Genomic DNA, 72,089 nt, shown 5'->3' with positions numbered 1-72,089 from the left:
ACAGCACCACACCTGGAGCGAAGGTGTGCACTAGAAATAAACCTCCTCATCCACCTCCACCCTCACGCCCACCTGGAACTTTTAAAAAAACTGGCTACCTCCAAGGCTATTATACTAGAGATAATGTCCTTGTAAATACCGAACTACAGGAAGGTCATCACGTGACTTTGTAGCCTAATTTTACACCAGTTGCTCAAAAGAAATTTAAAGTTATCTTGGATTGTCCAAGGCACCAGAAAATGACAGAATCAAGTCCAAATCTGTTCTTGAGGAACAAACTTTTATATTAGGCCTCAAAAAATTTTAATATATAACCTTCTGAAGAAATCAATCTATTTGTAGTAAAAAATAATTATTTGAAAAAGAAAAAATATCATACCCACAAAAAAACTGGTGTTATTTGATAAAGAATATTGAACAAATTTCCTGACTGGATTTTAAGAAATGAAAGATAAGCTTGAAAACATAAGAAAAGGATAAGCATACTTACAAGAAGATTGTCGTATCTCTTAGAAATGAAAAATTATAATAATAAACATTAAAATTTTATAAGATATGTTTAATAGTAATTAAGCCACAATTGATGAGATAATTAGTAAACTAGAAGACAGAAGTGTAGAATTTTTAGGATTAAGCTTCAATGAACACATAGAAAATGTGAAAGTGTGAACAAGAACATGGAATTCTGATTTGACTTAATTACTTCATCTTTTTATGTTTTACTGGGATTCAGAAGATAAAGTCTATAAATCAATGTTTTTCTCAGGGCACTGGAAGTTATCAAAAGTAACAAAGCAGATCTGAAACAAACCCAGATGTATTTAAAAAGACAATGGGAACAATAATAACTCAAAGAGTGAATTTAACAATAGATTAGACAGCTGAAGAGAGTCCGTAAATTGTCAGAAAGAAGGTCAGAAGAATCTGCCAGAATGAAGACAGAGATAGAATAAAAACAGATGGAAAATACTGAAGAAAGTGTAGGAGAAATAGGGGATAGAGTAAGAATGTCTAACACACATCTCATAAGAGCTCTAGACTGAAGAAGAGAGAGAATGAGGCAGGGGCTTTTGATCTTTTCAGAAGAAATGAAATACAGCAATAAATATCATTTGGGTTAAGTGAAAAAAAGTATACCATAATATATCTAGACTATTTTAAATGTACACCTAGATGTCATCTCATGGTCTAACTTCAGACACCAAAGACAGAAGGAATATTTTAATGATCAATATGACTAATACAATCGGAAGAATAAGTGTGTGCCAGGCACTGGTACTAGAATTCCAGGTTAAGAGTCACATATTAGCTATAGAATTCTTGGTCTCTTTTTTGAAGAGCATTTTACTCTCAAAGCATTCATGCTTCTCCTTCTAATCCCCTGAATTCGTATCATTCTTCCTTCTTTTTCTCAATTGTTAGCTTTCTTTCTCAGGTTAATAAGATTTCTCTGCCCATTTTATAGTTCTGAGTAGTCAGCAGACAGACTTCTAGGGCCAACACTTGAGATCTCTAAGGGGCTGTTGCACACAGGGATCCTATCCAGTGATTTGAAGATGTTGTTCTTGGTGTCTGGAGGAGCCATATCTGTGCAGAAGCTTTTCTCCATAATCTTTTTTTGGGTATCAAATTAGAGTAGATGGGATTTTCATTAATCTTAAAAAATATTGGGTGTGACATCAAACTTGTTCAGTAGGGCCTGGAAATGAGACAGGAGTAAGGAGTGATAAATAATGACAAAGGGAAGAGAGAGAGTCATTGAATAGAAAATGGTGCTATAAGTTTGCTTCCTCTGGCGGTCTTACTGGTCTGGAGGAAGCTGCGCATAGTGGGGGTAAATCTAGGCTAAATAAGTGGAAGAAAGACTGAGAGAGAGAGTAGAAGGAATGGAGAGAACAAAAGCATATATCCCCAGAAAATAGATGGTGTGTAAAAGATGGAAAAGGAGAAAATTGAATTAGAATAAAAGAGATTGCCCTGAGAATAGAGAGGACAAAGGAAGCAAAGAGGAGTAAAGAGCAAACAAAGGAGCAGGTACTTTTAAAAAATACAAAAAGGAAAAAAAAGGCAAACTAGTGAAGATTTCTAATTAATGATGATCAAGAGAGGGTGATGGGGGACCTCTTTTCCCTTCCAAATCTACATTCTCCTTCACGCCATAAACATTCAATGAACACTGCTCAAGATATTTCCCACCTGATACACTATTCAGACCTCTGAACTCCCTGTCCAGACTCCTTCCTAGGGAGCACAAGAGTCTGGGCTCAGGCTTGGAACAATCATCTCCATCTGGTCCCATGCCATTTCTCTGCTCAAATGCTTTCTGCCACTTCCCTTTAAGCCCCAATCCTCATACTTCAATCCTATAGCCTTTTCAGTTGCAAGCCCAGCTCTAGTCTCACCACAATTCCTGCTCTAGCCTGGTGTCTAATCTCATAATGGTGGCTTGGAGCCTTCATTTTCCCATGGGGCCAAACTCACTAGACGGAATCAGGGACCTCTCCCGGGGAGGGATATTCCTGGTGCCGTGTGTATGAATCTTCCACACCTGGGCTCTCAGAAAGGAGAGTTTATGTCTAATTTCAGCCACCTATGCTTCCCCAAGGAAAGACAGCCTTGCTGTCCCTGAAGGGGCTCGAGAATCTGGAGTCCAGCATTCTCTTATCCCCAATGGAGAGAGCTTTTCTCTCAGGTCTTCATGCCCCGTGACTCCATAAATGAGGTTGCTATTTCCCCTAAAGGCATAAGGAGAGTCTCAGAGTTGATCACCTAGCACCACCTGAATGTGTAGAATGTGATCCTTAGGACATACTTAGTATGACTCATTATATAATAGCAAAAGCTTTGGGTAAGGGGGTTAAGACAAAATGCTTGATGGTGTCAGGTTCTGATTTTCCAGAAATGTATTGATTAAAAATTACACATAATGTACATAAAAGCAATCACGTACACTCCTACACTGATAGTTTGTAGTAATTATAACATGCTCAGAGAAGCTCCCTAATTTTTTAGTGTCTGTGAACAATAGTTCTACTTGAGTGAAATGTGTCAGGAAGCCCTATTCTTGTGACACTTTCAATACAACAATCCAAGAAGACTGCATAAGCTTCATAATTTGCTTCATCATTTACTCCCTCACTCTTTTTATGGTCAATTTTGTACATGCCATATAGATAACTTTTTAATAAGACATTCCAAAATCCATCTAGATATTTTAATTTGGTTTGCTAATGAAGATAAACTTAATTTTATAATATTTAAGCTAGTTAAGCCTCTTTATATCTTGTAAGATTGATTCATATTTGGGCCGTTAGAAGATAGAGCAATTTTCATACCAGTGACCTTTATTAAGATCAGGCTCATGACAACAAATGAATACTTGGTTCCTTAGAATCTTTTTGTGATTCATCATTTTCTTTACTTCATCATTGTCCTAACAAAAATGCAGTTATAAATTTTCTGTGACCTAATCAACATTTATCCTTGATACTTACTTATAAAAAATAGTTCTGTTGAGTGTCTTCTGAGAGTTTATTTTCAGCCTAAGAACTGTTATATTGGCCTTGCCATACTTCATAGAAGGCCCTAATATTGGAAGCTGAGGCCCAGGAGGCTGTTGAGTGACTCATTCCTTGTTTATTGCTTCTGTAGTGATCAGTTCAATACCAAAGTCTTGTGTCCTGCACAAGGCCAGTGAAATTTCCAGGACAGGACCTGTTATTGGTTGAACAGTGTTGGATAAAACTCTAATGATAATCCAATGACTTATCTTCAAAAATAAAGGGTGGCTGGCCTTCACACAGCTCACAAATTACTTTAGAATTTAGATGCACAAATTCTTGGGTTCCCATTCAAGCCTTTCCAGCACTGTCGTAAATATTTATGTCTGTATATTGCAATGTAATACCCTTATTTTCCCAGGCTTCAAGAGCTGCAATTAGAGGCTGCAATTTTCACTGCTCTTACTGACATATCGGATCTCATTTCCACTAAAGAGTTGAGCAAATGAATTAAAGAGTTATTGAGTAATGGAGAATTGTGGATTGAGAAACAGCTGTTGCAGGTACAAGGCTAAAGCTGAAGTTATTGATAAGGCTAAGGACATTAACTGACAGAGATGTCTTCTTTTCTTTTCTTTTCTTTTCTTTTTTTTTTTTTTTGAGACAGAGACTCTGTTGTGAGCGGGCTAAAGTGCCGTGGCATCAGCCTAGCTCACAGCAACCTTAAACTCCTGGGCTCAAGCAATCCTGCTGCCTCAGCCTCCTGAGTAGCTGGGACTATAGGCATGCGCCAGCATGGCTGGCTGATTTTTTCTACATATTTTTTAGTTGTCCAGCTAATTTCTTTCTATGTTTTTTAGTACACATGGGCTCTTGCTTTTGCTCAGGCTGGTCTTGAGCTCTTGAGCTCAAATGATCCGCCCGCCTTGGTCTCCCAGAGTTAGGATTACAGGCGTGAGCCACTGTGCTCGGCCAGAGATGTCTTCTTGAATAACTTACAATATAGGGTTGGGGGACAGATAATAGCTATTAATGAACGATCAACCTATGAATGTAGAGAAGCATTACCTGTCATTAGAGATTGCAACATTCTGAGCCAATTTGACTATGGGACCAATGAGTGAACAGGTAACAAGAGGATTTCATCTTATGGCAATACCTCCCTTAACTCACAAATTGTTCGTTTGAGGTGTCTCTACTAGAGGTTCTCCTTTGCTATTGACACCAGGACAATACTAACCGACCGAGTTATATTATTTATCAAGGAGGGGCAAAAAAGGGTAGCATAATGAATGACTAATAAATAATAACATTTATTGAATATATTGTATATGCTTTGTATGACTTTTTTTCTTTCTTCTTTTCTTTTCCTCAGTAAAACCCTATGAGGTAAATTATATTATTTGACCCATTTTATAGATTGGAATATCAATGCTCAGAGAGATTAAGCAAATTGTCTATCATCAAAAAGCAATAATTGGAGAAGACAGAGTTAGAGAGCATATCAATGTGATTTCAGAGAAGAGCTCTCTGTAGTAATATTATATCTCAGTCTCAAGTAGTGCCTATGGAACAAGTAATCATTTGCAAGACAGTGTAGACTTCCATAATCTGTGGATACATAAACTATTAAGGACAGACTGAATAGATTTTGTCTGTCCTACTTTTTTGAAAGTAATTTTTTCAGTAATCATTTTATTAAAACACACTACAATGTATACTTTATTAAAATATGCTATGAAGAGTGCAGTGAGGATGGCTTCCATGATGCTTTTAATTGTAAATGTAACTTTATAGAGGTTTCTGAACACAATAAATCTTCAAAAATTACTACATTTATGACTAAATCATTTATTTTAACTGCCAAAACTTTAGATAATGATTAGTTTTCAAAATAGTCACTGTCTTATTACATATAACCGTCTGATCAGTGTTGTAAAACTGTCTGAAATAAATATGAAAGATCACTGTGAACCATGTTATTCAAAGTTCAGCAGTGGTTGCAGTAACACTTCAGCACAGAACTAGTTTTCTGGTCTAATTTTATAGAGGTTGCAGCTATTCCTTTGTGTTTTTAGTTTTGGGTTTTCTCAGTGATTCTGTAATTCATCATCTTTTCAGTAATCTCTTCTCTGCTTAAAACACCTAGAAATATTTCTTGTCAATTGATGTAAAAATCTTGATTGAAATAATAATTAAAGACGTGTGATGGATATTTCATGTAGTAAATAAAGGTTTTATTTAACAAAGATGAAAGACATGGTCCTGTGCTTTCATAAAAGAGGAAAAAGTGGTAGTTACACTAATGCTGGAGTTATACTTCCTGGGTTAGAATTTTAGCTTCACTACTTGTTATATGGGAAGCATTTATCAGGTTTTTTTTTTTTTTTTTTTTTTTTTATCTGTTTGTGTACCTTTCCTCCTCTGGAAAACAGTCATAATATTAGCATGTATTTCATGTTTATTGTGTATGTTAAATGATGTAACATAAACAGTACTAAGCATAGTGCCTGATATATGGTACTTTGCAAATATTATTTGTCACTATTAGTAGAAAGTGCAATATAGAGAGGAAAAGGCAGGCATTGAAACTTCCTTTAATACAGTTGTGGTCAGTTCCAAAGAAAGGGACTTTCTGGGTGTTATAGGATCCTCCAATAGTGGAACCTAATATAATCCTGAAGGTCAGGTAAATGCATTCTAAGTAAATCTAAGTAGGTTGAATGAGAAAGAGAAAGAGCATCACCTAAGCAAAGAAGAATAAAAGAATATCTTAGGCAGTGATCACTGCACATGCAGAGGTTTTGTACTAGGAGAGAAAGCACATAGTGTTTTAAAAGGACAAAGAAGGACAATATTACTTTGAATAAAAACTGAGGTGTTTTTCATGATTTAATAGAAATCAACTCAAATCTCAATTTGTGCCCTTATCCATCAGAAAACTTTATTAAATATGCATTTTTTCATTTTTAAAATCAATTTTTATTGCACAGTAAGTATAACATGCCTTGGAGAAAAACAGAAAATAGAGACAAGCTAAAATAAAAATAAAAACACTACATTCCCACCATCAATTTTAATACTTTAGTGCATATGCTTTTGCGTGTGTACATATTTTTTCAAAATGAAATCAGTTTAGTAATTTGCTTTTTTAAATTAACATTTACCTTATTTCAGTAAATCTCATCTAATTTCTAGATCACATTCAAATTTTGTCAACTTAATTAAAATATTTTTTATAGTTGGCTTTCCCAAATCAATAATATCCTTTCAGAAATATGTCCTCCCATCTAATACCTAACTACAATCAAGTATTCTGTTGATCAAAGGATATTTTTCTACAACTAGTGCTCCCAAATCAGTATCTAATCCGGAAGGACCACATATTGCATCTGGTTATGTCCCTTAAGTCTTTTTAAATATGATACTTAAGAAAAAAAAAATAAAAGATACCAGCTCATTGCATAAATCAGGCCACTTGAAGTGCAACATTTCTGGATTTGAATGGTTGCTTCTCAAGAAATCATTGAGGTTGCTCCCCTCAGCCTTGTGTTTCCTGCAAACTGGAATTTATATCTGAAGGCTCAATGGATTCAAGTCAAACGTTTTGGGCTAGTACACATCATATGTGATGTTGTATTATACTTTATGTTTCCTTATATTAGATATAATATTATGTATTGTATCTAATGTAGATATGTATTGTATCTAACGTAGTGATACTAATGTTGATCACTGGATTAGTGATGATATATATGCTGTTTTTATCAAGTTCATTTTTAAAATAGACTTTATATAGTCTATTCCAATGCCTACTAATGCCATACATTCTAATATTTTACCCCATTCACAGAAAACTAATTTTGGTTTCCAAATATGCTCAACTTTTTTCCAGTGGCTTTGTATCTTAGAATATATGGTTATAGTGTATGAGCAGAATATGAGGCTGGTATGAGAGAAAGCAATGTGGTAGGCTGGAGCCAGAATGGGAACATTTTGAATGCTAAAATAAGGAAAGTGAAGTTCACAAGTGTGCCTTGGATATTTTTAAGGACAGTGACAATATCAGATTTGGGTTTTTAAAAAGATCACTCTGGTAAGACTAGAGCAGGCAAAATAGGAGACAGAACCATTTGGAGGCTGCCTAAGATCAGGAAGGTTTGAACTAAGGAAGTAGAAAAAAAAAAGGAAACAGGGTTAGTGACGTATTTAAAGAAAATATCTTCAAGTTTGCTGATTCTTTCCTTTGCTTGCTCAAATCTGCATGTGAACTCCTCTAGTAAAATTTCCATTTGTTACTGTACTTTTCAGCTCCAGAATTTCATTTGATTCCTTTTTATAATTTCTCTCTTTAATGACATTCTAATTTTGTTCATGTTGTTTTCTTCACTTCATTCATGTCTTCCTTTAGCTCTTTGAACAACTTCAAAATGGTTTTAAGTCCTTTGTCCCTTAAGTCAGACATCTGGGCTTCTTCAGTGACAGTTTCAGTTGATTTATTTGGTTCTTTTGAATGGGTCATACTTTCCTGTTTCTTTGTATGCCTTGTGATATTTTTGTTGAACACTGAACATTTGAATCCTATAACGTGGTGACTCTGAAAATCAAATTTTCCTCCTGCCCCTAGGTTTGCTTTTTTTTTTTTTTTTCCAAATTGTCTCTGTGCTGGGGATCAGAATAAGCCTAAGGTGAAAGTGTAAGGTTTTCTCAGGTCTTTTCTGAGCCTGTGTATTTCCCTGGTTATAGGCAGTAGCTTTCTGCTTTCCCTTGGGTAAGTGTTTGCTTTTGAATATACTAATCCTTAAATGACTGATTCCCAAATGGGGTAAAAGAGAAAAGAGATTCTGTTCTTTGAAAACCCCTGAAGTACAAACAGTTTGGTTACATGTAATGCGTTTGCCTCGCCCAAGCCAAGGCTACAAGCATGTCCTTCTTTCATCAAAAAAATAAAATAAAATAAAATAAATAAAAATAAAATAAAATAAATAAAAACAAAATAAAATAGCCTCTGTGCTTACACCTGTGATCAAGAGCAGCAATCAGCGATCAGAACATAGCTGGTACTTGGAAGACAAAGTTCTTATTGCCCACCCTGGCTCCAGCAAGCCACACCAGCAATATGTGGACACAGCTGCCTGCCACAGGGTTGAGGGACTGTGAATGGGTGGCTGCTATTACATTAAAGGCTGACATTGAAATTTACCTCAATTTACCAGCTGAACTCTCCTAGAAGATGCAAACATTCAAAGGGAACCCAGGGTTCCAAAACAATTAGTTTAGAGAGTTTCTGACAGTACAACTGTTGTTTAGGTGGAGAGATGGCTTCCCTGTGAGTCCTGCTCCATCAAGGCTTAAGCGCAGAGGCCCCTTCAGGCCCACACAGGCAGCCGACCATGGAGACCCAGCTCCCGATGAGCGGCTCAGAAGACGACCCCGGACAGCAGCGGGTCTTTTTCTAGTTCACGCAGCCTGAGCTGCGGACGCTAATGAGCCAAGGCACCTCGGGGTAGCTGGCAGAGGCGCCAGCGCCAAGAGTCCTGGGCACTTTGTTCGCGCCCTGCCGGCAACCTGGAAAGTCCCTCTCAGGCCGCCGTTGTCCGCCGAGCCTTCCTGTTGGCAGAGAGGACCAGGGGATCTGGGAGGTGTCTGCGTTTCCCTGCTGTTCCAGCTCCATTGGGCCCCTCTTTGGTTTGGGTTTCCTAGAGGCAGGACCTCCTGGCGGTGCAGAATCCTGACAGCGGCCTTCCCCTGTGTTTGTAAGTCCCGAAGCGGCCGGGGTGCGGGCTGAGGCGCGGGGTGTCTCAAAATGGAGCCCCCTTGGGGCCCAGATCTGCCGGGTCCTGTGCGGGCTGGGGGCCGAGAGGCTGGCCTAGCCCCCAGGACGCCTGCGGAGCCCTTGGCCTAAATGTGTGTTATTATTGCTTCTCTGACTCAACCACGTCTCCTTCAATTCCAGATTTATTCAAATATTCCAGTATTTGGTGAAATGGTAGACATCTAGGAAGTTCCAACAGTCGAGAACTACTGTAGTTACTGAGCAGCATTTTTTCCCTTACAGTATTATAATTTCAAGTCAGCAAATCCATTTTTTCTCCTCTTTCTTTGGTTTTTTTGTTTGTGGAAAGTATGACCTCTCCTTTTCCAATTCAAAGGCACTACATTTTGTTACTTCTGTTCTCCACTTCGCATTAACTCTGCAAAGAACATAGGTTTTCCAAAAAGACAAGAAGAGATACTGACTTTCTGTTCTGTATCAACTCTGAAAGGCAATGAACAACTAAATTTCTGGCTGCTTGTTTGGAAACAAAATGGTGGTCAGAATGGTGACATTGGCCCCCTCAGGAGAAATAGGAAGTTGAAGACATTCTGTGCTGCCAGCTAGGGGACTTGACAAAACCGTTCTGGAGGAACTTGGAGACCGTAATACAGCAGATGTTGCTAAGCAATAACATTGCATTGATCCTGTCTCAAAAGATGTCATGAAATAACTGAAAAAAGAAAAAACTTTTCATAAACCATTAAAACATGGGAAATCATGTAAGAGGTTTTATGGAAAGTATTAACACATTAAGCTCATTAAAAATGTATGAAATAACACATTAATCTGTTCAATCAGATTAATTGACAATCACTGTGTTTAAATTTGAGAGAAAAGATCAAATATGATTCATCTCTGCTTTTGGTGAACTTATTGTATAAAGTAGGGCACAAAAACTTATAACAGAGTAATGCCAGCATAATGTGACTGCAGTGGTTTGAATGTGTCCCCCAATGTTCATGTGTTGGAAACTTAATCCCTAATGCAACAGTGTTGAGAGGTGGGTTCTTTAAGAGGTGATTAAGTTATGAGGGCTTTTTCTTTATGAATGGATTAGCGTTGTTATCATGGGAATGAGTTCATTATAAAAGTGAGTTTGGCCTACCTCTCCCCCTCCTCTTACCCCTCCTTCTCTCTGTTTCTCTTCACATTCTTGCTCTCTTGCCTGCCCTTCCACCTTCTTCCAAGGGATGACACAATAAAGGGCCCTCACCAGATGCAGGCTATTTGACCTGGAACATCCCAGACTCCAGAACTGTGAGCCAAATAAACTTCTGTTGTTTTTAAATTACCTTGTAGCGGCACAAAATGAACTAAGACAGAAAATTGGTACTGGGAGTGGGATTGTTGCTATAACAAATACCTGAAAATGTGAAAATGACTTTGAAACTGAGTAATAGGTAGAGGCTTGAAGAATTTGGAATAGGCTACACAAAGTCTAGATTGCTGTGAATGGAGCATTAAGGGCATTAATTATTTGTATTAGGAAAAAAAGGGGAGTCTCAAATCAATGATATAAGGTTCTGCCTTACAAAAGCGGGAAAGATGGACCAAACATATCCAGAGAAAGTAGGAGTAAATAATACAAAATAAGAGCAGAATCAATGAAATAAAAAATGAACAGGAAAAGGAAAAAAAATTAAACCAAAATGTGATACTTTGAAATAAATCACAGTATGATACATTTCCCTATATACTATCTAGTCAAAAAAGATGAAAGAAATACAAACACAAATAGATATGCATGCATGTAAGTATGTACACACCTATGCACATGTATATACATGTAAACATATGTATTCACACATGCATGTGTATATAGTACATATATATGTACACGTATATATATTATCATGACTTGAGGGGGCTGAGGATCAAATGTCTTTAGGGTTGAGAATTCTCATGACTTACTCTGGGATCTGTTTTGTCCTGATTCCATAGATAACAGGGTTGAGTACAGTGGAACAACTATATATAGATTGACCAGAAATGTACAAATGTACCCGGGGATGCTATGACCAAGCAGTGGGTCAGAAAAGAAAAAAACCTCTGGGATGTAGAAGATGAGCATGATACAGACATGTGAGACACAGGTATTGAGAACCTTGAATAGGGCATTACATGATGGTAAACTGAACACTGTAGAATGTCTTCATATAGCAGAAACTGATTGCAATAAGGTCAATGAATCCCACAAAAAAGGCAACCATCCCAAACAAATTATTGGACCTGATACTGGCACATGAAAATGGGCAGTGACCAGCACTCACCACGGGTGAGGCCACAAAATGATAAGAACAAGATTAGAAACACAAAATGGATGATGAAGACTAAAGATTTCACTATCATGGCTATACTTAGAACAGCTACCCCCTTGTTTGTGAGACTCATGGTATATCTCAGGGATTGAAAATGGAACATAGTGGTCTATGGCCAGGATTGTCAGTGCCCCAGACTCTGGGCCAGAGCACAGATAAATCATAAACATCTGTATCATAAACTAGGCAGGCACCAAAAAGTATTATTTCCCTGAAATTAAACTAGAAGATACCCAGCATCTTGGGGATAGTAGCAGTGGATGGGCTTAGGTCAGTGGAGACCAACATTGTCAGGAATTAAAACATGGGCTGATGGAGGCTAGCCTCAGCATTAATTATAAAGAGAATTAAAATGTTCTCCAGAAGGGCAATCAGATATAGAGCACATAAGGAAAAAATAATCCAGATATGAAACTTCCAGGCCTGGCATTCCCAGAAGGACAAAGGAGGAGGGATGGAATTGGGGGGTATTGTGAAAGATCATCTTCATGGTTTCTGGCCAGTTTTCTCATACTGTGTTAAGGCTTGAATTCCTTTCATATCATTTTTTCAGTTCATGGAGAGATGATGTCAATTCTCTGCGTTAATACTCAGCAGAAGACCTGGAATGGAAAGGGATAAAAGATTTAAAAGGCTCCCAAATGCGGAACTCACCAGTTTCTTGACATCTGGTTTTCGTGTCCAAGATACACCCCAAACTTGATGCTCTGCTACAGTTCTAGGTATGCTACGGTTTTACTTATATTTTAGAGGGCCTTCTATAATGTCACAATGGAGAGTGGATTGGAGGGGAAAGGTTAGAGTTTGAAGTAAGGTGAGTGAGAGATGATGCTCGCCTGGTCTAAGTAAATGGTGGTGGTGACAGAGAAGATGATATATAAAATAAATTGGCAGAGAACAGTGTTTGATGTGATTTGGGGGATAAAAAAGAGTGGTATCATATTTGACTTCCAGGATTCTGTGTTGGACAAATGAATGAATATTGGTACTATTAACTGAGATACAGAACATAATAGGAGACAGTTTTATTTATTTGAATTGGTGAGTGTAGATATTGACATCATTCTGAAATATGTAGTTATGAAGTTTATATTGAATCAAGTAGAGATTCTCAGTAGGCAGAATGTTGGTTAAGCTCCCATAGTTGTTGAAGGCCAATTTTTGGACATAAATGAGTTTATACAGTATCAAAAATTGTATGCACTTGACTCTAGGAACTGTAGGATCCCCACTGTGATTAAGTTGTGATATTAAGATATCATATTTTGTTCTTGTCCATGTTCCAAATATTTCAATCTTTTGAAAATTACATTGGGATGGATATCACAATAGTAAATGAAACTCTCTGGGGTCTTAAAGCCTCCTCAGGTAATGAAACAATCAAGAGATAAGGAAAGAGCCTATCTCAGAGAGGACAAATCAAATATATTCAGGGAAAAATAAGTCTCATAAATGTGCTATGCAGGGAGTCATGGAACCTCTCCATATATTTATGCTCCTGCCTATCCAGCTGTATTATCATAAAAATATTAAGTAGTTCAAACAATATAATTAAGCTGATGGAATGTTTTCTATGAGACTTGGACATATTTTGGGTGGGAATTATTCTGTCTAGCACACCTGATATATTCTTTTCCTTTCTAAGCTACCTTTATAGGCTGAGATCTGAATAAGCCATCCATAGTGGGCTTTTAAAAGAGACCAATTTTATTGGGCCTACATAGTACAAAAAAGGGTGTAGTGATGTCAACTACCCACAACTGCTCACGTCTTCCAAATCCCTCCTTTTATCTCAATGTCTGGGAGGTCTCCCATGGGATGGATATCATTACTGTGGAAATTACAGTTGTGTTTCCTCTTAGATGGTGACTTGGTTGCTATTCCTTATCCCACCAGGAGTTTGGTTGCCTTTTTGATGGAAAATCTGAGAAGTCAAACTCAGTCCCAAAGTGTCATCTAAACAAGCAGGACATAATATATGAGTGTCAAATTTTTTATAGTGCTTTTCCGGCCCTCCTGCTACTGTAGTTGGGAATTTGTTTCTCACTAGTTTGTTTCTATATTAGAAGCAGTTTATGTCTCATTGACATATATGTGTCATATGCCTAAAATCAGTTATTTCAAAGGACATCTAATTCTTATAGACTTAAATGCTTTGTTTTGTATGTTAAACTAAAATTTAATCTCACTAAAAGTTAAAACATTTAGATGATCATTAGTGATTATTTAAGACAAATTTGTTCATTTCACTTCCTTTTTGCAGTGTTTATTTGCTATCTATAAACAGATATTTCATCTTTTTTTTTTTTTTTTTTTTTTTTTTGAGACAGAGTCTCACTCTGTTGCCCGGGCTAGAGTGAGTGCCGTGGCGTCAGTCTAGCTCACAGCAACCTCAAACTCCTGGGCTTAAGCGATCCTACTGCCTCAGCCTCCCGAGTAGCTGGGACTACAGGCATGCGCCACCATGCCCGGCTAATTTTTTGTATATATATATATTTTAGTTGTCCATATAATTTCTTTCTATTTTTAGTAGAGACGGGGTCTCGCTCTTGCTCAGGCTGGTCTCGAACTCCTGACCTCGAGCGATCCACCCGCCTCGGCCTCCCAGAGTGCTAGGATTACAGGCGTGAGCCACCGCGCCCGGCCCATCTTTTTTTTTTTTTTTTTGACAAGAGTCTCACTTTGTTGCTCTGGCTAGAGTGCAACCTCAAACTCCTGGGCTTAAGTGATCCTCCTGCCTCAGCCTCCCTAGTAGCTGGGACTACAGGTGTGAGCCACCACGCCCGGCTAATTTTTTTGTTTTTATTTTTAGTTGACTGGCTAAGTTTTTTTCTATTTTTAGTAGAGATGGGGTCTCACTCTTGCTCAGGCTACTCTTGAACTCCTGACCTCAAGCAATCCTCCTGCCTTGGCCTCCCAGAGTTCTAGGATTATAGGCATGAGCCACTGCACCTGGCCAGATATTTCCTCTTATTTTCTTATTTTTACTATGAAGGAAATCCCAAACTAAGTTTAAGAAATCTTTTTTACAGGTGCACTCCCCTTCAAAGCACAATATTTGAAAAAGGAGAAATAAAGTTGCCATCTATGAGCTAAATAATCCAGTGAATGCCATGGTTAGAAAGAGATTTAAGGAAACCTAAAAGGGAATATAACAACCCTCAGGCAAATAGGGCTTATGTGTTACTTGATTGAATCTAGCTACAAAAATAACAAGAGAAAGCAAACAGATGGGTGAGGGTTGTTTAATCATATAAACACAGAAAAGAGGACAACATATATTAACCCATACCCAGATACTGAAAATATAGTTTCTTTGTCGTAAAGAAGCACTCCATTTAATGCAACCGTGGCGATGTGGATTTTGCTTGTTTAGCTGTGTTTTCAGGTGAAATTATTGAGAATCTTATTCTCATACATAATGATCAGTGAGTATCACAGTTGCTTCTGATGAAAAGCATTCAGCTAGCAAATCTGGTGACTGTAAAAACCCAGTTTTCAGTAGCCTTGGAATTTTGACATAGTAGCAAAGTTGAATCCTTTTAGATTGGCCAGAAGCATGCTAATGTTTCACAGACCTGGACTCAACCCAGGTGACCAATATCCAATGCTTAACACAGCATTTGACACAGAACAGCAGACCTACTCCTTTTGAATCTTGCAGTGTTGATGGCGTTGTACAAATCCATTTTATAAAAAGCTCTAGAGTGCACGTGTAGTAGTAACATTCATCGGGTGTCGGGCAGGTGGGAGGGGGAGGGGCAGATGGGTAAATTCACACCTAATGGGTGCAGTGCGCACTGTGTGGGGGATGGACATGCTTGAAGCTCTGACTCTGGTGGGGCAAAGGCAATATATGTAACATAAACATTTGTACCCCCATAATATGCTGAAATAAAAAAAAATTAAAAAATAAATAAATGAATAAAATAAAATAAAAAGCTCTAGAGATTGATGAACTTCATAAACAACTTTTCCTTCTTGGGATGTCTTTCAGCACACTCTGCTGTTTCAAGCATGCCCCATATGTTGTAGCCCTTGGAACATGTGCTTGGTGACGAATGGGGTTTTCTCTTAGATATTTTCTTCTATGCTGCTTAGAAATTACAGTCTTCTGTCACTCATTTCTATTTGGATTACTCACTTTCTGGGCCAAATGACATTTAGCAAAGCATCAGAAATGATGCAGGAAAGCTCTCAAATGGTAGAAGTTGTTAATGGATGATACCAAAATTAAGTAGTCTGGTGGTTAAACATATTTGAAAAGAGTAGAGTGAGCAAAATTGAATAGATGAGAGCCTTTAAATATACAAATGTAAATATTCATGCTCTAAAAAATAAGATTTTAATAATTAAAATATTAAATAATAAATTATAATTAAAAAGTGATATTTCATTTGGAAGATAATCTGCAATGAATTTTTGTCATCATTCAATATTAATTGATCCATTTAGTTTTATTCTTTTTTGTGCAAATTTCACAAATTCTGTTTAGGAAATGATCACTTCACCACTTTTTCTTTATACATTCATGCAAAGTATCATTTATTTAGTTTAATTCCTCCTGTCTCAGTTTATATTGCCTTCACCGTAGCCCTGTTCTCTGCATATTCCTGCTTTTCCTACCTTGACTTTCAACCAGGGTTCCATTTCCAATTAGGAGCCACATTCACATTTTTTGTAGCTGCTAGATTACCCAAATAAATTGATTGTCTTATTTAGCTTCTGTAGCCTAATGAGACTGACTTTATACTGTTTCAGCAGCCACGCTACTACAGTCTTCCCTAATGCTCACCCTAACAAGGACTGTGGGGAATAGGGGTTTCCCTGAGTTTTTAAGCCCAGATAGAGCCCTCTTATAGTGTCCTGACTGAAATGCTCTCTGACAAAGGTAAGGGCCAAGAGGTCCATAAAGGGCCCCTTGCATTGGGGTAATCTGGATTTGGAGACCTCATGTCAAACCATTTCAATTCTGTACACTAGAACTGGATTTAGTAAACTAAATCTATGTACACTGGAAGTCACAACCATACTATAACTACATTTAATAAGCACTCACTTTATTTATTCCCAAATCTTTTAATGTTTTAAAAGCTGCAAAGATTTTTCACAATAGTCTTTTTTTAATTCACAGTATCAAATTAATATTGATTTATAGCATTTTATGGGCAGGGGTATTAAAGTTCAAAGAGTTCTAAGTAAAATTCTCAGGTCAAACTTCCAGGTAAGGCCATAGCCTGTATTTAAATCTAGATCATGTGACTCCAAATTAATTTCTCTTGCCACTGTATCCTGTTTGGTTTTGATGAAATCCTGCATTCTTTGTACCGTTATGAACTTCAGCTTCTGACATGTAAATGAAGAGAATCTACATGTAGAAAAGTTATTCAAGGCAATTATTGGGGCATCAAGTTTTTGTAAAACCTTTTTCTCTTTTTAGGAATTTTGAAGTATTAGTGGGGTTTAAATGTGAGTATCTTTTGTACTTTTAATGGAGCAGAGTAGAGAGATTGTTTTGGAAACTTTGAGCTATACTTTCCAACATGTACTGAAATTATAAGAAATGGTAGGAAATATAATGTGATTGGCTTGTGTGGGAATACCAGAGGAATTTAACAAAAATATTTCCAATGTTTACTTCTGTTCTGATCTCATTATTGTCTTACGAAACTATTTGGAAGATTCACAATGGGGAATAAACATCAATAGCTTTTATGGTTAAGCATCCTAAGTACCCGTTCTCTTATCTGTTTTGTCCTGACCCCATAGATAACAGGGTTAAGGGCAGGGGGAACAACCACATAGAGATTGGCCAGAAGAATGTGGATGTAATGAGGAATGTTGTGGCCAAAGCGGTGTGTCATGAAGGAAAAGAGGGCTGGCAGGTAGAAGGCCAACATGACACAGACATGGGAACCACATGTGCTGAGTGCCTTGAGCCGGGCATCCCAGGATGGGAGATGGAAGACTGCTCGGAGGATTTGGACATAAGAAAATCCAATCACAGAAAGGTCAATGTATCCCACTGAGAAAGCAATCAAGCCATATATAACATTGACTCTAATATTGGCACAAGCTAACTTTGCCAAGCCCATATGTTCACAATAGGTATGGGGAATAATCCGGACACCACAGAAAGGCAATCTCAGGATAAGAAATATGAATGGAGTCACAAACACCAAAGTCCTGACTATGATGACTACACCCAGAATGGCTATTACCTTGTTGGTAAGGATCATGCTATATCTCAGAGGGTTACAGATGGCAATATAGCGATCTATGGCCATGACTGTTAGCACCACTGACTCTAGACCAGTACATATATGGATGGTGTACATCTGTGTGATGCAGGCACTAAACAAAATCTCTCCAAGATTAAACCAGAAAATGCCTAGCATCTTGGGGATGGTGGCTGTGGACAAGCCCAGATCAGTGCAGGCCAACATGGCCAAGAAATAAAACATAGGTTGATGGAGGCTGTGTTCAGTCTGTATCACAAATAGGATAGTGATGTTCCCTAGGAGGGCTATTAGATACACTGCAAAGAAGGGGAAGCCAATCCAGATGTGCACATCTTCCAGCCCTGGGATCCCTATTAGAAGGAAGGAGGAAGGGTGGAACTGTGTGTTGTTGGTATGAAGCATATCGGTGGGCATTCGTTACAGACACACTTCTTGCAGGAGTTTTCTTGCTTCCAGTGAGAAACCCTAATTTCTTTCATAGTATGTTGCCTATCTCTTGAAGAAATAGAAAATCCATTCTTTAATTCCATAATACAGCAGAGAAGACCTAGAAAGGGAATATGAGGCACAGTTAAAAAGATAATCTCTCTTTGAAATATTTGCCTCACCTACATAGAAAACCATGCAGAAAATTTCCAAATACAGCAATCATGCACTTCCCATGTCTTTTGTCCCTTCAGTCTCTAAGGAAGAACCTGTATATGACATTGAATTAACATATAATTATTACTAATTATACTTGTTAATCAGAATGTAAAGAATAACCAAGAGGAAGTGTATGTGTGTGTATGTGAAATATCACTGGACTGGGATTTAGGTGGAGATGATGACTCAGCCAGTCTGGTGGTTGAGGTACGGTATGATACCTTCTTGCAAAGTAGATGTGGAAAATTAATAAGAAGCTATGTGGGAGGGAACCCAGTAAAGGTGGAGGATTGGGTAGCTAGTGTTTGGATCTGAGCTAAGGAATGAAATTAAGAAATAAAACACATTGGGAGACTATTACATAATTCCAGGGAAACAATGCTCCCTCCTAGAATTGCAAAGTCCTTTCACTCACTGTGTTATATTATATTCCCTTTCCTGAACAGAAAACACTGGATAGTCCCAGATATTTCAGAGAGCCTTTTGTGATTTATGGTCTTCTTTTCTGCCTCCTTCAATGCTGTGTTATATTAATACAAATGAACAATCCCTTCATGCCACCTGGATAGTGGCAGTGCCAATGTCTCTATCCTCTTTAAAGATATCAAGGTCAGATACTTACCTTCCTGATACAGTGGTAGACGATATATGTTTAAGTTGGCAGTAGGATAGTCTACTGTCACAACTGAATCTATCTTGTGTGCCTTGGAGTGGAGTCTGGGTTGTAACTGACCCTGTGCTATAGATGCAGTCTATAACATGAGGAGCCTGTGAGGTGCTTGGATGTGTGCAAATGAGACTAGGACATGACTAGAAACTTTGCTGTTCCAGGCTGTATTATGTTGTAGGCTCAGGCCCTGGGTGAAATACATACAGTGATTAGATTTGTTGGATCCCTGACAGTGCTGTATCTAGGGCAATGGCATATGTTGTGTTGTTTTGATGCTCCCTTAGGTGCAATTAATTCTAAATATGGTGATACCAATCTTAAAGAAAAAAAATATCCCCGTGACTTGGCTATAACGCAGGCCCCAAGAACTGCTGTGGAAGTATAGTGGCATGTAGCATTTGGAATAGTATATGCCCAGATTGTGTCCAATTTTCGTTAATAATATAGTGTTGACACTTCCAAAGATGTGTCATGATTCTGCTGCAGAGAGGGAAGCTACTTTATAATTTGTTCACTCCCTGGGTTGTATTAGTCCGGTATTTTTCTCCTTATGGAAATTGATCATTTCAAAGTCAGTATCTATACTTTTCATCCACAATGACCATTAATTAGGTTCACCTTTCTATTTACCTTTACCCCTGCCCCAGCATCCAATACTAGAAAATTCTTTTAATTTCAATCCCTACTAAGAAAGAATAATGACTTGGATGGTGTTAGAAGAAAAAAAGTGTAATTGAAATTATGTGCCAGGAACTTTCTCAGTGCTTTACAAGTACTATTTTATTTAAAGATTAAAACAGGTCTGAGATTGGCACTTCTGTCCCCATTTACAGAAGAGGTAAATGAGGCTCAGGCCAAAGGATTAAAAACCATATCTTACTCAATAGCTATTGCAATTAATCTGTATGTAAACTGATTTTATATGTAAACTGGAGGTAATAATATTGATCTCATGATCAGTATATCACGTAGGGCTGTTCTGAAAATTAGAAGTTATAGACATATGATGTGCTTTCTCTACCTTGGAAATAGATATTAAGGAACTGTAATCATCATCATTATTATCACTGATGATAAGGTGGAGAAATATTTTCCCGGACCATATATTTTCATCCCATTGTCATTTACTATCTTTAAATTCTTATTATTTCTCATGAAATGTATTTCATATTTCTATTAAAGTATAACATCTTTCCAGCTACAATGATTTGAAAATTTTGAATAATTTTTCATTCATTCTAATTTTTTCTTCTTCTTCTCTAAATAATTATTATGCCCTGTTCTGTTTTTGAAATTTCTATTTCTATATTTATTTTATTTTTATATCTATTTTTTATTTTCACTGATATATTTGAACTGATTAACATTGTTAATTTGAACTATTACCAAATTGTAGCACTTGATTTTTCAGTTTTTTTATTTCCTCCAATCTAATGCTTCTAGAGGGGTCAATCATAAATGCCAATAAAATAATCACCACCCAGTGGTGGAATACAATTATTATTAGCTTGAAACATTTAATTTCTACATGGTTATTCACAAAGATTAAAAAATACACAAGGTTATATATCACAATAGTATTAATTGTTTTAATAAGTACTCTATAGAGAGAAATTTGTTGGCAGAAACATTAAAGTACAGAGCTAAATTATTTAATCTGTCAGTGAAATAAGGAAGAATAAGTAGTGCCTAAATATGGTAAAATTAAGAATTCAGTGGGAAAAATTCAGCTAAATGAGCAAAGTTTATGTTTAATTTTATATTTTCACTGTTTCCTGTGAGTGTAAATCCAGGTCCTCTACTGTGATATACAACTTCCAATGCAATGGCTGTTATTTTTAACCTTAAGGCTGTACTTGTTACAAGACTTATATTTTCTAAAATATTAGCTTTGGCAAATTGTATTGTTCACTTAAAGTTTTAAACTAATTTTGGTGTAGGAATTAGAAATTGCTCGCTAACTTTTTCACAATTAACCATTTAACTCACAATGACCTTTGTAATCTTGCCATAATTAAACTCAACAATTGAAAAAATGTATAATGATTCTCTTGTCAATGAAGAAAAACATTTCTAGACTCCCTCAGAGTCTAAGGTAACTTTTCCTCTTTATTAAATGTACAAATAAAATATAATTGTTTTTCTTATCAGATTCATTATCATAAGCAAGCAAAATCTCCATTTTTTTGGGACACAAACCATGGCCCATGGAACAAATCTGGCCTACCACTTGCTTTTATAAATAAAGTGTTGTTGGAACACAGTTGTTCCCATTCATTGATATATTGTCTATGGCTACTTTTACTCTATAGTGACTGAGTCGAGCAGTTGTAATTGAGACCTATGCCTGCCAAAGCTAATATTTACTCTTTCTCCCTTTATAGAAAAAGTTTGTCAACCCCCAATCCATGAGAATAAAACTTCAATAGTGTTCCACATCCTCATGAAAAAAGTCAGTTTCATAAAATGACACTGAAGATTCTTAAACACTAACTCTAACCTATATTTATAGTATTAAATTCTCCACACTGTGGTCAAATTTAACTTCAAACTTTCTGCATTCTTTTTTTGTATTTCCTTTCATGAAGAGACTTTGCCTTCTAGCTTCGATCACCAAAATAGTATTAATACCTAGCCTAGATTTAATAACATACAATTCACAGAGCCTTCTTTACTTTTCTTATTTCAGGATTATATATTCTTTTTGTTATTTTCCAAAGGTCTGTGTATCTCTCTGTTACATTAGTTATCACTGGTTATCAATGATTTTCAAAACATGTTTCCTGGACCAGCAGCATCAGCATCACCTGGTAACTTGTTTTAAATGCAACTTTCTGCATTTATAACATCTTAATCAGAAACTCTGGGGGTCGGGACAAATAATCTGTTAATAAGCCTCAGAGTGATTCTGATGCTCACTTCAGTTTGAGAACCACTGGTAGATATCTGCCATTAGATTATAATTTCCTTGAGGTCCAAACTAGTGTCATATTTATCTCCATGATAACATGATTTTTTATGCTGGAGTCAGCAATAATTAGCAAATGACTATTGAAAGTTGAGTGGAAAATAACAATCTTTCCTATTGTTATATATAGTATTTTAGATTAAGTTCCTAAAAATATATCTGAGATATAGAATGGTGGGCAGAAGGATTCTTGAGAAGTGCTTTTGGAAAATATACTTCTAAAGAAGTCAGTAAGATAGAATTGGGTCAAAGGAGAAGCTGCCCCACCATGTGGTTACATCTGAGGCCTCCATTGATACTATCAGAAGGTCGGAAGCTGGCATAATCCCTCTAAGTTGATCCACAATGAGGCAAGCAAACCGTAAGCCAGTTCTCTGTATTTCTGTTATGTAGCCATTGGCCATGGGCTACACCTTGTGATGAGACTTGACTTTGGGTGAAACAGTTCTTTGGATCTGAGGGCAATTCCAGGAGGGGTGCAAATGTAATTTCTCAGCATCTGATATTCCCAACAGTTAGTGATAGGTACACAGGTTCTGAAAAGCAGATCTGGGAGGTGTATCACACTATATACTACAGATGGCATTGTGCCTCTCTTCTCTCTTGCTCTTATCTTCTCCTTCAGTCTTGGGAAACCTTACTCCCTCCTTATTTATTTTTCTGCTTTTGAACCTTGTAATTCACTTTGTTCTCTTTCTCCACATGCAAATATTCTCTGCATTTCTTGTACCAGGAGTAAAACTTTAATTTGCTACTGAATGTGGCTTAAAATAAAATTCATATTTATTTCTAATTCAACAAAAAATATTCTTAAGTGCATCAAACACAATATCCATTCTCAACACACACGCACACACATGCACACACACACTTTGGTATATTGCAGAAAGGCTTATGAATCTCAGTTCACTCTGAGTAACTTTTGCTTAAGATCATATGCTCTCAGCTTTTGCTTTTTCTGAACTTGAGATAGAATCTCATGCAGTCCTCATAACACCAGCTTTTCTGTTATTTGGAAACCAAAAATAATTAAGGATTTCAAGTGTGGTATAGCTGCAACCAGGGAATGGTCTGTTAACATTCTTCTCATATGTATGAAAAGCTTATCTCTCTTGGATTTTAAAACACTCCTCCGTTCTTTTTTCTTCTAAGCATCTTAATGCTCCTTGAAGTTTGCTTACTCATTGTCTTCCTTCATTGTGCCCTTAGTAACGGTTTGTTCTTGACTACATTCTCTGCTTACCCAGTGTACCTCACAAAAGTGAATCCATTTATTTCCCTGACTGCAAATACCACATTTTTTCCTGGTGATTCTCACAAATATGTTTCTAGCAGACTTTTTCTCCAATGTTCTCTATGTGAATATCTCTAGCTTCTTACAAGATGTCTTCTGCAAGTACAACCAAGGCACATTTTATTAACAAGCATGGTTCCAAGTTGATTATCTCTACTCTGAAACCATTTCTTCTCACATTTTCTCAATCCTAGTTAATGGTGTTATATACACACTATCCCAGGAAGGCAACCTTGGAGACATCCTCAGTACTTTCCTCTTCTCTATATTCCCTCACTCCTCATATCCAAACACTTTAATTCCTGTCAATTCTCCATTCAAATTCACCTAAATTACCACTAGGTGCCTAGTACTAATACTAATTCAAGGCACTGCGTAGGAAAAATCAAACCCATGACCTGCTCTCATGGGTCATATAATCTAGTGAGGGAGACTAACATTAATCAAATCACTTAAATAAATGTAAAGTAACAACTGGGCTACAAGGAAGAGTTCTTTTACCTAAGAGCTCATCTCACCTGGTCAGGGACCATGGGAATGCTTTCCTGAGGAAGTGTTAACCAAATTGATAGCTGAAGGATAAGAATCTCTGATAAGTGGGAGAGGGGAATCGGGAGAGAAAAATATTTCTAGTTAACAGGAAGAGGATGTGCAAAGAATGAGTGGTGGGAAATGGCATGACAAATATGAGAGTGTGAAAGGTCAGTGTGACTAGGGCTTAGAAAGAAAACACAGGTAAATGAGATGAGAGAGAAGCAGGAAAAAATCATGCAGGGCCTTTGATAATTTTAAGGAGTTTTATCTTTATCTTAGAAAAAATGGGAGAAAACTGTAGGATTTTAAGCTTTAGTGTAATATGATCCAATTTGCAATTCAAAAATATCACTCTGGTTGCACTGTCAAAAAAGTATTAATGTCAGCAAGCACATTTGTAGTTAGATCAGTTAGAAGCTTATCACAGATGTGCAGAGTGAACATGATGTTATCTTGTACTGTGCCATTAATGATGCAGATTGACTGAAGTAGGTCAATTTTAAAATTGTTTGATAAGGCTAATCCTCAGAAATAGCACATCAATAGGATAATTCACCATAATCAAGTGGGTTTCATCCCAGGGGTGCAAGGATAGTTCAGAAAAAAAAATCTGAGGGATCAATATAATCACATTAATAAAATGAAATTGAGACACAGTGATTCACACCTTAAGGGAAGGGAACAGGGGGCTCTGTGTGGTAGTAGGGGAGAGAGTTTGAGGAGTTATATATGGTTTGAAAAATCCTCCGTTGACTTCTTATGGTAGCAAGTAGCATGAGAAGGAAGGTCAAAGTTATTTCACCTGGTTGGATTTGTTATATTATTTTTTCAATAAACAATATAAGCTAGGTATCAACATGCTAAAATTTCATAGATCATTACATGTTCTAACTGCTTCCAGTGACTTAAATTTTTGACTGTCTATATTTAAAATCATCTGCAAAGTTACCACTACTACTGCTCTTTGTCCTCATCTGTTATAATATAGAAGTTTCCAGTTATCAATGCTTTAATTCATTTAACAAGTATTTATAAAGTGCTTATTATGTAGCAGGTACTGCTCCAAATGCAGGCATACATCAGGGATTGAGTCAGATAAAGATGGGGCTTAAATTCTAGCAGTGCAGTCTTTTGCTTCCTTGCCTTAAACTAGATTTCTATTATCATAGTAATCCTTCCATGTTTTAGTAGTCTTAGTAGAGAAACTTTCCAAAAGACCTTTTGGTGTTCTAAATATATTATGAATTCAGAGTGTTCCTGGTCAATAATCTTATTGTTATCAACAGAAATTATTGTCTGTCTATATCACTGCTTCTACTACAAACCGCTGCCATTACTGTGACCCACTATTGATATAGTAATCTTCATGTTTTATGTACTTAATATTTTTTTCTGTGTAATAAGCATTTTCTGTATGTATTAGATCTAAGTTTTTCTCTGAGGCTCTCTATTCCTTTCCTTTCCTGAACTTGTCTTTTCCCTTTAAGAAACTCAATTACTTGGGTAGGCTATGATGACCTTCTGCCAGGGACTGCTTTCCATCCTTTGAAGCAGAATTGCATAACCTCTCTACCTGGGCGCCCAGGCTTTCCATTGTTCAACCTATCTGTTTTCCATTTTCAAATGTGCTGTAACCTCTTTCTACCAGGGTGACTGATTACTGAGTGTAAGAAGTTCTCGTTTGTGATGACAAAATGGAAGGATATAGGGAAGGAAAGACATCATTTGTGCCATATGTTTGTGTCCATATATATGTTCCTGTATTTGCTGATATCAGTTAAATTTATCACAGTGCATGTTTTGCTGTGTGCTTTTGTTTCAGTGTCTGATTTGCGGCTATGAATTCAGGTTATTGTCAACACAATTCGTATCTCTGTCTCTTGCTATGTCTCTTGGAGATGGCCCTATCCACAGAGACTCTGGCTGAGTCACTGGAGCTTCTTCATCTCATGAATCATTTTATTTATTGTCATTGGGGACTCTCTTCCAGCATAACCAGGAGCTGACTCACCTACCTCTGCGCAGCATCTGCAAAATCGTTTGTGAAGGACTGGATGCCACAGACTGCAACCTGTGTGTGACTGAATTCTCAATAGCCACTGCCCAGGAGTTATATAAAACTCTACTCCCCTGGGAAGAGCTTCCACGCAGTGGGCTGTGTCCTGGGACCTGGGGAGAAAGCAGAAAATTTCTATATCCCCAAGAATAGAGCTCTGTTTTTTACTTAGTGATGATCTGTAATCTGTGTATCCTCTAGTAGGTACACTCTCCTGAACAGGTCCCAGGAGTCTAGTCAGTCAGAGGCAAAATGGCCTCATACCATCACTTTAAATCTCACTGTGGTACCAGGTAAACAGTTATTTTTGGCATAGGTGGTAAAGGCAGGAAAAGAGCACTGTAGGAAAAAAAAAAAAACCAGCATTTCCTTAAGTCAGCTCAGAAATTGATGTACATTAATAAATGGCAGAAATGGAATTCTAAATTAAGTTTCCAAACCATGAACTACATCAGTTATAAGAATTATATGATTTGGGGGAATATATAGTGCCTCTAACACTATACATAATATTGATAAATGGAAACATCAACATAAATTTTAAATATATATTTATATAAAGGAAAGCAGTTTAACTTATAGATTAAGAACAATGGACTTTTGATCCACCTGTCTGTTCTATGACCTTTGTCAATTAAATTTGTCATTCTAAACCTTGTTTATCTCAAATGGAAAATGGGAACAAATTATATACACTTGTAGCGTTTTTGTAATGATAAAATAATACCTAGAAAGCAATTATTTGTTAGAAATTAATTGATAAATTAACACTGGCTATTATTATAAATCTTTTACAACATTATCTCTAGAGTTAACTCTTTGAAGTTAGGCAACTTGAATTTAATTCTTTTTTCTGTGATTTGATAACTGAGAAAACATTTCTTAACTTATCTGAGCCTCATGTTCCTTCTTACAGATTCACAAGGGGGATGAAAATGACAAATCACATTTCATGTGGTTTTTCTCAAAATTACGTGAGATAATGCATTTGACCAGAATAGCAGAGTGTTTCCCAGTAGATCCAACTATTATTAAAATGGACATTATCCTTATTACTTATTTGAAATAGAATTTTTTGGTATTCAATAACATAAATAAAATATTGAATTTAAAAAGTGTAGTTTTTTTAGTTCACTAGATTGCTTATATAAAAGATTGTCACTTATTTGTTCAAGAAATATGTTGTTTGACCACTAGATGTTAGTAATGCTCACATGACAAGCAAATGTTCCTTGATTCAACCTGCATTTATTGAGCTCCTGCTATGAGCTAGACAACATAGTAATAACCAGATGCTTTACAAATATAAACTAAATAATAAAAGTTTGCTTGCTATTTGAACATTAGGTATATGTAATGATCAAATCAGCTACATTTCTTGAATATGTGAGCTATCGTGATAACTGAAAATTTTCAAGATATTTTAGTTATATCTTTATTTGTATAGCTCCAAGATTAAAACCATTTTCTCTTCAGGAACTTTGAGTTATTTTATGATAAAAGAGTGTAAAGTATAAAAAGTTAGTGACTCTTATTGGTCATTTATAAATTTTCTATAAAGTTTGCTATATCTTACTATGCATTATTGTGTTGGTATTTTTGAATTACAATATCGGTTAATGCTTTAGAAAGCTCAGTGTTTTCCTTAATGTCCATGAATCTTCAAAAATATACAAATAGCATCTCAGTTGTTCCTTCATTCCACTTTGGGCCTTAGGGAGGGAATACTCTAAAATTATGTGAGAAACCTAGGAATACATAAAATATGCATGGCAATTACATGATTATTCCATTCCCTACCCTTTTTATCATCTTAATCCTCAGCGCCAACATACTACATTTGGTTTCAAAGTGTATTAGACCAAATGATTTTTTTCTTGGAATTATTTTAGATAACTCTTGGGATGTCTAAAGGAATACAAAAAATTCAAAATGATTCTAAGAGAACTCTGAGAACAAAAAAGGGAGACAGTATCTAATATTACAGATATAATCTTGAAGTAATATAGAATAGTAACTGAAAGGAGAATATATAGAAATACTGGCCTACAAGTTTTTGTTCAGAATTTTTTTTCAGTTCTTCATTTATGTGGGCCAGTGTGCTGGAGATCTCTTTGCCTCTCCAGGTTCATTTTATATTCAGTGTCCTAGTGGACTCATGAGTATGTACTACATTGATAGCCTTCTTTGACCTATGGCATCTGGTTGGGTTCAGAAAACAGAAATCATAAGCAGGAGGGTAGAAGGAGAGTGAGGTCAGGATATTTGTTTCAGTTCCCACCTGCTCCTATATTGTAGGTGACCTGTAGGTCACCATGGGCTCTGTGAGTCCCTCAAAGTAAATCTCAACTCCTGACAGGTAGATTTCTCTAGAATGCTCTCTGGGTCTCTAGATTCCAGGAACACCCTCTCTTTGGGACTGGGAGTTGTAAATATCCCCACATTTACTATCCCTGGGGTCCCTGTGGTTTCCCTAAACTGTGAGTATATGTTTGTCTTAGTTTAAGGGGCCCAGCTTGAGCCTGCCAATTATGTTTTTTCATAACCTTAACTAATATTGCAATAAGCAGGCTTACCTTTTCCTATAAATTTCTCTATTTAAGCTTAATTTTATATTATATAATAATATATGGTACATAATATATGATAGTATATACAGATGCTCCTTGACTTATGATGGGGTTATGCCCCAATAAACCCATTGTAAGTTGAAAATTTTGTCTGATATTTTAAAGCCATTATGCATGGGCAGCACAATGTATGAGGCATCATCCTAAATAATGATGAAATTAGCATTAAATAAATGGAATTGGAAATGCAAGAGGCAAAAAGATCTATATTGTTCTGAAAAACCATGGCTTTTCAATTTACAATGGGTTTATCTGGACATAACCCCATCATAAGTTGAGGAGAATACCAAATGGGTATGCTTCTGAACCATTGTGAAGTCAAAAATATTGTTAAGTCAAACCATTGTAAATTGGGGATTCTGTGTGTGTGTGTGTGTATACATATGTGTGTGTGTATATACATATATATATATAAATGCATACATACATATGCATATATAAATGTACTTGTATTTTTTATTTTGTCACAGGCGATTTTATCTTTGAATTCTAATTTCTTAAGGTTTTTGAACTACATTCAAATATATTTCAAAGTAGCTAATTTTGTAGTTGTTAGATAAGAATAATATATACTTCAAAAAAGAATATTTTAAAATGGCCAATAAGTACTGAAAAATATGATCAACATTATTATTAGTCTTTCTGGAAACAAAAATTAAAACAAGATACTGATCCTTACTAGAATAACTAAATTTGAAAGACTGAAAATACCAAATGTTGGTGAGAATGTGGAGCAATTGGGATTCTCATACTTTATTGGTAGGAGTGTCAAACAATGACATCACTTTGGAAAACTGGAGAATTTTTTTCAAACTTGGAAAATGGAAAGGTCTCCAAGTATCTGGTATTTTTATAAGTTTTTTGGGAACCAGGAAAATAGCAAGGCTCTGACCGGGTATTATGAGTCATGGATCGATAAACCAGTTGAATGGATTGATGTTGGAACATATTTGAGAAGATAGTGTATCTGAATTGAATTTCATGGAATTTTACTTTAAGTTGTACTGAATTATATCTGTTCCCAAGGTGCTGGTAGGTACCATAAAGTTAGAGAGAAACAGCACTAATATTCTATGAGATAGATTGGTTTCTATATTCTGTAAAGTATCCTGTGATACATAATGGGTTCTCAAGGAGAAGAGTGTCTGGCAGGGTAAGGGAGGTTTATGGAAAATGGCATTATCTTGGAACATTTAATACCAATAAAATATAATTAACTTTGACATAAATGCATTTTTTGTGAAAATAAGTAATTCAAGATCAAAGCTGTTGGAATTTTAAATTATGTTGAGCCCTAAATGAGTATGATTTTTATGGGAGTAAGTTCAATAACAGGCAACTGTAACCTACAAAGCTGTAACCTTTGTTTCCCCAAATATATATTGGCCTTTTCCCCTTTACCTACATTATTTTGTAAAATGTTATAAAAGACTAAAGGATGCCAGAAGAGACCCTTTCCCTCTCTACTTTTGATCCATATTTTAGATTAACTTCTCCTTTCTTCTCTTACACAAAGACCTCATGACAGCTATCACATTGTCTAAGATAGAATGTTAAAAATACTTTTTTTTAAACTGGAAAAAGGAAACAATAAAGCTGTAACTAATCAAAGTGCTGTAAGTCATAAACCAACACTGTATAGTAAATGGTGTAATTCTGCTAAATTTCTTTGTTTTTTGTTTATATAAGTAAGACTTTAACCTTTCAACTTTGGAGCACTGACCTCCTTTCTTTGGAGTCTATGTTTTCCGTATGACTGTCCTCAGCTTTGTGCTTGTTGCTTGAGAACACTCTTTTAAACTGGATTCTGATCTTTTTGATTATTTCAGGTTGACATAATCTTGTCACCATTTCCTCAATTGTTGTTATTTTTTGTGTCTTTTTTTCTTCTTATAGCACATGTATTTGTTATTGAGCCTGTATAAATGCATTTAATATTTTCATATGCTGGCAAGTTCAGGTCATATTTAACACATAAACATAAGCAAGTGTGCAAACATACACATATACAAAACTCCGTACACAAATCATTACTCAAACTGCAATCAGATTATTCAAAGAACACTGGGGCCATGATCCAGGTCAAGGGAGTAATACTTTGATACGAACCATAAGAGATAAGTGGAAAGTTAGAAATTGGGCATACAGAGGCTGAATGTAAAACTGTATGCAGGATCTTCCCTAGGGTGTGTAGTGCCCAGGGCCATTGTGGGGGGCACTGATTGTTTGAACACTTTGGCTAAGAAATGTGTTACAAAGTTCGTTGACCTCTGTGATATACAATGATTTATCAATGAAGATTTGGGGTTATGAGTAAAGAATTATATATTTAGTTGTTATATAGTCACTGCACATAAAGATTCTTTATAGTGTCCAGGCAACTTGCTTTTTCTGTTCAGTTCCATAAACTATTCATGCTTTTTTATTGTCAAAACAGGCCACTTATTGTCATTTCATTTCTCCTGCTACAAACAGAAGGGACCACCATTGTTATTATTAACAATCCCATGGCTTTTCAGAACAATATAGATCTTACTGCCTCTTGCATTTTCAAATTCCACTTATTTAATTCTAACTGCATCATCCATTGAGTTGCCTATGCATAATGGCTTCAACAGCTCTCTCAAAGGTTTTTTTTGTGCTTCATTGGTGATGACCACAAATACTAGGCTTACCAGCATGTTCTTGAAAATGTGAATGATATTTTTTTGTTTATGTTAAATTTATTGTTTGTAACTTTATAGCAGAAATGTGGAAAAAATATCTTCCAACCACTTGAACGTTATAGACACTAATGACTGCATTTCTAGAAGGTGATGTCTTTCAATGTTGATTGCATCAGCTTCCTTTCACAAAGCACCACCAGCTTGAAGTATGGGTGATGCCCATGTGGGCAGAGTGAGAAGAACATTTCTATTCATACCCCTACCTCATCTGGAATTATTTAACACTGACAAAGAAGGCATGATATAGCTATATCAATTGGAGGAAAAACAGGACATAGATTGAAAGTGCTTGGTGGCATTGGAGAGCTATGGTCTTAAAAGCTTTTGAAGTATATAGGTATAACCACTTCTGTGGGAATGCCTGACAGGTTGTGTGGAACCTTCACAGGGTTGGGATGATCACTCTGGGGACCATTGTCAGGGTTGTGGGGTAATTAGGTAAAGGGTGTCTGCTGCTCCCACAAACACCCTTGGGTATTATAGGTAGAAGGCAGCATGAGGGTTTGAACAAAGATGAGTGAGGAGCCAGTTTACAGCCGTAACACATGGCTGGAGCCCAAGGTTCACCAATGGACCAGTGGTAGGCCAGAGTCCTGAATCTATCCTGTGTCTGACATGAGAATTATAATAAATCAGCATGTCATCACCCTTCTGGTGGCCTCATCTTGTGTGATTTTGTGAAAGAAAACTATGCTTTCCAAAATGAGTTTTATCTACTCACCCAGCCACTCTCTTGAAACCAGATCCCAGCCATGGGATTTCAGGACAACCCCATAGACATGGATCACAGAGTTCCTTAGGACAAATGGCTGACTTCACAAGCTGGTGAGTGTAGAAAGAAGAAAGCCACAGAGTTCTCTGAAGAAGAGAATCGGAACTACATATATTTTGTCCAGGGTCAAGACACCTTGCCCAGATAGCATTGCTGTCCCCAGCTGGTCTCATGCAACAGAAGTAGACCTAGAAAATTTTGAGGAAGCTACTCCAAAGCACATAGGTCCCCTGAGAAGGGAGCCCAAGACCTGGACTCAACTCAGCCAGATCTAAATGTGATATTGCAGTTTGGTTATGAATCATTTCAGGGCAAGCATTACAGTAACTCCAGCCTACACTGTGCACACTATTATGCTTATATTTAATTTTCCCCACTCCTTTAAATATATTTAACCAGAAAATTTCTTTATACATGTCACAGACTCCTTCATATCACTGAGAGAAGAAAAAGCTTTATCTTTATTTAACATGTTTATGTGTGGTGCAGACATTGATCAGGATGCTGGTTAGTGCTTAGCACTCAGTGCTGTGGACCATAGTGATGAATGCTGTCACAATTTCAGTCACTGTTCATTACTATTCTACCAACACTTGCACTCAGAGTTTCTGTAGTTTTCCTTTTCTTGTTACGAGCACCAACCCTAGGCTACTCACTCTATCTCCCACTTTTCTATTAATAGATATCCCCACTTTGGATCCATGGTGAAGCTTCACATATATACATAAAATATTTTCTACTCAAATATCCTTCAAGAGTTAAGAATTTGTGGTCAAAAGATTTTTTCCGAGTGATCTTCCTTCTCTTGTTACATGAAAATGATGGTAAAGATGAGTACATTTTATACATTTTATGCATGCAAGTACCTGCGTTTCTTTGGACCTCAGGTTTTTTTTTTTATTTGTAAGATAAAGGGGATAGATCAGGTTTCAATGTATTTCCACCTTTAAAATTCTTTTCCCATAAAATTTTAAATGTATGAAGCAGTGGCTATAAAAAACAAATTATAACCCATGTACACAGACCTAAAGAAATTCCACAAAGTACTCTAGGATGCAGGAATTATGCTTAGCCAGTGTCAAGTTTCAGACCAAGAGCTTCCCAGATTCACAGAAATTGAACAGGTAGTGTTGCTGTCCTTTTCTTCTTTGTTATATATACTCCCATTTAAAATATCTTTCTCTGTGTACTTTTGACTATTTTGCATATTGTCATCCAGATTTACACAGTGGTTCCAAATTGTAGGGTATGACGGAGAGTTCTCCTGATTTCTAAGCATAAGTTCTCTGGTTAGTCACAAATTTCAGTTCAGTGCACCTTTGACTTATTTTAAAGCAAACCACATTCTCTAGCCATATCTGGAGTTTGGAAATGGGACTAAATATTGGAAATCTACAAGATTAATAAATTATACTGAGATTATTTTGAGGCTGATATCAAGCCTGGATTTGTGCTTAAATGAATGAACCTGATTTCTAAGTTTTATGAAGTCCTGCATATCTGAAGGAAAACTGTAAGACAGAATTCAATTGGAATTAAACACAGAACACATACAAGTATTCACATCTAAAATGACTTTGTTTCAAGTAAGAAAGCAGTACCATGTCTCCTTAATGCCTACACTGTAGTCTCTCATATTACTCATTTCATAGACTTAGTTTAGGGAAAAGAATGAAGAAGAAAAGGGAGAGAGAAAGAACAGGAATCTGAAAGAAGAATGGGAGAAAAAGTGACAGTAAGAATGAGGCTGAAAGAACATTAAACTAATGATCAAAGATTCCAGAGAAGGAAGACAAAATTTGGGATTACTGCAAAGAATAGAAGCCATGGAACAGGAGATGTTCTAATTCAGACACTGCCACTGGACTATACATTATTTTTTCATCTATAAAATAAGATTATTTGATCAGTGTCCTTCAGAATCTAAACTTACCTAAAGAGAAGACATATGGAGAAGTGGGTACAGTTCTCACCCTTTGCAAGCGATTCTACTGCAAAGCCACTGCCACGTTCAGCATAGTTGCTTTCTCTGTTGGTCTCTAACCTTTGTCCAGATACAGGGAAGGAGGTGGGGGAAATGGACAGCAAAGGTAGCTTTACATTTTCTGTCAACCTTAAGCCACTTCCAGTCAAAAGGAAAAATCAGGCAAGCATAACCTAGTGTCACAGAAGATTAAAAAGAGAGCTCAGATGGTTATAATTTGGGTTGTATATAAACATATTTATCCAAACTTTGCACAGAATTATTCTTTCTGTACAAATATCTTTGCAACCTTCTCTCGGATCTGCTTGGTCCTGACTCCATAGATGACAGGGTTAAGAGCAGGTGGGACAACGACATATAGATTGGCCAAAAGAATATGGATGTAGTGGGGAATGTTTTGGCCAAAACGGTGTGTCATAAAAGAAAAAAATGCTGGTGTGTAAAAGCACAGCATGACACAGACGTGGGAACCACAGGTATTGAAAGCCTTTAGTCGAGCATCTTGGGAGGGAAGATGAAAAACAGTTCGAAGGATAAGCACATAGGAAGAGGCAATCAGGATCACATCCACAATGATATTAGAAATCACCATGAGCCCATAGAATATGTTGACTTTGATGGGTGCACAGGCCAACCGGGCAAGACCCATGTGCTCACAGTATGTGTGAGGGATGATGTTATGCCCACAGAAAGGCAGCCGCAGAATGAGAAACACAAATGGGGTTACAAGAATTAAATTTCTTCCAACAACAACAGAAGCTAGGATACTGATGGTTTTATTGGTAAGGATCATGGTATATTGGAGAGGATTGCAGATGGCAACAAAGCGGTCATAAGCCATGGCCACCAGTAGAACAGTCTCCATGCCTGTAAACATGTGAATGAAGAACATCTGAACAAGGCAGCCCCCAAAGCTGATCTCCTGGAGTTTGAACCAGAAGATGCCCAGCATTTTGGGGATAGTGGATGTGGACAGACCCAGATCAATTATAGACAACATGGCCAGGAAGTAGAACATGGGCTGGTGGAGATTGTGTTCAGTCTTGATCACATAGAGAATGGCGATATTCCCTACAAGGGCAATCAGGTACACAATACAGAATGGGATAGCAATCCAGATATGTAAAGTTTCCAGTCCTGGTACTCCTAGCAAGAGAAAGAAGGGGGGATGGAACTGGGTGTCATTGATTGAAGACATTCTCCTAGCAGGCATCATTGAATTCCTGTTAAGTAAGAAGGATCTCACTTTCTTTAAGATCTTCTCTTATCAAGGCCCTGGAGAAATGGAAAGACCCTAATCAGCATTCTGGATCAGGGATCCCCAACCTTTTTGGCTCCAGGGACTAGTTTCATGGAAGACAATTTTTTCACAGACGGCGGGGTTGGGAGGAAGCAGAGCTCAGGCAGTACTAACCATTAGGAACCAGGCCATGGTCTCGTACTGGCCACCCCAGGTGTTGGGGACTACAGATGTAAGTGGTTACTTAAATATTAAAGATTCTCTTCTTTCCAGAGGGTAATTGAGGAAGTCTTTTGACACAGGATATTGTTCTGAGATCCATCACAGACAATATGGTTCATGGATTTATTTTTTTTAGTTTATGAAATTTTGAAAGAACTGAAAATATTTCACAACACAATGCATATTTACATCATGGCATTCTCTTCCATTACTTTCCAAAGTAGACCTTGTTTACTGTGGAGAAATTACCATATCTCGTGTTCTTCAAAGTGTGGTCTTGGGATCTTGGGATTCCTGAGTACCTTTCTGGAAATACACAAGTTCAAAACTGTTTTTATGATAATAGAAAATATTAGCCATTTTCAGTCTCATTCTCTCAGGAGTACACAGTGGAATTTTCCATAGACTATATGAGGTGTTATCACAGTAGATTAAATGCATTTGTAAATGATGTAAATATGAGATTCCAGCTGCATTATCCTAAACCAGACATTAAAGATGTTTGCAAAATAAAACAATGCCATTCTTATAAGTAATTTTTAAAAAATAGTTATTCTAACAAACAGTATCTAATTTACATTTTTATATAATGGGCTTATTAATATTTTAAAATAAAATTTTAAAAATTGGATTTAATAGCTAATATTGTAAATATTATGGCTACAATTCACAGATACCTAAGCTCTCTGACTATCTTAATAATTTTTAAAAGTGATAAAGATTCCTAGTCCAAATGAAAACTGCTACCTTCTACAGTTTTCTATGTTTTGTTATGATATAAATGTAGGGATTTGTCTCATGGATCTTGTACCATAACATCATATAAGGATGGTTAATCAGATGGCATTTCTTAGAATTTTCCTTGTTCTAACTCACCTAACCTAATAGTGTGTTTCTATTAATAGTATGGGTGATTGCTATTTTTGATGCTTCTGAATCTTCATGAACCACCTTAGTTTCCAATCCCATTTTTTCCAAGATTCTGTTTATCCTGTGATTCCCTAATGTTCTTCCAGTAAAATGCTTTTTGCTTATCAGTCAAATTATGTTTATCTTGCTTATAACCTATCACATCAGTGATTAACACACAAAAGTATTCAGATGTCCTAAAATTGTGCATAGCTTTGGGTATAAACAGATCAAATATCTAGCAAATTTTAATTATACTGAAATTAAAATGTTAAATAATCTTCACTGATTCCTTGAAAATAACAAAATTACCTTATTTTATCTTTTTGTGTCCCTAAGGACACTGTGTAACTCTGTAGCAACTAACATAACCTGAATTAGATAATATTCATGCATGTATTGGCCTTATTTCTACCAAGAGAATAGCTGCAACTAGGAGCAAAGAACCAGGGGCAATCATTTTAATATCCTCAACACTGCCACATGAGTGTTGGTTCCCAGTTTTTCAGCATTTAATTGAATCAGGGTTTGGGGGATTATATTAGGTGTACTTTGTGTGTGTGTGGGGGGGTGTGTAGGGGAGGGAGAAGAGGGTTGGAGAGAGGCGTAGGGAGAAAAAGCATGTTTTATTACATATGTGGTTGCATATATCAGTTGTCCTGTAACTTTGCCAGGTAGTTATTACACAGTAGAAATACACTGGCAAAGAAAGGGGTTAATAATCCCCTATTCTATACAAAAAGAAAGTGAGAATATTTTGTTTTCAGAGAATCTGGAGAGAAAATTGAAAGAAGAGCAGAGTTTGCCAGTGTTGAGGGGAAGATGTCATGCTGAAAAATCAGAGGGCAGTGGTTTTTGTGACTTGACTTGGAGGAAATAGTTAGGATGATGTGTTGTGAGATTGACAACCAAGACTCAGCCCAATCTTCAGGGAAGCTGTTTCTCAACATGACACTTTGCCACCTGAGGGAAAAGTGCTCAGGTATGTGGCAGAGGGGACGCTTCTCTGATAGTATAGTTCAAAACTATCAGGACATCCACTCTCTCACAATTTTGGACTGAATCCTTGCTTTCTTTTTGCTGCAGCTATGTGCCACAAATGATAGCAGATAGTGTATAGTGAATAATCTCAAGATCATTTCTGTAGGGAAAATATTAAATTGATCCTTTCTAGATATTCACATTGAAAAAGATCCTTGCCCAAGAGTTCATTTCAAAATATAAATTGAAATAGTGATCTTTCCCTTATTGTGCCCACCAAAGCTCAAATTTTGGACTTGTGATTTTTTTTTTTTTACTTTGTTGGATCTTTTTTTCTGCTGACTCTAGTAGAATATTATAAATGATTTTTATAGACTTTAAAACCATTCATACATAGCTTGAAATCCTGCTAAACCATTTACTAGCTTGAGACCTTTGGACAAATTCCTTAACTATGTAGATCAGTTTTTTTCTCCTGTAAAAACGAGATGACAAATGTTGCTAACATGGTTTATTTAAGGCTAAATAAGACCAATGTATGTATAGGTGCTAGTACATAGTGTATTCTCAATAAATTGTAGTTATTTATTTTATTAATGCCTCATGACATTTTATTTTTCTTTTAGCCCCAGACAGCTAAAATAATTTACCTGTTAGCAGAAATAAGTTATTTTATTGTAAAAAGCCCATTATTTATAATTAAGTCATAGCTAGATATAAGATCAGATTATAGAGGGATGGCTCCAAAGAGGCCACAGTGAAGGAGTGGCATAGGGCGGACATTTCTACTTATCTCTAGATTTTTATGGATACAAACATAACTCAATACTGTTCAGTTAAAAAGGAAGTTTTCTGTCCTCATTCTTACAGGTTTCCCTAGCTTGTAGGGCCAAAGGAGTTGCTATGAGTGGATAATTACCTTCATCCAGGTTCTTTCATAACTATGCCATACAGGAGGAAGCCAGAGGAGCAGGTTGAGTCTGGTTGATCTAGCATGGGTATTGTGCTTACAGTAAAACTGGCTTGGATATGGTTCCATAAAGTAGTAGGGACCCAGGGGACCAAGTTACAACTGGCAACATCTGAATTTATGTGGACAATGATGGAGAGAGAGAATAAAATTGTACATGTGTACTACCTCTGTAATTTTATTTGGATACTGACATGTCACAGCTCCCTTCACCTCAAGCACACAGACATAAAACTGTGGTCTGCAATAGCATCTTTCTGTCTCAGATGAGCTCCAATAAGCTTAGTCAATGGGCCTGGTTCTCTCCCAACAAATCAATTTGGTAGCCAGAATAATCTTCACTCTTACTGACAACAGATGCGGCCATGCTGCTGTAAGACTTTATTTGTGGCACTCTGGCTTTGAACAGTGTACTCTATGACTGTGTGTGTGTGTGTGTGTGTGTGTGTGTGTTTGAGAGAGAGAGAGAGAGGAAGAGAGAGAGAGCATGTGCCAAAGAAAGAGACAGAAATTCTGCATATAACTCATTGGTATGCCACTGTTCTCACCTATGGATGTCTGTTCTAATCCCACGTGCTCTCTTGTGTTCCTCTGTGAAGAGAATGGTGCTTGGGATAATTTCACAGCAAAGCAGAAGCTTCTGACCCCTTCCGTCTTCATTTACTCTCTTCCTCTCCTTTCTGTAGCATCTCACCTCTCCTGTCCAAAAATTCTTACTTCTCTAATAATTCCTCTCCCAGGCCCCACTTGGAGCAGAGTGCAGCATGAGCCCAGGTTCTTAAAGATGGTGATTGGGTGCCCTTTCAATCCTCTGAGCCCCAAGCCTGTCTGGTCATGTGGAGAAAAACTTTATATTGAGTGAGGGCATCCCCATGACTAAGCATGTCCCAGAATCCCTGATCTGAGTCTTCAGAGTCCTCTGGGCATAAACATGGGCTTGAGGGTCATTAAGTCCTTGTAAGTATTCCTCTTTACTACATCTGTAGAGAAACACCATTCTAGATATAACTCCTTAGCTCAGGGGAGGAGGTGTGGCATGAAATGATAGGAAGGGAAATATCCTGAAGAGAGAGGAATCTGTTTGGGGGATGATATTGAATCAGTTTCCCTGAAGAGTTATGAAAGCATGTATTTTATACCATTAAGTCTTCAAAGTATGATTTCTTGGGAACCTGTCTTTAAGAACTCTTCTGTTTTGTAAAATATAATTGTGTAAATACTGATTCAGTTGGCAGTTGTTATGACTGGAGCTTCAAAAGATGAAGAAGAAGACCTTTAAAATAGACAAATTACACTCTGTGGCAGCCACTCTGTTTATTGGCAGCATGCATGCCTGCCGATAATGGCATAAACTTCCTTCCAACACAGCAAGATTCTCCTTCCCAGGCTATAACTAAAGGTGAACAGATAATGTCTCTGAAGAAGCGCTTGTATGTGTTTCAACTCTTTTGGCAGAAGCTGAAGAAAATTCCACATTTTCCTAAGAAAACATATTCTATTGTCCCTTCCACCCAGAGAATAAGCAGTGTTTCCTGAGAGTCTCCCTAACTGAATGATGGTGGAATAGAACTACTAGTACTATCAGGACATGCTACATGGTCCTGGTTTTCCTGAATATAGTTAGAAATAGGCTGAGGAACAATTGAATACATTAGATTACTCGTTGGTATTTTTTTGGTCTTCTGACTAGTTTGAATTGTTAGCACAGAAAAGGTAGCGTTGTAGGTGTTCAAAGTGCTGATCAGGCTTTCTGGGTTCCTCTTGCTTACCTCCTCATCACAGGGAGAAGTTCTACCTGGTTCCCAGATGATCCTGACTAGGGGATGGATTGGTAGAGGCCTGGCATTTTCTTCCATTTTTTATGAAGCCATCATGAGTTTCTGTGCTCACCAGAATTTCTGTTGCTTCTCTGATGCACTCCAGTGCTCTCCATCAGTTATTTTTATTAAAATGTAGTTTTTTTACTCATTGTTCTGGCTGTCTTTGTGAGGGAGCTGAGTGCTAGGAGCTTCTAGTCTGTCCATTTTGCTTGCATTGTCAAGCTTCATCCCGTGATAAGAGGATATTAAATATCACATTGAAAGGGCAGTGATACAGGAGTAAGGATTACTTTTTAGTAGCCAGCTGATCTACATTGGCTATTCATTTGACCCTGCCCAATTTATCAAAAAGTCTATGCAGTCTCTAGTGCTCTACAGTGCTGTTTGTCATAAATCATACATTCTTGCGTGTGTGGTTCTGTTTCTAGACTCTATCATTCTGCCAATTTGTCTACTTTTCTACAAGCATCCCAAATTTTAATTAGTGAAGCTATATAATGAATTGGGGAATATGATAGTATAAATTCTAAAATTTTGTTCTTCAAGATTGGCCAATTACTTTTAAAATATAGCAGTTTGAAAACAAAAACAAATGGACACATAAGCAAACAAAGTCATAGAAATATTTATTGCATTGAATACATAGCTCAATTATAAAGAACATTTTTTAAAAAAAATATCGATTAGTCCAAATCATGTACCTGGTATATCTTTTCATGTATTTATATATTTAAAAAATACTTTCAGTATTTTTATGCTTTTATTATAGAAATCTTGCATGCCAAAGTACTTGTTAGATTTAGCTCAAAGTATGTGATGTTTTCAGATGCCATTTAAAACTATATAATTTTCAAAATTTTATTTTCTTGTTTATTATTAGTATACAGAAATGTAATTAATTTTTGTATATTGGCTTTACATCAAATATCTTTGATAAATTCACCTGTGAATTCTAAGAATTTTTCCATGAATATTTTATATTTTATGTACGTACAATCATGCTATCTGCAAATACTAACAGTTTTATTTTTTTCCCTTCTACCTTATTTTGTGTTTTTCTTTTTCTTATCTTATGCACTACATAGAGTCTCCAGTTCTATGATGAGTAGAAATGGTGGTAATGGCATCCTCATCTTGTTTCTGATCTTATGTGAAATATTTAATTATATTACCATAATATGCATGCTCTTCCATCCTTTAGGTCTACATATTCTTATCAGATTAAGGGAGACCCTTTCATGCTTAAAGAGATTTTAAAACTTATTAATAGACATTATACTTTATCAGTTATTCTTCGCTACCTATTGAGCTGATCACATTACTTTTTCCACATTGTTATTTTGATATTATAATGTTAATTAATAGGTTGCCAAATGTTAATTCAATGATGCATTTTTAGGATAATTCTAACTTGACCGTTATATATTGTTCTTTTTATACACCACTGTATTAATTTTGTAATATTTTCTTTAGGGATATTTCGTTACACAGATATTTTTCATTTCTTCTGCTTCTCTGTGCTTTTATCTTGATTTATATTATTTTTTCTTGAATAATCCCTTTTAGTGTTCCTGTTATAGCAAGTCTATTGGTAACAACTTCTCTCAGCTTTTGTTTATTGGCAATGTACTTTTTAATCCTTTAAGAAGATATTTTTCAGTGGGTATAGAAATCTAGGTTGGCAGTTTATTTTTTCCACTATATTTTTAAAAACACCATTTTGTTGTCTACTTGATTCTATAGTTTCTTTTGAGATATTTGCTATTAATCTTATTATTGATTCTTTTAAGATAATTTCTTCTTTCTAACTACCTTAAAGATTTTCTCTTTATTTCTGTTTTCCAGTGGTTTTACTTTGGCATTCCTGTGTGAACCTGTTGTTTTGATGGTCCTGGTTAAAATTTTTGGATTTTTGGCTTGATTTCTTTCGTCTGCTTTGCAATTTTTTATCCTTTTACTATTGCTTATGATCCACATTTTAATTCCTCTTTGTATAATCCAATTATATGTCTGTGTAACTTTTAACTATTTTCCAAATATTGTATATTCTTTTTTGTATTTTTATTAACTTATTTCTCCATGCTTCACTGTGGATATTGCCTTCTGATTAATCTTTCAGTTATAGGTATAATCTTCTGTTATCTCACCTATTGAATACTTATTTTAAATTAATGAAATTTTTAAAAATAAAATTTTCAACTGATCATTATTACTTTTCAGTTCATGGCTAAAGTTCTCCCATCTTTTCATTGAATTTAGTGTATATAATAATTACAGTTATTTTATAATCTCATTGCCTGGTTCTCTGTGAATATTTTAATCTTATCTTTTTTTGTTTGCTTATTTATTTGGGTAATTATTATCTTTTCACACTTAAAAAAATTCAGTGCTGGACATTATGAAGGAAAACTTTTCAGGATATTTAAGGCTATCAATAATATTACCCACCATAGCATTTTACTTTGGTTCTGCCAGGCAGTTGGGGTAAGAGCACATCACCTCATTCATATTAAGAATTGAGCTAATTCTAAACTAGGCTACATACTTTGTAATGGCTGATTTTTTTTTTTCTAATTTATCTTCTCTCCTTGAGTACTCTGTTGGTGATCTATTTTCTCTATTCCTTGCCAAACTCTGAAAACCAATGCTTAATCCTATGCAATCCCATGATACTCTCATAATATCAGTCTCTGAGAGTTCTTCCAAATTATAAAATGCAAAGTACATGGTAAGGAAAAGCAGCGCAAAAGGCAGGCTTTATTTCTCTTAGCTCTCCATTATTTTCTGGGATCCTGACCTTTTTATCTTTGCTAACTTGTTAGCTCTGCAATCTCTTAAATATTTGTTCTAAACATTCTGTCCAGTATTTCTAGTTTTTTTCCCACTTGACAGAAGCATTAATCAGAAACAAACTAGTTTATTATTAGTGGAAGTGGAAATCCACCAAATACACTTACCTAAAAATCATGTTATCACAATCAAGTTATCAATAATTGTTTTGATGTAATTATACCTTTTTCTGTTTTCCTTTGAGCATAAATCATGTTTTTCATACCATATGATACTCTTTTTTGACATTTCTATTGTTTATGTTTTGTTAGACTGTATCTTAAACCTCTTTTTCCTCCTTTGGAAAAAATGCACTTAAAATTTTCATTATATTTCTGAAAATGTCTTCATTTCACTCTTGAATATGAATAATGGATTGAATGAGCATTGAATCCCAAGTGCAAAATTATTTTTCTTAGGACATGAAGACTGTTTTTAAGCATCCACTTTTGCATTTGAGAATTTTGATACCAGTCAGATTATGTTTACCTTTAATCTATGCTATTTTCTACGCTATTTTCTTTACCTGTCTTATTTGAACTTTCCTTCTCTTTCTCTCTCTTTTTTTTATATTTCAGAACATTATGAGGATACAAATGCTTTAGTTACATATATTGCCTTTGCAGCACACAAGTCAGAGCTACAAGCGTGCTCAACCCCCAGACATCATTCATTGTACCCATTAGGTATGAATTTACCCATCCCCGTCTTCCCCTCCCACCTTCCCTACACCCTATGAATGTTACTTCCATATGTGCACATAAGTGTTGATAAATTAGTACCAATTTAATGGTGAACACATGTGGTGCTTGTTTATCCATTCCTGTGATACTTCACTTAGAAGAATGGGCTCCAGCTCCATCCAGGATAGTATAAGGGATATTTGTTCATCATTTTCTTTATGGCTGAGTAGTACTCCATGGTATACATATACCACATTTTATTAATTCACTCATGTATTGATGGGCACTTGGGTTGTTTCCACATCTTTGCAATAATGAGTTGTGCTGCTATGAACATCTGAGTGTAGATGTCTTCTTTACAGAATGTCTTTTTTTTCCTTTGGGTAAATACCCAGTACTAGAATTGCTGGATCAAATGGTAATTCTACTTTGAGTTCTTTGATTTATCACCATATTAATTTCCTTCTCTTTCACTTGACACTTTTTTCCTGGAATGATTTAAGATTTTCTTTTTACCTTTTACGTTTATAATTTCCACCAAATAATACCTGTGTCCCCACTGGGCACCTATTGAAACTGTTAATATTAAGTCTTGAATAATTTTTCAGCTGTAGAAATTTTCTTTGTTATTCTCCCCTTCTTTATTTTTATTTCACCTTATGAAAATTCTATTATATCTATGTCAGAAATAAATACTTGTACCCCCAAAAAATATTGACATAGAAATTTAGGCAGAATTTTACAACAAATAGTCATAAAATGGCTGTATCTGGTGGGTAGTTGACACCTCATTACTTTAAGAGGTAAAAAAAAATGAAACTAGATAATATATATGGAATTAAATTGATGATTATAAAAACTTGGGAGCATGTTAGTTCTTATTGGTTTTTTTGGTTACCTTAATATTAATTCTTCTCACTGAGATTATATGATTATAATTAATAATGTATTTTCAAAATATTTATTTTATATGTTAAATTAGTAAAAATCACTAGGAATGTCATAGAATTGGGTGAAATGATTGCTGTGGTAATTTTCAAAGTCAAGTTTGACCTTAACTCTGCTTAAATGATATTCTACTCAGGTCATTCAATTCTTTAAATGTCCTTTACTTTAAATTACCATTCTTTCTTTTCTATTGCCATTTTTGAAAACCATTTTGAAGTTTCTTTATAATCTGATTTCTGTTTCCGCTCTGTTTTCTCTGTTTGTGTTTTTTGAAATTCATGAGTAATTTTCTTTTTTTTCCTTTTCACATATTTTAATGCTAAAAGTCATCCAGATAAGAAAAAATAATAAACAAAATAAATAAACGTTCTTGTTTTCTCTTTCTAGTGTGTGGCTAAATCTTATCTTATGTCTCTCCCCTATATCTCACACTTGATATCTCCTCTCCATTTGCATTATCGCTACCCACATGCCAGTACTCCTGTCAGTGGCCATATGACCTCTATTTGAATATCTCTATGAAAGGAATATTATTACTACCTGAAAGATATCTAAAACATCAGACAGTTCTAACAAAAAGTTCTTTCTTTAGTGAATTAAAGTGCTCCTTCATTTTTAGCTCCTTGAGATATCCATAATATTCTGAAATACTAAATAAATAAATATAAATAAAATGCTCCTCTTTAATACTTACTTTTGTATGGCATATTCTGTATGAGGGGTCAACAGATAATATCACTGCAAGTATATACTCAGACACAAACACATGCCTCCAACAATTGCTGCCAATATTTCTTATATATGTTCAAATACATGTTCATATATATCATAATGATCAATTTTAGTGAAAGCAATTTCTTTATTTTTTTATCACAATTTTAGTCCTTTTGGGACTTATATTTTTATAACCTGAATAAATTACCTCTCATTCAATCTTTGTTTAGCAAAGAGACTCTTCACCCGCTCCTGAATCTGCTTGGTCCTGATCCCATAAATGACTGGGTTGAGGGCAGGGGGGATGACTAAATAGAGATTAGCCAGGAGGATATGGATATATTGGGGAATGCCATGACCAAAGCGATGAGTGAGGAAAGAGAAGAGAGCTGGGCCAAAGAAGGCCAAGATGACACAGATGTGGGAGCTACAGGTATTAAGAGCCTTCAGGCGAGCATCTTGGGAAGGGAGGCGGAAGACAGTGAATAAAATCTTAGCATAGGAGATAATGATAAGAAGCACATCCATAAACAAGATAGAAATATTCCCAAGACCATAATAGACATTGGCACTGATGCTGGCACAAGCCAGACGTGCCACTCCCATGTGCTCACAATAGGTATGAGGGATAATTCTATGTCCACAGTAGGGCAGCCTCAGGAGGAGAAAAATGATAGGGGCAATCATGCATAAACTTCTTAGAACTACAGCCACAGAAATCACACCAATAACTTTGTTGGTGAGGATCATGGTGTACCTGAGGGGGTTGCAAATAGCCACATACCGATCAAAGCCCATGGCAAGAAGTACAATGCTCTCCATGACTGTAAAAAAATGGATAAAAAATACTTGAGAAACACAGCACCCAAAGCACAGCTCCTGAAGGCTGAACCAGAAAATGCCCAGCATTTTGGGGATGGTAGCAGTAGAGAGACTTAGGTCAATCACTGACAGCATGGCCAGAAAGTAGAACATGGGTTGGCGAAGGTTATTGTCAGTGAAGATCACAAACAGAATGGTAAGATTTCCAATGAGAGCAATCAGATACACAACACAGAAGGGAAAGCCAAGCCAAATTTGTGCAGTTTCCAGTCCTGGAATCCCTAACAACAGGAATGAAGAGGGGTGCAGCTCAGTGATATTGGGAGAAAACATTCTTCTGCAGGCTGATGGTGGCCATGGTTTTAAAGGTTGTTGCCAGTTTTCATTTGGCATTCCATCCAGACTTAATTGAGATCTAAAACAATTAAAAATAAAAAATACTCAAATAAAGAATTTGTGTTATGGAAATGTTTCTGTGAAGGTCTTTGATTCTTTTTCCTTCTTTCAGCTCTCTGTAAGTAATCCTAGGATCACTCCTCACCTGCACTCTAAGTGTCAATGGCTGAGATGCCAAATAGAAGCTAATGATATCTCTTCTAAAGTTGTTAAGTTCAGAGTACATAGATGAACTTACTCCCCTCTTTCTCAAGAAATAGACACTATGAGGTAATAATAAATCAATAATAATATCAACCACCACAATAATGATAGCTATCATTAATTAGATAACTATTTTTTAAAACATTGTGCCTACCATTATTTGAATATATTGTCTCATTTAGTTCTCCCTACAATTCTGTCACACAAGTTCTGCTGGTATCTGGTTTTATGTAAGAGAAAGATTTTGATAAGTTAATTGTTTATGTTGTTTACAAAGCAAATAAGCAAAAGAGTCAAGATTTGAAACCAGTTTGAAATTCAGCTATGTGACATTAATCTGGATCTGTCTTTGCAATATTGTTAATGGAAGTAATAAGAGAGAGAGAAAAGTAAGATTTGGGGAAGAGTAAAATGATTGAAAAATAGTTAAAATTTCCTCAAAGAAGAGTAAATCTGCAGGATTTACACTATCAGATATTGAGATTTCCTATAAAGCTGTGATGACCATAACAGTGTGTTAGTGGCAAAACAAAAAGTAGAAAAAGAGTGGAACAGAATTGAAACTCCAAGAGCAGATCCAGATATTTCTCAGAGTCTAGGTATCTGGAAGTAAGGTATCTCCAAGTGGGAATAGAAGAGAAATTTTCAAGGGAAACTGATGACCTGTAAATTTTCATCCCCATATGAAGTTGTTTTTCAAAAGCCTGTTGAATTCTATAACAGTTTTAAAAAATGTAACATCAGATCAGATCTGCTGCTTGGAGTTAGCTACACTGCAATGTTTGAGGGAACAGTTCCCAAGACTGACCTCACTTCTGACATTAACTGCAATTTCAGGGATTTTCCAAAACTACTCCCAGGTACAGTAATTCCCTAGAAGGACTCATAGAACTTACTGAAAGCTATTATGCTCATGGCTACAGTTTATTACAGGAAAAGGATACAGACCAAAATGAGACAAAGGAAGAGATGGTTAGGGAAGAGTCTGTGAAGTTTCCAAATGTGAAGCAAATGTTGTCCTCTCATGGAGTCAGGATGTATTACCCTCCTGGCATTAATGTGTGACAATATGCGAAGAGTCACATTGCCAACCAGGGAAACTCATGCAAAGCTTTGGTGTCCAGAATTTTTCTTATGATTTCATTACAGAGGCATGATTGCTTGCTTGGTTGATTGCAAATGTGGTTGAACTCAGTCTCCAGGTCAATTGATGTCACATGACCCAAAGCCCCAACCCTAAGTCATATTGTTGGCATTTATGGCATGGCCAGCCCCTACCCTGTGATCTGATATGGCTAGTCCCTATTATAAACATAGACACTCCTGTCAGATATGTTGTAGATTACCTCCCATAAGGCAAAAGAAAATGCCAGACCTCTCTTTGGGCAAAGCCAAATTCTTTACTATATCTGTTTATTTCATCCCAAAGTTATTCTTTACTACTACTGTACCTAAATTTTTACCTCATACTTCATCTTGGGCCCTGCCCTAAATTATAAATCTAGGTCTCCCAATAATTAAATTTGAATTTATTTCAATCCCTGTGAAGCCTGAAGACCAACAGCTGATCACCATATTGTATCCTTTTTTCTATCAGGGTACATGTGCAGTCATTCTACGTGTAAAGGAGTTCAAGCTCATTATTCTATCTTTCTTTGCCCACTGTGGCTTTCACATAACTGTGTATCACTTGCTGTATCACTGTAAGGGAGCGATTTGTAGGAAAAAGAAGCAAAAGCACCGAGTATTTAATAGTATTGGCACTGTGGCATGGGATAGAGTTCTGATTCCATTCTGACTGCCTTTGTGACCTTAGATAAGTTATATCAGGTTCTGAGTTTGAGTTTCATTAGAAATAAACATAGTACTATCTACCTCATATTATTAAGGGTGGTATAAATGAGGTCATATATGCCTGAAATATTGTAGGTGTCCAGCAAATATTTTTCTCTCCAATTTCCTCCCATTTTATTCATCTTTCTACCTCTTCCTAGAGCACTGATACATGCCATTTTATTCCCTACCCCAATTCTCTAGATCTTAACTCAATTTCTGTGAATTCAAATTCCAGTCTTAAGCACACGTTTCGCAGACTTATCACAAACACTTACCAACATTCCTTCCTCTTTCTCGAGTCATGTAACAATTATGCATTCACTTTTTGAAATATATATAAATGGTTTAGAATAGAGCCTCAATACACTCTGAAAGATGTTAACAAAATGTCTTTGCGTGTGTGTGCTGGGATGGTAGATTTGCAATAAAGTCTCCAGGTGCCAGAGTCTGGGGCATTGAGATTACTGTGAATAGAAATTCCCCCGTGTCATTGCATCAACTGCGAAGGAGCTCTAAGGAAAGCTCAGTGAATATCCACTCACTATTTGTCAATTGGTCAATAGCCAGTTCTTGCTTTTCACATAATATTTGTGACAGGTTCCATTTTATCTTTTTTCCTCCTTTCTTCTTTCTTATCCTTCTATCAGTCTAGGAATTTCTTGGACTAATCCTCTGGGTTCTGTTGGGCATTTATATAACCATCAACTTTTTTTTATTGTGGCAAAATACATATGACATAAAATTTACAATTTAAAAATTTTAAACATGTTAAAATTTACAATTTAGTGGCACTTTTTACATTACCAGTATTGTGCAGCTATCACCATTATCTAGTTTGTTTTTTTTTTTTGAGACAGAGTCTCACTCTGTTGCCCCAGGTAGAGTGCCATGGTGTCAGCCTAGCTCACAGCAACCTGGAACTTCTGGTCTCAAGCAATCCTTCTGCCTCAGCCTCCCAAGTAGCTGGGACTACAGGCATGTGCCACCATGCCTGGCTAATTTTTTCTATATATTTTTAGTTGTCTGGCTAATTTCTTTCTATTTTTTAGTAGAGATGGGGTCTTGCTCTTGCTTAGGCTGGTCTCAAACTCTTGACCTCGAGCGATCCTCCCGCCTTGGCGTCCCAGAGTGCTAGGATTATAGGCGTGAGCTAACGCACCTGGCCCAGTTTTATTTCTTAACTCTCAATTCTATTTCATTGATTTGTATGTTTATTCTTATGCCAGCACCACTACTGTAGCTTTGTAGTAAGTTTTAAAATAAGGAAGTGAGTCCTCTAACTTTGTTGTTTTATTTTCACATTGTTGTGGCTATTCTAGGGCTTTTGATAGTCTATGTGAATTTTAGGATCAGCTTTCTCTTTTCCGTAAAAAAAAGACATTTAGATTTTAATAGGGATTATACATAATATATAGATCACTTTGGGGAGAATTGCCATCTTAACAGTATTAAGTCTCTCAATCCATGAACACAAAACATTTTACCATTTATTTAGACCTTCTTTAAATTTTTTCAGCAATATTTGGCAAAATACAACTGACGTCTCTATGTCATTTTTGTATTGTAAAAATTTAGTTTGTTTATTAGCTGTAATAGATTTTTTTGTCAATTTATAATTTTCTTTTTTATTTATTTATTTTTTAATTTCAAAATATTAAGGGGGTGCAAAAGTTTTTGTTACATGGATATACTCTATAATGTTGAAGTCAGTGCTTTCAGCGTGCCCGCCACCAGGACAATAATGTTCATTGTACCCAAGAGGTAAGTGTTTTATCCCTCATCTCCCTCCCACCCTCCCTGCTTCTTAGTTTCCAATGCCCTTTACATCTTTTTGTGCCCATTTACACCCATCATTTAGCTCCTGTATATATTTTCTATGTATTAGAGATGATGTCATCTACAAATAGATAGCTAAAAATTTAAATGGCTTTTATTTCTTTTTCTTGCCCAATTGCTCTGGCTAGAACTTCCAGTATAATGTTAAACAACAGTGGTAAAAGCAAGCATCCTTGTCTTGCTCATGATCTTAGGGGGAAAGTTTACTTTCTCCTTTGAGTATTCACCATTGAGTATGATAGGAGCTGTGGATTTTTCATAAATGCCCTGTGTATGAGGAAGTTTCCTTTTATTCCTAGTTCTCTGAGTGTTTTTATCATGAAAGTGTATTGAATTTTGTCATATGCTTTTGGTGCATCAATTGAGATGATCATTTTTTCCTTCATTCTATTAACGTGGTTTATTGCCTTGATTGATTGTTCTTTATCATAACGCTCTTACATTGCTGAAATAAATCACATTTGATCATGGAGTATAATTCTTTAACATGCTGGTGGATATGGTTTGCTAGTATTTTATTGAGTATTTTCCATCTATATTCATAAGGAGTATTTTGTTTTTTTGTTATTGAAAAATATGTATATTCTGCAACATAATATTAAAACCCCACTATGTTTATGTCTCTCTTTGTGTATATATGTATGTATGTGAAAATGATTTCTTGAATGTACCATTTTCTTGTATAATGAACTGCATTCTATATTTTAATGACATTTCCTCAAGTTCATACAGAGGGGACCGATTAGGGCCTTTTTAGGTCTTTCCAGACATTTTCATAGTCACATACTTGTGTGGGTCTTTTTAGCTTCTCAGGAACATTTCAGAGCTTTGAGAAATCTTCTGTGATCAATTCATTCCCTGATTTTTCCCTTTGAATTTTTTAGTCATCTTTTTGTTAGCTCCAGCTGCTATTCCTGCTTCTGGGAGCTGTGATGTTAAACATTTTTTGCTTATTATTTTTGACTAATAGTTTGACAAAAATCTTGTTCACAATGAGTGAGCTTTGAGTCAGGTCAAATAAATATTAACTCTATGAGAAGGGATTTCCAGGAAGTTGCCATCAAGTGTCCATTAATGGATAGATGAATTAAAAATGTTCTATTTATATACAATGGAATAGATAACTGGAGGTTGAATCCCTGAGAAACTCTATCAAGGATGTTTTTAAATGGGAAAAATTAAATATTTTTTTTAGGACTAGGGAGAGGAGTTTGGAGAGAAAGAGAGAGAGAAAATGTACATGTGAGAGGGAGAGAAATAAAGAAGATGGGATAAAAGGATAAGGACAAAATCCCAGGTATTTATCAGGAGCTTAGCAATTTAATTTGGAAGTGAGAAAGTAAATATACTCTATCAGTGTAAATAAAGGAGCAGAAAGTTTGGGGAAAGAAAGAGAACAGCAATAAACTCTTGCTCCATTATCTCAGTATAAGGAGAAAGAAATTGAGAAGCATTCTCCAGAGTCTATTAATTGATCTACATCAAAGTCTCCAAGAGGGTGGTAAATTCTCTGTTGTCTCAGTATAAGGAGAAAGATTGAAAAGAATTCTCCAGAGCCTATTAACCAAACTATATCAAAGTCTCCAAGATATTATGGTCCCCATTCCAGGGGAAGTGAGGCTACAAGGAAAATATATGCATTTTCTATTTGGCATAATAAATGATGTTCCTTAAGAATGTGACAAGGGACGTTTTTTAGAGATTTGAGATCAAGGTAAGTTATATAGTGGCTATGCTGTGACAAATAGCAGGAGAGATGGAGAAAGAGTTTATGCCAAGCTAGGACAGAGAGATGGAGGAAAGGTGAAAGTATAATAACAAGATGAAGAAAGAATGCACAGTCATACTTACAAATTCCTGAGGCTAGACTTTTATCTACATTTACCTATGGCCACCCAAAAGAGTGAAAGCTAATGAGAAAGGAATTGTACCAATATATCTTGTATCAATTTAGCTATTGTTTCTGGCCCAGCATACACATGCACACATATGAATAGCAAGAGAGAAAGGACTAATTTTTCTATTTTCTAGGACTGTTCTAAGTGTGGTAAAGGTGATTAAAAATGTATTTTTGAATCAATGAATTCATGAATAAATGAATCATGAAGTATAGCCCTGAGGAATAGGATCTAGGGCTAGAGTGATGAAGCATCTGAGAAGGGGAATAACGTTGCATGATAGCAGAATGGCCACGAGACTGTGACATAGAAAAAAGGTGTACGTTATCCTTTGTTATGCTCACCAGTTCCAGGATATGGGAATGTGGATATGTGGAGTGTGGTGGAGGTTGATGGAATAGGATAGCGTAAGAAGATGACACATTGAAGAAATGGCTGCCAAATAGCTGAATATAATCCCATATAGCAACTTCCTATTATGGGGTCAAATGAGGGGCTGGGACACAGTCTTATTTTTGGAACCCAGTAGAGATTGGAAGCTATATGAATGTATGTTGAAATAATAGTCAGTATACTTTTATAGAATAATTAAGTGATTGATTGCTTTGACCAATGTTTACAGATTTGGATATGATGTCTCAGAAAGGAGGGAAGCACTAATTTTCAAGCCCTACTATAAAATCCACAGAGATGAGTGGGATAAGTTGATTTCCCTGGGACATAGGCATATTTTATTTTCTTGGTTTTTGCTGTATGGACCCTCTCAGCATTACCAAAGCACCAGGGAATTAAGAGTCTGTCTGGTTATCAATCTACTGAATCTCTGGATATGGTCATTGATCATTGAGAGGATGACTGATTCCTTTTTTTTTTGTCTTGACTGGTCACTATGTTTCCTTTTTTCCCCACTTTGTCCCTTATCTTTATTCCATCTAGAATAAAATTTCCTTTCTATGAGTGTTAGCATAAGCATAACCTCCACAGAATTTTTCTTGACTCACCTCTACACTTAAAACACCCTGTGCATACTTCTACCATAGCACTTGCTGCACAATTTTTAAATTTCATCTTTAGAATTTTATCTTTTTTATTACACAGTGGTCTCCTTGGGGGTATATGACCAGTTTTATTGAAAGTTCTATTCAAATTTCCTGATCAACACTGGTACAGAGAGAACCTCTAAAATATTTGATGAAATAAATTGTGAAAGGTATTTCTCTACCTACCTTGTGTATTCTCCATTAATGAAAAAAAAATTTACACCTTTATCTCTGATAGTTTCACATGGAAAAATTCAACTTTTTCCTCCCCAGCCCAGCATTGCAAGTTTACACACTCACACACATGCAAACACACACACACCCACTCTCTCTCTCGCTTCCTGTAATGATTCCTCAAATTATCAAATTATCTTTCATTTTTGCTATTCTTCATAGGCTTCAAATGGGCACTGTTAGCAAGGCATTTATAGGTTTAAAGTATTAATAGAAACTGCTAACATTCATATACATTTATCCTTTCTGGATGCATGTCAACCCTGACTTCCTCCAACACTCAAGTATTTTTAAGTTTGAGTCAAAGCTTTCTGTGCAATTGCCACATCACATTCAACCAATTCCACATTATTTTTAAAACTAGCTTTTCCCAAATAAGTTGCACAGTAATGCACTTCTCCCGTATTTGTTTCAGATTTTTAATTTACTATAAGTAAGTTCAGAATTTACTATAATGGAGTCATCCATAAAAACATAAGAGCTGGGACAGAATCTATGTAGCGACTAAACTATAGTGTATCTAAAATGATTCTGCTTTCTCCCATGGATATATTTGGAAATTGTGCAGCCCAGAATATTTAGTCTCCCCCACAAAATTTGACCTCTCTCTGGTCAGATTTTTTACTGCATGTGTTTATTTATGTACTCTCCAAATGATAGGCTTATCTAGATTAAAACAATCTCTTAATTCATATTTCATTATAACTGCAAAATACTGTCAAGTTCTGCCTCTCTTTGTTTTTATCCATTTTCTAAGTCCAGTGGGTGCTTCTTTTCTCAAAAGCAAATAGGATGGGAACAAAATTATTTATTTTATAAACTATAAAATTTAAATTACTCTCTGTTCTTTCACTTCTAAATCAATTGGTCTATTTGTCAAAATTTTAAATTGAGATCTATCATGTGACAGATCTTTTTCATGCGTATGAAGAAAGATAAATTGTTTCTTGTACTCTCAGAAGTAGATCATCTAGTATTCATGAACACTCATAAAATGTATAACTATACATAAACAGGATTATGCACAATACATTTCAGGTTTCTTAGTTTTTTAAATAGAGGAATAGTTGAAATTGCAAATACCAAAGAAATTACCATGACTATTAAGCAAAATGAGTGTAACACTACCATATACACAGGCCCTGGAACTTTGTTTTCCCCATTTATTCCTGGCTACATTCCAGATTTTGAATTTACATTAGGCAGATGACATTGTGCTGCCATCTCTTCTTTATATAAGACTTTGTTTTTAGGTAAAGGGGGAGTAGAGTAAGGCTGGTTCTATTCCTGGTACCATATGATGCTCAGGAGAGGCTTACAGAAAATGAAGAGAGTATTTTACCTTCGTCATGAATAGGAATAAATGAAGATTAAAATGTTATTTGCATTTGAATAGGAATCTGGACAATAGGAGAAGTGGAGCAAGAATCACTAGTAGAAAGTCAATAATTGCTTCTGGTACGCACAGTGATATTTGTGACAGAAAGAATGTCTATGCCTAATGACACCCAGTTCCATCCTTCTTCATTCCTACTGCTGGGCATCCCAGGGCTAGAAGATGTGCACGTCTGGATTGGATTCCCCTTTTTCTTTGTGTATCTTGTTGCAGTCCTGGGAAATACTGCTATCTTGTTTGTGATCCAGACTGAGCACAGTCTCCATGAACCCATGTACTACTTCTTGGCCATGTTGGATTCCATTGACCTGGGCTTGTCCACGGCCACCATCCCCAAAATGCTGGGCATCTTCTGGTTCAGCCTTAGGGAAATATCTTTTGGAAGCTGCCTCTCTCAGGTGTTCTTCATTCACTTTTTCACTGCCATGGAGAGCATTGTGTTGGTGGCCATGGCCTTTGATCGCTACATTGCCATTTGCAAACCCCTTCGGTACACCATGATCCTCACCAGCAAAATCATCAGCCTCATTGCAGGCATTGCCATCCTGCGGAGCCTGTACATGGTGGTTCCACTGGTGTTTCTGCTCCTGAGGCTGCCCTTCTGTGGGCACCATATCATCCCTCACACTTACTGTGAGCACATGGGCAATGCCCGTCTAGCCTGTGCCAGCATCAAAGTGAACATTATGTTTGGCCTTGGCAACATTTCTCTCTTATTATTGGATGTGTTCCTTATTATTCTTTCCTATGTTAGAATCCTCCATGCAGTTTTCTGCCTGCCTTCCTGGGAAGCTCGACTCAAAGCTCTCAATACCTGTGGCTCCCACATAGGTGTTATCTTAGCCTTTTTCACACCAGCATTTTTTTCTTTCTTGACACATCGTTTTGGACATAATATCCCCCAATATATTCACATTTTCTTAGCCAACTTATATGTGGTTGTTCCACCAGCTCTCAATCCTGTAATCTATGGGGTCAGGACCAAGCAGATTCGGGAGCGAGTGCTGAGGATTTTCCTCAAGATAGATCGCTAACCATTTGGAGATTGGAAGGTCATGCTTAGAATTCATGTTTCTTCCATTATTAAAAATAGAGTTATCTAATCCAGTAGAAAGAACAAAGGCAGACGGGAATGTTGCAATCAATGACATTATTTATCTGTGAATTGAAGCTTTTGTCTTTAAGGGTAATAATGAGAATATTGGAATTTGTATAAAAATCTACTATTCCAAGTTCTTTTATTTCTATGCTAGATCCTTAAGACAGTCCTATGAAGTATATATTACTTTTTTCACTTTTGCAATGAACACATTGATGTTTCAAAATGTGTAATAAGTAATTTAGTCATATTTCATGTTTAGTAAGAAGTAGTAATTGAAGACAAATATTTTGTTAAATTTTAATCATTTTCTCTCATTCTGTGGTGGTCAAGAATACAAAATAATACTGCTACTTAAAAAAAAATATAAAAAGAATAAGTGTCGGGCGCTGAAGAGAGCGGTTACCGCCATGATAGAACAGCAGAAGCCTAAGGGCCCAGAGTTGCCACTGGTCCCGGTTAAGCGGCAGCGGCATGAGTTGCTGTTGGGAGAGGTGGGATCGGCCCGGGAGCAGGGCAGCAGCAGGAGACGCTGGGAGCTTTGCTGCAAGCGGGACCTCCAAGGTGTTCCTCCCTTCAAGCCCCAATCATGCTGCTGTCAGGACATGAAGGAGAAGTATACTGCTGCAAGTTTCACCCCAATGGATCCACCTTAGCATCTGCAGGATTTGACCAACTGATACTGTTGTGGAATGTCTATGGTGACTGTGATAACTATGCCACATTGAAGGGACACAGTGGAGCAGTGATGTAACTGCATTATAACACGGACGGCAGTATGCTCTTCTCAGCATCCACAGATAAAACTGTGGCAGTGTGGGATCATGAAACAGGCGAGAGGGTTAAAAGACTAAAGGGACATACTTCCTTCGTGAATTCCTGTTATCCAGCCAGGAGGGGCCCCCAGCTTGTCTGCACTGGCAGTGATGATGGTACAGTTAAGCTTTGGGACATCTGGAAGAAAGCAGCCATTCAGACATTTCAGAACACATACCAGGTGTTAGCTGTGACCTTCAATGATACAAGTGATCAGATTATTTCTGGCGGAATAGACAATGATATCAAGGTTTGGGACCTGCACCAAAACAAGCTGACTTATACCATGAGAGGCCATGCAGATTCTGTGACTGGCCTGAGTTTAAGTTCTGAAGGCTCTTATCTCTTGTCCAATGCAATGGACAATACAGTTCGTGTCTGGGATGTCCGGCCATTTGCCCCCAAGGAGAGGTGTGTGAAGATATTTCAGGGAAATGTGCACAACTTTGAAAAGAATATTCTGAGATGTTCTTGGTCACCTGATGGAAGCAAAATAGCAGCTGGCTCAGCTGACAGGTTTGTGTATGTCTGGGATACCACCAGTAGGAGAATATTGTATAAGCTGCCTGGCCATGCTGGCTCCATCAATGAAGTGGCTTTCCACCCCAAAGAGCCGATCATTCTCTCAGCATCCAGTGACAAGAGACTATACATGGGTGAGATTCAGTGAAGATATGGGGTGCAAGACTACAAGGCTGCTTGACTTTGAGACCTCAGACTTCATAAGTGGCGTCACGTGTTGCCCAGGCCAGCATCCTCCCTTGAGATGACCATCACTAACAAGAAACAGGAGGCAATGGCCATATTCAAAAAACACTTCTATCCCATTTCACCAGGATGATTAAAGCAAGCTCCCAGTGGCCTCTAAAATCCACCTGCCAGATTTCAGGGACTTTTTTTTTTTTAATATGTTTTCTTCAAAGGGACAGATATTGATTGGTTGGTAGTTTCCTGATTTCTAATCTGGGCCGAAGACAGAATATGACAAATTTGTTGGTTGGGATTTTTTTTTTTTTTTATTCAGCAGTTGGCTTGTATGATATGTTCTTTCTGTGTTTCTTTGAGTCATTTTATATTAAAAGCCAAATAGATGCCTTTTTTTAAAAAAAAAAAATAAGTGTCTTCCAGGATTCTTAATAATAATAGCTTAACCTATCATATGATTATATCAATGCACTATAAATACATTATTTGCATATTAATATGTGTGTGAGAGAGAGTTTTACTTTAAACACACTGATTGTTCTTACCATGATCCTACTCAGTTGTCAATATAATTTCCCCTGTGCATGTAGAAAAGCAGGCATACTCATGAATTTAGAAATTAATATAAAGGAAAGGGGAAGTAATGGAGTCTACATGAAACATGTGCATGCATAAATAAACATACATTTATTTGCTCATTTATTTATATTATGTAGTACATTCATTATATATATGCATATATATAAACTTCTATTATATTCTATTGGTTTTGAACAACAGAAAGACGTAAAGACACAGTCTATTGTCTTTAAGTACTTATACTGGGAAAGAAGAAATGATAATAAATCAATCCTAAAGTATTGCCAAAAATACACTTTTCCTCTGGGGATTTGAAAGATGTGTGGTTATTAGCAGTTTCATTCATAGATGACTCAGAAAGAATTTGGAAGAAGATGGTTTTAGGAAGAAGACCATGGATACATGCTCTTTTTGCTGCTTTTTCTGCAATTTACACAGTTAAGATACAATATTAGGCAGTAGGCCACACAGCTGGCATGTTGAGAACTATAAAGTAAAGATACTTAAATTTAACTGTGACTCAATGATCTCCTAGAGAAAGTACCCATTAGGTTCCTTACCGGGGGACCAGATAGTAACAGAATGTACTGTGCAGGAATGGCCTTTGCCATCTATCCATAGATACTATGAAATAATTGAGCATTCTCTATTCTTGGAAGTAGGGAATCTACCAAGGATTTTTCCAAGAATGAGGAGTTGAGCTGACAGTTTGTCCCTTTGCTTTTGGGCTTCCTCAAAAGGGAAATGTGTTAAAACCAGACCTGGTGCAGTTACTAAGAATCCTACGTGGTACAGTGGTTATCTTGGCAGGAAAAAAGATAAAGATGCCAATCAAGTTGACAAAGGCCAATGCTGAGGTATAACAGAGAAACTAGAAGGCATTTGTGCACTGTTGCATTCTGACCTGTCTACAAAAACTCCAGAGTACAAGGGTCTAGGCTCAATTTCTATCGTTTTCCTATGGTAGATAATAGGACGTGCTTACATGGCAGATCTCCCTCTCTTGGTCCAGAGAACCTTCTAGTTGTCATATAAATCTTTTTTCTTCAGGAACAGATTAGGCAATTACTTGCAAAATTTAGGCTGGAAGGCTGTAGAACTACTCATAGTTCCCTTCTAGAGAAAATTCTCAGACCATGGTAAAGCAGTTGAGTACATTCTAGAGGAAGCTTAGTGGACAAGGCAGGGCCAGGGGAATTTGGAGACATAAAAATTTCAGGCCTAAGGGAGTAGCAGAAAATAGGGAAGAGCAAAGAGATACCAAGGAATATGGGTAGAGAGAAAATAAGACAACCTGCATGGAATGTAGAGGGATTATAAGAGTGAATTGTTGGGTACATACTCTTTCACAATCACATTTAGAGAAATATGTCAGACAAACATAAAATATATCCATTTTTGTTTCTGTTTTAACATCTTCTCTTAGTTTTGCTTTGTGTTTCTGTCTCTGAATAAATAGTTTTAGTAGTTTAACAAACGTATTTGTGTGTGTGTGTGTGTGTGTGTGTGTGTGTATGTATGTGTGTTCATATGCTCTTGGAGGGGAAAGGGTAAATGGCAATTAAATTGATCGGTGTGGATTGAATGCTTAGTATATATTAGTTTAAATGCATTGTCTGAACCCACACTTTCTACATAGTGATAGGCAAGACATTTTCTCCTGCCACCCTCTATGTTCAAAAAATCTTGATATCTGGTATGGGAGAGATAGGCATATAGCATATATTAAATACTATTGCAGAGTTACAAACCAAAAGATAGACTTATGTTCAGGTAAGATGTGGTACACAGGGTTTATTTGGGGGATAGCAGATAACTTCTTTAAGATATGACCTGTCTAATGAAATATGAATAAAAATAAGTTACTAAGTATTAAAATGGTGATTATGAGAAACAGAGGAAGTTGGACAGTTGGAGGGTGCATACCAGGCCCAGGAAATGTGAAACAGCACATTAAATTCAAAGAGTTTCCATTTTTGATGGTGCCTTGGATGTGAGGATGAGTGATTTCTGGTGAGTATTTAGATGTTGATATTGGTCTGAAGATAGACACCTTTATGTACAAAGCTGAGAAGTTTGAACTGTAGATGATAGAGATCTAAAGACCCCTTTTTACAGAGATAAGACAGAGTGGGACTTGCATTTTAGAAAACTATTTTGGCAGCTTAGAGGATGAGCTAGAGTGAGATTTTTCTCTTAGCAGCTTTACTTAGGGTTAACTATTTTTGTCAGTTGCAGAATTCTGGCAACCTACTCACTTAGAGAAGCCCCTGACAAAAGAGAAACCTAATCCATTGTTTTATCTCTTTTATAGGAGACCAGGTGCCTTATCTTTTGTATTTTGTGCTTCCATCAAAATAGTCACCCATCACCTAAATACAAAGTCTCTGTAGGTGAACATAAAGCTCCTTTTCCTCAGACCTTGATGAGGAGCACCTTAGAAGTTGGATGACCTGCATTGTTGCGAACACTTACTGGTGATGTATCTTTAGCCAAGGAATCTGAGAAGTATGAGGATTAATTTCTTCTGAATGAATAACCCAGTCCTTGAGGCTCTTGAAGGATTAACTCTCTAAAATGACAGTCTAGAGCTCTGTTGGCTTTAAAGCTCCAAGGTGGCTTTCAGAGGAGATATCAGGCTCAGGTCTGGGACTCAGATGAGAAAAAAAATTGTGAGGAACAGATATTATAGATCAAAAAGTGAATTTTAGAACGTGGGAACAGATTAGTCATATAAAATTGAGTGGAAGGAAGCAAGAAAAGAAACATTTCTGAGATCTTAGTTTTTTATACATACCTTACATATATTATCACCTTTGATCCCAGATTTACTATTTTGTGTTTTGTATTTTATTAAAGTGATATTTTTTAAAAAATAAAGTCATATTTTTGTTTTTCTCTTATTTAATTTTTAATTTTTTGTTATTTAATGAATTGAAAATATACTTCATCCTTTTTATCTCATAATATGTATATTGAAGTCTCTACATCTCCCCCTAAGTACTGATTTGGGTGAAAATCAGTAGGTTTTCTATGTTGAGCTTTTGTTTTTGTTTAAATTAAAATGTATTCTAATTTCTGTTTGAGTGCTTATGTTAAGCCATCACTTATTTTAAACTGTGCATTAATTTGCAGATTAATAAGTTTGTAGGGTTGTATTTCATTATTGATTTCAAATGATATTTATATTTATAATTTGGTGTCTGTGTCATTAAAATGGTAATTTAACTATATTCTTGATCTATTTAAAAGGAATTTACATTCACCAATTATTTTTTAAATGTACATTTTCTTTACTTTTATTTACTTTTGTGTACTTAGTTTCTAAAAGAATTGAGTTAAAAATCTCCCTATATGGATTTTGATATATCAGTTACCTTTTTATTTCCATTATCTGTTGTTGTAATCATGTAGAAGTTGTATTTCAAGGTGGATAAATATTCTGGCTTCCCATGTGTCATTCTGTCTCTAATAATTGTTACTTTATTCTATTTTTTCATAACAAGTCTAGTGATGTACCACCTTTTTTATATATTCAATTTGCTCAGTAACTTTTAAAACTATGTATATAATTAACAGTTATTTTTCATTTAAAAACTTTTCATAGAATTTGTCATACTCACAAAAAATAGAAAATAATAGAACAGAGAACCAACAAAACCACATTCAACAATTATAAATATTTTCTCATATTTTTCACACATAAACACACATACACATAATTTCTTATTGAAACATTTTAAGGTAAATTACAGATGTCAGAACAGTTCACTCTCCATAGTTCAGTGTGCTTTCCAAAAAATATAAATTTTTGCAATATAACCACTAATCTCCATGGTATATGTCCCTGTATGTGTATATCTCTTTTTATGTCTGTGTGAAATTATTGAAGTAACTGCATAGTTTTCTCTACTGTAATCTCCATTCTATTCTATGATATCTTGTTATATAGTATTATATACTCTATTTTATTATATATGAATTTAGCAAATTTTGTCAAGGCTACTTTATAAGTGATCTGAACTTTACTTGGAATCACATTAGAATATACAGAATGTTAAGTTGTTCCCTGATGAATGATGCTAGTTTGGATTAATGACAAAGGAAGTGACAGCATGATTTCTCCTTTGTAAAGTCCATTTTGGCTGTGCCTACTTCCTAATATGGTTACTGGTTTCTTGTGAGAGGCCAACTTTATTTCATACTGTCAGAGAAAATTTATCTAGGGATAAAATAGAGAGAGGAAAGAGAAGATATATTCTTATAATTCCTAACTTTAGGTAAAGACAGAGTAAATACAAAAAACATTCAAAACACAAGTATTCAGTTCAATAAATTTCCAAAAAGTGATAAAATCCATGCAACCACAATAAAAATCTAGAGAAAGAACCCTTGGCTGGGTGCGGTGGCTCATGCCTGTATTCCTAGCACTCTGGGAGGCTGAGGTGGAAGGATCGTTTGAGCTCAGGAGTTCAAGACCCTGAGCAAGAGTGAGACCTCGTCTCTACTAAAAATAGAAAAAATTAGCTGCGCATGGTGACGAGTGCCTGTAGTCCCAGCTACTTGGGAGGCTGAGGCAGGAGGATCACTTCAGCCCAGGAGTTTGAGGTTGCTGTCAGCTAGGCTGACGCCACTGCACTCTACCGAGGGCGACAAAGTGAGACTCGGTCTCAAAAAAAAAAAAAAAAAAAAAAGGAAAAAGAACCCTAAACCCCATTGCCATGGTTAGTTTTAGGTAACAATTTGACTGGGCCACAGGTTGCCCAGATATTTGAATAAACATTATTTTTGGGTGTTTATGAGGATGTTTTGGGTGAGTTTAACATTTGCATTATAGATCTAGTAAATCTGATTGTCTTTCCTACTGTGGGTAGGCCTCATCCAATCCATTGAAGGATGGAATATAATAAAAGTTTGAGTATGTAAAAATTATGTTTTTTTTCTGCCTAACTTTCTTTGAGCTGAGCTATCAGTTGTCTGCTTTTGGACTCAGACTTTGACTGGAATTTACATCATTGGCTCTCCTGGTGTTCAGGCCCTTGGACTCAAACTGGAACTTGCTTCATTGTCTCTACTAGTTGTGTGTGTGTGTGTGTGTGTGTCTATCTATTTATATTCTATTGGTTTTGTTGCTATGAAGAACTCAGACTGAAACATCTATTATGCCCCTTTGCAGACTCTACATACCAAAAAATAACCACTATCTGAATTTCCATCCCTATCAGATAGTTTTACTTTGTTTTAACTTTGTATAAATGGAATCATTGTAGCATGATCACATTTATATCTGGCTTCTTAAAATTCAAATGTATGTTTGAATGTAGTCATTGCATGTAGCAGTGGTTTGCTTATTTTCATAGCTGTATGTTATTCTCCTGTGTGAATGCACCAGAGTTTATTTATCTGTTCTATTGTTGACATTAGTGTTATTTCTGCTTTTGGCCTGTGATGGGCAGCCTCTAAAATGGCACCCACTAATTCCTACCTGCTGGTTTTGAATCAGGAGGAGTAGAAAATAAACATAAAATAAAAAGATGCAACACAGTAGTGCAACATTGATTTTTAGAAAAACTACTAAAATTTTAAAACCCTTATGAATTTCAATTTTGAAAAAAATAGAGTAAATTCAAAACACACATTCTAACCTTAATTTTGTGTTATCCACTCCCTTTGGGGGTGGGTTTAATTAGGTATTTTAGCAAATTGAATGAAGTACAGGTGATGAGATGACTATTTATTTTTTTTCAGCATCATCTTTTGCTATCTCAAGCTTACTCCCTCTGAGGGGAGCTAAATGTGAGCTATTTTATGGAGAGTACCATAAGGCAAGGAAATTACATACCACAGAACAACAACCAGAGAGGATTTGAGGCCTTTCAATGGCTATGCAATTGAGTTGGAAGTGCATGCCTGCAGATGAGCCATGATATGACTGCAGCCTTGGCTGCCTCATACCTCTTACTTTTTACTGATTCATTTTTGTCTTTTTAAATGAACAAAGACCTCTATTATAATTAGAAATAGAAATGGTAATAATTACTATGTCTATTTTATTCTTGATCTGTGGGGAACATATTTCAAAATATTTTGAATATGATGCTTGCTGTGGTATCTTAGGAGCATAGGCATTATTGGAAGATTCTCTGTTTATTCCTGTGTCTTTTTGTTATGATTTTTTCCCAAGTAATTTGTAGTTTGATGTCAAGTGGCAAATTCATTCAAATAAAGTTATTCATAACATTTTATTGAGGCTATAATATGTATTTTGAATTTACTCTTTTTTTATTCAGGATTGACATTGGTAAGGGCTTTAAAATTTTAGTAGGTTTTCTGAAAACCAATGTTGTACCTCATTGAGTCTCCTTATTTCATGTTTGTTTTTTACTTCATTATTTTATTCATTTCTATTTTTTTAATCTCTTTGTATTTGGTTTGCCATTTCATTCTTTTCTTTTTATTTCAGGAAATTATGGGGGTACAAACATTCTGGTTACATGTTATGACTGCCACATTACAACCATGATTTGAGACGTGCCCTTACCCTGCTACAATGCTCACTGCAACCATTAGTTGTGAGTTTACCCACCCCAACCCCCTAACCCCCAAAGAATATTACTACTGTGAGAGAACCTTAGTGTTGATCAGTCAGTGCCAGCTTGATGGTGAGTACATGTGGTGCCTATTCTTCCATTCTTGTGATACCTCACTTCAGAGGATGGGCTCAAGCTCTATCCAGGAAAATATAATAGGTGCTAGATCACCATTGTTTTTTATAATTGAGTAGTATTCTATTGTATACATATACCATATTTTATTAATCCACTAATGGATTGATGGGCACTTGGGTTGTTTCTACATCTTTGCTATAGTGAATTGTGCTGCCATAAACATTCAAGTGCAGATGTCTTTATTATGGAATGACTTTTATTCCTTTGGGTAGATGCCTAATAGTGCTATTGCTGGATCAAATGGTAGTTCTTCTTGCACCTTTTTTTTTTTTTTTTTTTTGAGACAGAGTGTCGCTTTGTTGCCCAGGCTAGAGTGAGTGCCGTGGCGTCAGCCTAGCTCACAGCAACCTCAAACGCCTGGGCTTAAGCAATCCTACTGCCTCAGCCTCCCGAGTAGCTGGGACTACAGGCATGCGCCACCATGCCCGGCTAATTTTTTTTTTTTCTATATATATTTTAGTTGGCCAGATAATTTCTTTCTATTTTTAGTAGAGACGAGGTCTCGCTCATTGCTCAGGCTGGTCTCGAACTCCTGACCTTGAGCGATCCACCCGCCTCGGCCTCCCAGAGTGCTAGGATTACAGGCGTGAGCCACCGCGCCCGGCCTTCTTGCACCTCTTTAAGGTATCTCCAAATTCTTTTCCACAGAGGTTACACTAATTTGCAGTCCCACCAGCAGTGTAAGAGTGTTCCTATCTGTCCACATCCTTTCCAGCATTTATTGCTTTGGGATTTTTTGAAAAAGGCCAATCTTACTGGAGTTAGGTGATATCTCATTGTGGTTTTGATTTGCATTTCCCTAATTATTAGAGATGTTGAGCATTTTTTTTTCATTTTAGATCGCTCTTTACTATGATTTAAAAAATCTCCTTATTATCACATTTGTATTCATTGATTACATAACATGCAAATGTATTCAATGGAATAGCCTTTGAAATAGATGGGTGCTTCCCAGCCAAGCTTTTGTGTTGAAAAACTGTATGTATTAGGACAAATCCCTACATTACAACAACAACAGTAATAATAATAACTTTTATTACACAGTTCCCAGATATTGGTTATTGTGCTAAGCTCTTTATGTTCCCTATGAAGAAAATATTATTATTTATCCCCATTTTATTTATTTATTTATTATTTCAGGATATTATGAGGGTACAAACGTTTTGGTTAGATTTTATGTCTTTGCCTCACCCAAGCGAGGATTAGAGGCATGCCCTTTCCCTCTACAATGCTCACCGTGTCCATTAGTTGTGAGTTTACCCTCTCCCACCCCCTAATCCCTGGAGAATATTACTACCGTGTGAGCACCATAGTGTTGATCAATTAGTGCCAATTTGATGGCAAGTACATGTGGAGGCTATTCCTCAGATCTTATGATACCTCACTGTGGATAATGGGCTCAAGCTCAATCCAGGAAAATATAATTTCTGAATAGACCAATCTCAAGCTTGGAAATTGGAGCAGTAATTAAAAACCTCCCCAAATGGAAAAGTCCCAGACCAGATGGCTACACTTCAGAGTTTTACCAAACATACGAAGAAGAACTCATACCTATACTACAGAAATTATTCCACAACATTGAGAAGGATGGTATCTTTCCTAACTCATTCTACGAAGCCAATATCACCTTGATACCAAAGCCAGGAAAGGACACACAAAAAAGGAAAACTAGAGATCAATATCCCATATCGATATAGATGCAAAAATCCTCAACACAATTTTAGCAAATCAAATTCAGCAGCACATCAAAAAAATAATTCACCATGACCAGGTGGGCTTTATTCCAGGGATGCAAGGCTGGTTCAACATACACAAATCTATTAATGCTATTTGCCTCATAAATTGAGCATTTTTTTTATATGTTTGCTGGCCATTATTCTGTCTTCTTTTGAAAAGTTTCTGTTCATGTCCTTTGCCCATTTATTGATGGGGTTGTTTGATTTTTTCTTGTTGATTTTTTTGAGTTCTAGATAGATTCTTATTATCAGACCTTTATTAGATGTGTAGAGAGCACATATTTTCTCCCATTCTGTAAATTGTCTATTTGTTCTAATGATAGTTTCCTTGGCTGTCCAAAAGCTTTTTAATTTGATCAGATCCCATTTATTTATTTTTGTAGCTGCTGTGATTGCTTTGGGGGTCTTCTTCATAAATTCTTTGCCTAGGCCAATGTCTGAAAGAGACTTCCGTACATTTTCTTCTAGGATTCTTAAGGTTTCATGCCTTAGGTTTAAGTCTGTTATCCATCTTGAATTGATTTTTGTAAGAGATGAGAGGTGGGGATCCAGTTTCAATCTTCTGCATGTAGCTATCCAGTTTTCCCAGCACCATTTATTGAAAAGGGATTCTTTTCCCCAGTGTATATTTTTGTCTGCTTTGTCAAAGATTAGATGACAATATGTGGATGGTTTCATCTCTGGATTCTCAGTCCTGTTCCAGAAGTCTATGTCTTTATTCTTGTGCCAGTACCATGCTGTTTTAGTTACTCTTGCCTTGTAGTACAGTTTGAAGTCTGGTAGACTGATACCTCCCAGTTTGTTCTTTTTGCTTAAGATTGCTTTGGCTATACGAGGTCTTCTCTGATTCCATACAAAGCATAGAATTCTGATTAGTTAGAATGGATATTAAATCACTTATTATCAGCATTACCTGTTTCTAAATGTATGTATTTATAAGCTTGTTCTTTCTTTTATATGGAACTATGGTCTCTCACCAAGGTTTTAGAACCAGCACTATTTGAATATCTAATGTGCACTTGGACTTTTACCAGTGAGATATGTGAAGAAATAAAAGACTTGTTTTTCATAGAAATCTTGTGAGGACACTAAGTTTTGAAGGAGTGACTGACTGATATTCTGATGTGTGAGAGAAGTTGTAAAAGATAATGAGAAAAGTGTATTCAAAGGGTCAGTTTACATTGAGCTATGACACAGGTGGTCTATTAAGGCAATGAGAGAAGATCATGTAATAAGAATGTTTTCCAATGTGTTTAGACTCTTCCTTTTGGATTTTCTTTATTATTTATTCATTAAAGAAATATTAATTATGCAATCACTATATTCCAAGCACTGCTCTAATGACTTGGGGCACAACCATGAAAGAGTGACATGGTCTCTGCCCTTATGGGACTAATATAACTAATATAATTGTAAAATGAGAGAAAAACAAATAAATAAAATATAATTTTAGGTAGATATGAATGTTATGAAGCAAAATAAAACAGGCTAAAGAAATAGAGTTGAGAGGATTAGCATTTTAAATACAATGACCAGGGAAGAATCCTTTGAGGCATAGGTATTTGAGGTGGGATGAATGAAGTGAGGAAACAAGACTTTTGAAGGTATCAGAGAAAAGTGTTCTAGGTTTTGTGAACAGAAAAAGCAAAATCCCTGGGATAAAAATGATCATATAATTGAGGAATGGCACAAAATACATGCCTGGAGTGGAGTGAAGAAGGGAATGAGTGGCAAGAGATGGTGTTGAAGAGTAATTCAAGGTCAACACACCATCTTAAGAAGTTTCTATTGAGTAGTGTTAATAAAGAAGGAAAAGGGATGAATGGATTAGTAGAATTTCATTCCATGAAGTACATATATCAGAGAGATAGTTAAAATTGTAAATTTGAATATTTTATAGGGATTATAGAAAGAGGCTTATAGATAAACATTTCAAGATATGTAGAATGCAAGTGGGAGAGGCAAGGTAGGAGAGAGAGAGAGAGAGAAAGAGAGAGAGAGAATTGATTTACAAGGTTATAAGGTAATGAAGAAGGTTGAATAGTATCTGAGCCAATAAACCAAGTATTCATCAGGGACTTTGAAATTTAATTTGAAAAGAAGAAGTTATACAAATTCTTCTTGGTAAAAGAATAGATCATTTGGGAATATAAAGAAGCAATGAAGGATTTTTGTCTTGTAGTCTCAGTGTAGGGAGAAAGAGATTCGAAACAAATTCCCAGTGCCTATTAATTAAGCTATGTAAATGTCTCATAGATATGATAGTTTCATCTCAGGGGTATATGGGCTTTAGTAATGACATAAATACCTTCTCTTTAGCAGATTAAATTGTATATGTCAGCATATGGCAAGTGGTGTTTCAAAATATTGCTTCTTAGAGATTTAGTGATCAAGGTAAGTCATATCAAGGTTTAACTGCAAGGTACAGGAGGAGAGATGGGGAAAGGCTTATGTCAAACTTATATGGCAAGACTAAAGACAATAAACATATGGAGGAAGAAACCACAATCATTCTTAAGACCTCCCAAGACTATACATGTTTTCCTACGTACATATATCTTATGACAATACAAATTTTCACACACAAAACTAACAGGATTGCAAAGGTGATGAGGAAGGAGAAATAGTCATATATCCTGCATTAGTTTAGCTGTTGTTTCTGAACCAGCATACAGGTGCCAAATTATGATAGCAAGAGGGTGAAGACCTCCTTTCCCTATTTTTATAGAACAGTATCAGGTATAGTAAAGGTGAACTGTAAATATGTTATTAATGAATGAGTTTGTGAAAAAATGATTTATAAAGCATGGCCCTGAGGAATAGAGTTTTGTAAAAATAGGTCCCAGGGCTAAGGTGATGAAGAAGCTGATAAAGTAAATGAGATTTTCTGCTAGAATGATGGGCATGAGACTGGGTGATTAAGCAGATATAAAATGAGAACATGTCCATTATATCTTCTCCTTACTGTCATTTGACATGGGGCATGGAATTAGGTGTGTATGTAGATTTGATGATGGTGATTAGAGTAAGCTGGAGTAGTAAAAAAATGTAAGATTTGAGATCATGGCTGCTGGATATAATGTAGGGTCTCAGCCTTAGGAGGTCAAAAATAAAGTGGCTAGAACCTAGTCTTATTTCTGAATCAAGCACAGATTGGAGAATATACAAATGAATGTTGATATATTAGGTCAGTATTCAGTTGTAGAATAATTGACTGGATGTTTCCAGAAATGTTTATAGATTTGGAAATGATGTTTTCCCAGACTAAAGGGAAGTCCCACTTTTAAAATTCATTTGGAAAATTCATGAGGATAAGTGTGATAAATTGATTTTCTTGGGAAGTAGTCGTTTTTTATATTTCTGATTTTCTGTTTTACCTTTAAGAGTGACTGATATACCAGTTATATTTATTTTTTCCTCCTTTGGAAATGGAATCTCCCTCTATCACCTAGCTTGGAGTGAAGTGGCACAATCATAGTTCACTGTAACCCCGAACTCCTGGGCTCAAGTGATCCTCCTGCCTCACCCTCCCAGGTAGCTGGGACTACAGCATGTGCCATCATGTCCAGCTAATAACACCAGATATTTTTTAAGATTTAAGAGTTCATAGACAATTAGAGTTCAGCAGACTTTAAGTATCTACTGAATCTCTGTAAAAGGCAATACAAAGAACTGAGATTCCAGCATTCTGTCCTGGCTGGCCAATATATTTCTTTTCCTCACTTTGTCCTTGTTAATCTTTCCATCTGGAATAAAGTCTTTTCTCTTCTTATTTTTTGGAGGAATTTCTCTATAAGTTGTGGCATAAGGCTAACCACCTTCATGGAATTTATATTTAACGCATTTCTACACCTACAGCACTGAATGCATATTTCTCCCATAGTACTTGAAATGCAGTTTTCAGATTTCTTCTTTGGAATTGAATCTCCCTGATACACCACGGTCTTCCTTAGAGTATGTGATAGGCATGATTCAAATTATTCAAATCAATACTGGAAAATATAAGACGTCTTAGATATTTGATGGAATAAATTGTGAAGGGTTGTCCTCTATATCCTCTGTGTATTATCCACTAATGAATGACAGAATTGTATCTTTATCTTTGACATTCTCATTACTAACTCGAGAACTTTAAAGATATCCTTCCCAGGCTCCCATGTTTACATATAGATTCTCCTTCCAGAGAGAATTTCCCAAATTATCTCCCATTTCTACTAGCTATCATTAGCTTCAAATGGGTACAATTTTTTGTTTCAGACACTTTTCTTGTCATGAGTTTAGAATGTACAGAACATATTTATCTCTAATGGGGATGCCTCAACCTTGACTTCTCCCAGCATCAAAGAGTTCTCAAATTTGAATCAAAATTTTCTGTGCAATTGTGCAAATCACAATCACTTCCACATTATCTGTAAAATCAGTTTTACAAAAGAAGTTGGCCAGTAATTACATCTTTCATGTTGATTGCTTGACATTTTTAATTCATTAGGAATGAGTTCAGAATTTTCCCATAGTCAGGAAGAGTGCTGAAAAACAAAATCATTTTATTCTTTTTCCTGTGCTGTAGAAAAGACTATATCCATAAAAACACTAATACTCCCAGAGAGAGAACTGCTATGATAGGAAATATTGTATGGCAAAATTCTCCCTGTCCTCCCTGTCCATGCAAGTCTGAGATAATATTTTAAATTGTCTAGCAGAAAAAATTACCCTCTCTTCTAGAAGCACATCAGTAGGTTTTTTTTTTAATGGATGTGTTTCTTTGTGAGCTCTACATGTGATATACTTATTTAAAGGAATCTTTCATTGCATATGCAATTATAAATACAAAATAACCTTTAATAAGTACCATAATATCCTTTTCTTTACCCATTTTCCAAACATGAACAATGCAATTTTCTCTTTGCAAAAGCAGTTATGATATAAAGGGAGTTGTTCATTGTCTGAAACACCACATTGAAATTAGTTGTCCTGCTTCTCAATTAATGCACTTATTTAATATTTAAGATTGAGAACTTTTGGCCGGGCGCAGTGGCTCATGCCTGTAATCCTAGCACTCTGGGAGGCCGAGGTGGGTGGATTGTTTGAGCTCAGGAGTTTGAGACCAGCCTGAGCAAGAGCGAGACCCCATCTCTACTAAAAATAGAAATTATCTGGCCAACTAAAAATATATATATAGAAAAAATTAGCCGGGCATGGTGGCACATGCCTGTAGTCCCAGCTAATCGGGAGGCTGAGGCAGTAGGATCGTTTAAGCCTAGGAGTTTGAGGTTGCTGTGAGCTAGGCTGAC

General features: G+C 36.2%; 3 protein-coding genes and 2 pseudogenes across 3 annotated transcripts; 2 read left to right on the top strand and 3 right to left on the bottom strand.

The window, feature by feature from the left end:
* Window positions 1–17,338: 17,338 nt before the first annotated feature.
* LOC138384158 (olfactory receptor 52E5) lies at window positions 17,339–18,280 on the bottom strand. Its single transcript, XM_069469433.1, has one exon. It carries the CDS (start codon window positions 18,278–18,280, stop codon window positions 17,339–17,341), a length of 942 nt encoding a protein of 313 aa, XP_069325534.1.
* Window positions 18,281–34,416: 16,136 nt separating this feature from the next.
* On the bottom strand, window positions 34,417–35,355 carry LOC138384157 (olfactory receptor 52E4). The gene has a single exon (XM_069469432.1). The coding sequence runs from the start codon at window positions 35,353–35,355 to the stop codon at window positions 34,417–34,419; it is 939 nt and encodes a 312-aa protein (XP_069325533.1).
* A 10,322-nt stretch (window positions 35,356–45,677) lies between these two features.
* On the bottom strand, window positions 45,678–46,653 carry LOC138384874 (olfactory receptor 52E8-like; annotated as a pseudogene).
* Window positions 46,654–55,227: 8,574 nt separating this feature from the next.
* LOC138384156 (olfactory receptor 52E8-like) lies at window positions 55,228–56,169 on the top strand. The gene has a single exon (XM_069469431.1). It carries the CDS (start codon window positions 55,228–55,230, stop codon window positions 56,167–56,169), a length of 942 nt encoding a protein of 313 aa, XP_069325532.1.
* Window positions 56,170–56,644: 475 nt separating this feature from the next.
* On the top strand, window positions 56,645–58,010 carry LOC138384155 (U5 small nuclear ribonucleoprotein 40 kDa protein pseudogene; annotated as a pseudogene).
* Window positions 58,011–72,089: the final 14,079 nt, after the last annotated feature.

This window comes from Eulemur rufifrons, chromosome 6 (genome assembly GCF_041146395.1).
Source record: "Eulemur rufifrons isolate Redbay chromosome 6, OSU_ERuf_1, whole genome shotgun sequence".
Taxonomy (NCBI): Eukaryota; Metazoa; Chordata; class Mammalia; order Primates; family Lemuridae; genus Eulemur; species Eulemur rufifrons.
The sequence above is the reverse complement of the archived record's forward strand: the minus strand, read 5'-3'. Positions and strand labels throughout refer to the sequence as shown.

Bases quoted from the DNA above. Each gene is read 5' to 3' on its own strand.
- LOC138384158 (XM_069469433.1), bottom strand. From the start codon at position 18,280: ATGCTTCATACCAACAACACACAGTTCCACCCTTCCTCCTTCCTTCTA.
- LOC138384156 (XM_069469431.1), top strand. From the start codon at position 55,228: ATGTCTATGCCTAATGACACCCAGTTCCATCCTTCTTCATTCCTACTG.
- LOC138384157 (XM_069469432.1), bottom strand. From the start codon at position 35,355: ATGTCTTCAATCAATGACACCCAGTTCCATCCCCCCTTCTTTCTCTTG.